At 47.8% G+C, this 72,089-nt stretch overlaps 1 long non-coding RNA gene across 1 annotated transcript; it reads right to left on the bottom strand.

Annotated features, from left to right (window-relative positions):
- Positions 1-41,014: 41,014 nt before the first annotated feature.
- Positions 41,015-52,622, bottom strand: LOC139057686 (uncharacterized). The gene is made up of 5 exons (XR_011512988.1): positions 51,961-52,622; positions 50,946-51,051; positions 49,413-49,530; positions 46,910-47,022; positions 41,015-41,146 (listed from the first exon to the last, which is right to left on the bottom strand). It is a non-coding gene; the product is annotated as an uncharacterized lncRNA (long non-coding RNA).
- Positions 52,623-72,089: the final 19,467 nt, after the last annotated feature.

The following is a 72,089-nucleotide window of genomic DNA, read 5'->3' as shown; positions in this document are numbered from 1 at the left end:
ACGGAAGACTCGATGAAGGTTGGAAGGCGCATCTCAACAGATAGCTGGTAAGTAAGCGTTTTCTATAAACGATCGTAACCATCTCCGGATGTAGGTCCTGATTTAAATCGAAGATGGTCTGTAACAGAGGGTCATTTATTTTTCTTCCACGCACTGCTGCGCAGTGATAGATTCCCCCGTGCGGGCGGTACAGATACTTCTGCTGGATATAACTTGCATGAGAAAAGTTATTTTTGTTATTCAACTGTGTTGAACTTAACGTAACACTTATGTCGTGATAAAATAACAACATATTAAATGAATGTAACCGTTATGTTTTAACGGCATAGTGATATCTGGAGCGGTACAATTTTGCTGGTATTCATTCGCTGTGGTCTGGTAAAAATTCAGACCAAGAAGAAGAAATGGCGGCTGCTCCTAAAAGCGCGTGCGCTTCGGCCATGGAGGCCACCATGCTAAACGAATTCATTAAGCAGCATCCATACTTGGCGATAGGCGCCACAAGCCTCTCGCCAAGTATGAGCGCTGCTCAAAAAAAAAACACTCTGGGAGGAGGTCGCCGCGGCGCTGAACGCGATCAGTCCGGCAGTCAAAGCAGCCCGGCGCTGGCGCCTGTATTGGGCCCTGCTGTGCTACGACTGCCGGAGGATCGCGGCTCAGGTGGGCGCCGAGATGAGGTGAGCCCGCGGCTAGCAACATCTTCGGAATGTATAAGCTCACAGTGTTCATGCATTCTCAGGGAAACGGGAGGCGGGAAGCTAGGCGGCCTGGAGGGCTGCGTGCTTGACGTACTTGGGCGAACCGGCCCAGCTACCGCTCCTGTGGACGTTTTCGCCGACGACCCCGAGGCGCGTAGCAATTTTCGTTGCTATGTGTACCGATTTTGGGCTGTTTCACCATGCTGAATATTTTTTCCGTTGTGTGCTTGCGTGTGTTTTCTTACAATTCAGCACGCATGCCAGCACATGATATACGTACTTTGCAAGGCTGGAAATGCTGCCCCGCTGCTGTTAAAGCAATGCTCTTTAGAAACAGGTTTCTCAAACAATGCTTCATTAGTGTAAACTGATTTATTGTTTCGCTTTAGTGTCCCTTTAAGGACCATCAATTCGGCAGCAGCCCCACAGGCCACCCCGCCAACAGCCGCTGGAAGATGCGGCCTGCAGGGCAGCGGCCGAGTATGCGTGGCAGGGGCAGCTGGCTGAGGCAGCGAACGCGGAGGCCGCTAATTTCCACTAGCTGCTGCAGCAGCAAAATAGGCAGGTACATACAACTCGGCCAGGTCAGTACGTACAACTCGGCCAGGACCAGGAGCGCATGGCAATGTACGTTATAACCAGATTACACATGAGAGGCATCTGTAGTCCTTGCGCACATTGGCTCACGCACGTTTATACATCTCCTTTGAGGTGTTCTTTAACACATAGCAGCTTACAAAACATTTCCATTGTTGCATGTATCACCACCGCATGATTGTCTTTTGTATAACAATTCAGCTAGTCACCAATGCTGTCTTCTGACAGGCGGAGGCAGCTTGGTAGGATTTGCTACGTTTCACATGTTTTTAACATAACAGTCCATATCAGTTTGCACGGCCATTTCTCATGTCATATGTATATGATCTCGCTGCCCTCCAGAGTAACCTTGCTGAAACTATAACACTTGCGAACAATGCGAATGAAACATTTACATTGCATAACCTGTAGTTGAAGTAAGTGAATGTGTTTCGCAGCATCATCAGCAGCTCGTGGAGGAGCTGAGGGTAACCCGGGTGGTCCAGCAGCAGCTGGCAGCAGACATGCGGGGTTTGCGAGAGGTCACTGGCCTTATCGCGACCACGCGGCTCCAGCTCTTGGCTTCCCTGACTCATGGCCTCCACGAGCCGCCTCAGCCATAAGGGCAGTTTTTTTTCCCACCCCCCATATCATCCTTTAGTGCTAGCAAGTACAAGTGTTGCCCATCTTTCCGTTCAAATCACCGCTGCAGCATTTGGTGGTGGTGCCCATACGTCTTCACAAGCTGTTGTGACGAGTTGTAGCCAGCCTTTTGAAACAATGTGCAGGTCATGCGTGACCATGGCAGCAAAAACTGATAGTGCTGTGATGTCTGGAGGAAGAAGAAGAAGCCGACTAGTGCGGTCGTGCAAACATCGGCTCCCGCTTCGATCAATGTTTTTGCGCCGAATTTATGTGCCACCCCTGAGAACCTGGTGTCTATCGACGCGTCGTATCACAAGACTTACGTGCATGCCCATATTTTGCCGGTGAGTCCATTTTTCGCCTCTTTGCAAACTGTTTTCTGCGTGCCATGTAGAAACGGTGCCAGCCCTTAACTCGCGCTGTAGGCCTAGGCATCACGCGCACGATAGAGTGTAGGCATGACCTCCGGCTTAGCTGTTGAAGGCATGGAGATTACCTCGGAGGAAGTAATCTCCTCGGCAACCTCGGCAACCTCGGAGGAAGGTATTGGTTAGATGACAGCCATCACTCGCCGAAGGAGAAGCGCATTAGCCGCTGGCGGAAACTCCGTGGCTATAAAGGATACCAACCATGGCGGGAAAGGTATTCGCCGCACGGCCGCCTCGCAGAACGTGCTTAAGCGCGTCGCTACCGCCTCTAGGATCCTGATGCTACCGAGGGATTACGTCAAGATAATTGACCACCCCCGTGGTGGCCTCGACGTTAAAAAGATCAGCGTAGTACATCTCTCCAGTGCGCTGGCTGTGGCGGCAGCCTTAGCGACGGAAGACACGATGGAGGACACGTACTGTCCGAACGGCTATCATAACATTTTGGCGGTATCGACTCCACGGGAAGAAAACGCGAGAGCTAACGCCAAGGTACGCAAGATCCATACGAGGGATGGACCCTTCGAAGTGGCGGCCTACACCGCAGCAGGAGAAGATACATGCAACGGTGTTGTTCGAGGTATCGACCTGGACATTAGCGACGCGGAACTGAAAACCCTTTTCGTAAATCACCGAAATCCGGGCCTCGTCGAGGTACGTCGGATCAAGCAAACTACAACCGTGGTGGTACTTTTTGAAGGACAAAGAGTGCCGAACCACGTTATTTGTGGTAACGGATTCACGCCCTGTAATCTCTAACGACGACAGATAGATGTGTGCTACGGCTGTGGTGAAATCGGACATAGATCCGACGTGTGTCCCAATCCGGCAAGTGTTAGAAAGTGTAGGGGCTGTGGAATCACTTCCCCACCTGGAGATCATCATTGTGATCCCAACTGCGCTATTTGCGGTGACGCACACCCAACTGGGGACCGAAAATGCAGTCGAAGATTCCAGACGCCTTATATTGTGAGGCAAAGGCGTCGAAGGCGCCAACGACAGCAAGCACGCTATACACAGGTGGCCAGTGACATTGAAGACAGCGACTATTCCCAGAACAAAAGGGTTATGCAAGAAAATGACGCCAACTTGTGCTCTCGCACGAGAGGATGCTCCAGCTCACGAGGGCGCTCCCGCTCCAGGGGGCGTTCTCGATCCAGAGGGCAACCCAGCTCTGGAGAATCTTCTGGTGTCGACCCGCAGCCCCGAGGACCTGGGGCAAGATCGAGGTCCCGTTCACAGTCGACCCCAAGAGCAACCTGGGGCGATCGGGTCAAGAACGGAGGCCTTGGGAAACCAGGACAGCCGACAAGGGCAAGGTCTATGAGTATTAATGGTTGGGCACAGCCGGAACGTGAGTCAAATCCCCAAATATTGGCATTAGAATCAGAAAATCGGAAATTAAGGCAAGAACTGTCTGAGCTCAGGGAGGCTTCCAAATCCTTTAAAGAAGGGTCCGAAACACCCCGTAGTCAGATATAGAAAACGGCTCTAAAACCCTTGGCCGGCAAACCTAAACGTAAAGCCCCCCACCATGTTCCCATTAGCGAAACAGAGGAAGAAGATTTAGAAACCTCTGAGGTAGAGGACATGGGAGAGAGTGAGGCACCCCCCAAACACAAGAAATTCAGAATAGCCGCAAGGTTAGTGACAATAGACAGGACTCTGGCGAAAATCATGGAGCTCATCACTAATCTAGATGCTCGAGTGTGCCAACTAGAAGGGCACAAAGTTAAGGCAAAGGCAAGCGCAGCGGCTGCATCGGCAGTCTACGAATGCACAAACGGTAGCTCGAGGTCAGACTCTACGGGTTCGGGTAGTGAACCAATGAAATCATAATGGCTTCAAGCGGCAACAATAACATTAAAATATGGCAGTGGAATTGTGCGAGTTTCCGAAGGCGCAAGGCTCCACTGCCGCAGCTCATTAGATCGGCCAAAGTTAAGTCGCACGTTATTCTCTTACAGGAAAGACTAGCTACGGAGGATATCTCTCTACCGGGTTACAACTCCGAAACATTGACCATTCCAGGGGGTCGGGGAATAGCGACTTTGGTTCGAAAGGGCACCTCCTATGAAACTCACGAGCTTCCCAAGTGCAAGGTTGGTCTAGAAGCACAAATGATTGAACTCATCCTGAAGAACAAAAAAACAGCTAACGTGTATATAGCTAACGTTTATAGCTCTCCGCAAGATAGGAAAATAGATTTTAAGACCCTCTTGGGCCGCATTTCCAGTAAGGCAGTTACAGCCCCACTCGTAGTGGCTGGGGACCTCAAAAACGCTCCCAACAAAGAATGGAGCTATGGTCATCAGAGCGTCAAGGGTACTAATTTAGCAACCACGGCAAGTGAACTAAAACTTGCTCTTATTACAGATGCTAACTTCCCCACGACAACTGGCACCTCCACTACCAGAGATACAACCCCGGATCTAACATTCCTTCGGGGGATTGAAGGCTCATGGGACAATATGCAGGAACATTTAGGAAGTGATCATTACTTAATTCAAGTCATCTTACAGACGCAACCACCACCACCACTAAGGAAATATGAGTACGTGGACTGCGATCTATTTCGAAAATTGCGTAAGGAAACCAGCATAGATAACGAATCTTATGAGGATCTTTTAGATCAATTAAAGGCAGCGCTTAAGAAAACTACTAAAGCAGTCTCAAGAGAAGTCCCAAAAATGGACTCCAAGCTAGCTCACATGCTAGAAGCGAAAAATTCTCTTTAACCAGATGGAAGAGTCAGACTTAATAGAAGACGTAGAGCCAAGATCGCCCAAGTTAATTGCGATATCGAAACATACGCGGCCCAACTTTCACGTCAACAATGGGACAAAACTTGCTCTGAAACAAATGGCAAATTGCGCAGAGGAGGCAAATGGAATCTGTTGAAGAGCCTACCTAACGACAAATTCTCCAGAGGAAATACAAACCTCGCCATAAACAGACTCGTCTATAAACAGATAACTATAGGGCGGACAGCAAGACAGGTCTCAAACGACCTCGCACACTTGTACCTGCCACTTAAAAATGAATATGAAAAGGAAGAAGAAATAAGCGAACCTTACTCCGGAATGTCGCAACCGGACATGGACTGATTTCACTGCAGCTGAGATAAGGCATGTACTCTTTAATTTAAATGGGAAATCTGCCTCAGGTCCGGATGGCATCACAAACTTTTGCGAAACCTGGACGATGATGCCATAGACATAATCACGGTAAAAATTAATAGTCACTGGAGATCCGGCGCTGCCCCACCGGAATGGAGGGAGGCCAAGGTGACGTTTATACCGAAACCCCGGCAAACTACTAACAAAGGAGAACCTTAGGCCCATATCACTTACATCCTGTATTGGCAAAGTAGCCGAACATGCTATTCATAACAGGATAATAGAACACATAGAAAACCAGGAGCTTTTCAGGCACAATGTCAAAGGCTTTAGGATGGCATTATCCACACAGAACGCCATGCTCATGATCAAACGGGCTATTATTGACGACCCTAGCAGAGACGTAAAGGGCCTCCTGGGTCTGGATCTTATCAAATCATTTGATACGGTTGCACATAAACATATCCTACATGAAATCTCAACCTTGAACCTGGGAAGCAATTTTTACAATTGTGTGAGGTCCCTTCTAGCTACTCAGACACCTCGGGTCAAACTCGGTATAGTCACAGGCGGTCCATACAGTTTAGGCAACAACGGCGCACCACAAGGTTTAGTATTGTCCCCACTCCTCTTTAACATTGCCATGCACAAGCTCTCGGAGGAATTGACGAAAATCCCGAGCTTGGGGCACGTCATATACGCTGACGATATCAGAGTGGGGGTCCCAAGGGGGGTCACTCGCCGCTCTAGAGCAGACCCTAAAGGCAGTGGTAGACACAACAGAATCCTTTCTTAAGGGCACCGGACTCACGCTATCACCTAGTAAATCTGAGCTGCTGCTCTTTCGACAGGGGAGACAAGGTGTTAGAAACCTTGCACCTTTAGAAACTCTGCCAATTAAAATCACAGACAACACAGGACGGGTCATACCCAGAGAAGAGAAAATTAAAATTCCGGGTCTTGTCATTGACGCAAGGAGCTGTAATGCTACCGCCCTGAACCGTCTTACAGGTCAAGCCAACAGTACTTTAAAGCTCCTGGGCAGGATCTGAAATCAAAATGCAGGCCTCAAGGAGGACAATCTCATCAGAGCATATCATGCATTTTTCCTCAGTGGTATGACGTACATTGCATCTTAGCTGAACTGGGGGAAAGGGGAGAAGGCTAAGCTAAACGCATTTATACGCTCCGGACTCAAAAGGGCTCTGGGACTCCCGCACGGAACGAGTACCGAACTCCTCAACAAGTTAGGACTTCATAACACTTTAGATGAGCTCATTGAGGCACATTCGATGTCACAAATTGCAAGACTCTCCAACACTAAGCCAGGGTGCAAATTTCTAGATGAAGTCGGAATACTGCCTCGAGGAGGAGACGTCTCCAAGTTCAAAATACCCAAGGAGGATGAGACGCAATTAGTTGTAGACCCCACACCTAGAAATACCCATCCTGTCCACAAAAAGGGCAGAAGGGACGCCAGGGCTAAATGCATTCTGGATAAACTGAACCAACAACACAGTTCAGCTGTTTTTGTCGATGCAACTGGTTATGGATTGGACAACCGCTACGCTATTGCCGTGGTTGATGAGAGCGGTAAATTAATAAGCGCGGCGTCACTAATAACGAGCTGCATTCAGGCCGCCGAAGAAGCAAGCGTAGCATTTGCAATTACAATGACGAGAGGCTCCACGATTTTCTCCGATTCCGTTACAGCTATTAGGAATTACTCGGCCGGCTTCGTCTCAATGGAAGCGCAAACGTTACTTATACACAGTATTAATACTCATAATTGCGACCAACTGGATAACTCACACCTAGTCTGGTTTCCAGCTCATTAGGGCCACTCGGTCAGCCCCATTGGCTGCAATCCTAACGAGCAAGCTCACTCTGCTGTGCGAGATTTCACATGCCGCGTACCAGATCAGGAACTGCTCCAGGATGACTGCGGCTCCTACAAAGACCCACTTACTACTTTTCACGAGATCACCTCACACTATAGGGACGGCAGGAGGTTTTTTCCCTCCCCCCCATCAGAAGCTCAACCGAGCTTAGGCAGTCACATTAAGAGTGATTCAAACTAAATCTTATCCCACACCTTTTGTGCTTAACGAAATTGACCGGGATTTAGCCGCGGAATGTAAAACTTGTTGACACACTCCATGTCTATTTGATCATATGTTCTTGGTGTGCCCCAACCAAAGGGCTGCGGATCTCAACAGTGAGTAGGACTGGAGTCGGCGCATATCCAGCAAAGTCCTCCAAGATCATCTCCTGGCGATCCGGAGAGCTCACGACATTGGGAAAGCCGTTGACCTACCGGTGCCTACGTGGGCGGAGCCACCGATATAGCCTGGGGACTTTTGCCCTCGGACCCTAGTTTCTCTGGACTAAAATAATGTTCTTGGCATGCCATGCCTGTGATGTCCCTTGAAACACGAATGCATGTTTTTTGGTATCTAGCACTAAGGGATGATATGACGGTTTTGCGTACATTTCTGTCCCTAATATTATTTTTTGCAAGGTAATTTCTTTTCATGTGTTTTTTTCACTTGCAGTGCAAGTTTGCCCAAGTGAGGCGTTATAAATTATATATAGAATTTTCGCAATATCTCAGTTAGGTGTTGTTCGCTTTCGTTTGGCTGTTTCTGATATGTTTCAATGTTCACCATTATTCCAAGGCGTATATACACTATTCAATCCCTTTTACGGCAACTTCAACATTGCCTCACACACATACAGGTGCACTTAACTAGAATGCTGTTATAAATGTAATTGAGTTTTCAGTTCACATGTATGTCACGTTTGCAATGTCAAACCTTTCGTGCCTACGGAAGACAAAGTGGCTGAATTGGATTTTTTTTAACGCCAAGCGCCTGCTACCTGTGACAGTTATTGGGATATTTGAGGTGTCCTTACCTATGATAGCAATACAATCTAGTCCCCATTTTTAGTTGAGCACAGTTTGTGACATACGTAACGTAGCCATCGATGTGGTCACTATTTCGACATTCACTGCCAGGCTGCTCTTGCAGCCGTTATATGAAATACCGTTGAAGTACCAAGCATTTTCTCACTTGTCGTTCCTTAAAAGCATGTGATGGCTGTTTTATATTGTGATCTTATTACGGCACTAATCATTGAAAAGAAACTATTTTGGGCTACAAACATGTTGACTAAATAACATACAAGACACACCTTTCCTGCTGTGAAGTTGCTGCATGAAGATGAATGGTTGTGCAGGAGTTCAAAAAACCATCATTACGTTCGCGTCATATTTATGTGCCTTCATATCTGCCAGCGGCCCATTGGTAGTGTACTGGGTCGCATGTAGTGAATATGACAATGCTATGTTGTCGGCATGAATCATGCTCTGTGTACATATCCGTCATTTACGTTGGATCACATGCTTTTATTTACACTGCAGATATATATAAACAACTTTGAACAATGCAACTGGCACTTGAAATGAATATTTACAATTTCTGTTCCTTCAATTTTGGAACTATTTACATATGTACAATCTCTCAAGGGAGAATAATGGGCTTGACATGCCAGGCGATCGTTTTCGGCTTAACTTTGCTTTTTGTCAAGGAACTGTGCGGCGGCCGTGTGGCAAAACAGCGCAGGGCCTACAAGGTGCGTGAGAACAGTACACATGATGTAGCGAGAAGTGTTATGCTTTGCTGCAGCCCAAATATGAAGCGAGGAGACGAAGACCGATATCCTCCCATGCACAATGCAGATGTCGGTGACAGGGTCGGTGATGCCAGCAGTGAAATGCGTCAAGGTTACAGAAGCAGCAGCAGCAGCAGCAGCAGCAGCAGCAGCAGCAGCAGCAGCAGCAGCAAATCATTTGGCAAACCCCAGCTGCCCAGAGAAGTGGCTACAACATTCTGCTGAGGAATACAAAGTGTTCTATCCACAGGTACTAAATGAAAGGCTCTCATGTAGTGTCACAGTGTAATGATGCAATCATCTCCTGTAGTGACAGCTCACTGGCAGAGGGCACGTGAAAATGCTGGTTATGATTGAGCAGATTCGATAAAAAAACAGCACGCTATCTACTAATTGCACACATTTCTTCACAGTGGTTCCTGCTCTCTATTAGGTGTGTAGAAAGCAGTAATAAACGTCTGCCTGCAGTGTCAGGCACGTGTTTATTGCAGTATCGGTGCTGTTGTCGACGCAGCCGCCTTCGCACCCTTTGCAGGTAGTGCTGGTGCTGCCGCCGAGTCCTGCCGAACAAGCTAATAACATTATCCCGGGCAGCACAGCCTTTCAACTACATCATGCATGCTGACCTCACTCGGGGAACGCTCTGTGGGGAGGGGTTGCCATTTTCATCGTCACTGCTGATGTTGCTGCTGTCATCACTGACATCATCCAACACGTCACCTTCGTCAAGACACAAGTTGTGCAACACTGCCCATGCTGCAACGATGTTGGCAACACGGTCTGGTTCGTAGTGGAGCGCGCGGTACCGCTGAAGGCAGCGGAAGCGGCTCTTCAGAAGCCCAATGCACCACTCCACTGCGGACCGCATGGCAGCATGTGCAGTGTTGTACCGGCCTTATGCAGCGTGCAAAAAAAGGTGGCCTATGGCTGGGGTCAAGAGCCATGGTTCCGGGCGGTAGCCGCTGTCACCTGCGGGATCATAACGAATGGTATGAAATCTGCACAAAGTAGAGTGGGCGAGGCATGTGTTATGTAACCTGCACTTACTACAGAAAGGCTGCAATAAAGAAATATGCAGGCTGAGCTGAGCACGCAGCTGTGGTAACAGATAACAATAGCTGGGTCATCGTAGCATCCCTATATGCAGCAAGGCAGCTCTTAGTGTGAGTTGTGTGGTTTTCAGTCTAAACGACTATCAGTGTAAAAATGAATGTGATAACAGGTGCACTGTACACTCATAATAAATATTAGATTAAAGTACAGCGCAGGTGTGTTGTCACTTGGTTTCACGCAGATGCCATTGAAAAATTTCTACATCTCGCCAATACTTAATAACCTACTATAACATAAGGGGTTCGGGCTTCAATATTCTCTTACAGCGCGAGCACGCTTTGCTGCATGCTGGCAGAATTGCAATTGTATTAAATTTTCCCGCTGCTCAGCGAGGAGGTGTCCACCGGCCTTGGCAATATCATCATCATCATCATCATCATCATCATCGTCATCATCAGCCTGGTTACGCCAACTGCAGGGCAAAGGCCTCTCCCACACTTCTCCAACTACCCAGGTCATGTCCTAAGTGTGGCCATGGTCATGTACTAATTGTGGCCAAACTTAATCTCATCCACCCACCAAACTTTCTGCCGCCCCCTGCTACGCTTCCCTTTCCTTGGAATCCAGGCCGTAACTCTTAATGACCATCGGTTATCTTCCCTCCACATTGCATGTCCTGCCCATGCCCATTACTTTTTCTTGATTTAAAATAGGATGTCATTAAGTCACGTTTGTTCCCTCACCCAATCTGCTCTTTTTTCATCACTTAACCACCACCCACCATTCTTCTTTCCATAGCTCGTTGCGTCGTCCTTAGTTTAAATGCTACCCTTATCGTAAGCCTCCAGGTTTCTGCCCCGTAGATGAGTACTGGTAACACACAGCTATTAAACAAATTTCTCTTGAGGGATAATGGCAACCTGCAGTTCATGATCTGAGAATGTCTGCCAAACGCACAGCAGCACATTCTTATTCTTCTGATTATTTCCGTCTCATAATCCAGATCCATGGTCACTACCCGCCCTAAGTACATGAATTGCTTTACCACTTCAAGTGCCTCGCTACCTATCGTAAACTGCTGTTCTCTTCCGAGAATGTTAAACATTAATTTAGTTTGCTGTAGATTAATTTTTAGACCCACTCTTAAGTTTGCCTCTCTAGGTCAGTGAGCATGCATTGCATTTGGTCCCCTGAGTTACTAAGCAAGGCATTATCATCAGCAAATCGCAAGTTATTAAGGTATTCTCCATTCACTACCCCCAATTCTTCCCAATCCAGGTCTCTGAATATCTCCTGTAAACACGCTGTGAATAGCATTGGAGAAATCGTATCTCCCTGCCTGAAACCTTTCTTTATTGGGATTTTGTTGCTTTCTTTATGGAGGACTACGGTGGCTGTGGAGCCGCTATAGATATCTGGCAGTATTTTTACATACGGCTCGTCTACACCATTATTCCGTAATGCCTCCATAACTGCTGAGGTTTCGACAGAATCGAACGCTTTTCGGTAATCAATGAAAGCTATATATAAGGGCTGGTTATATACCGCACATTTCTCTATCACCTGATTGATAGAGTGAATATTGACGCATGTATTAGATTTATCGGGCGACCACGTTTCGCCGCCTAAAAAATGTTATCGCACAGCTAAGGACGCGCCTGCATGTATCCGAAGTTTCGGGAAAGTTATCGATGCTTCTATCCGCTGTCTGTTGTCGCCGAACCATCTGTTATCTGATTGCATCGCGTGACGCGAATGGTATAGAACTTTGTGGAAGGAACGCGGGTCCCAACGATTAGTCTTTAAACATTCGATGACTGCTGTACAAAAGCCGACGCGCTGGACCCGCTGATCAAATTTTTGACGATCGTCGACTGTGTTCGCCGCTCTCGTTGTGCTTTTAGTGTAGCCTGTTTTGTAGGCACAGGTTCGCCCAATAAAAGCTAGTTTTGCCTTTCACAGTATTGCTGCTGTGTTCTTTGACGTCGCTACCACGTGACATCTGGCAGACGTGCTTTTTGTCCACGTACCGGACGCCCCCGACAAGCCGCGATCCAAGTCCGGACCGTAAAGAGAACACCATTGTAGTCACGAACCATCGAGCAAGCCGTCGTCTACAACAGCTGCTTCCGCAGCACGCACTTCTGAGAAGACCAAGACGATTGTGACCAAGACAACCACAATGGCTGCCCCAGTGTTACCCATCGTACTTCAACAACCCAGAGAGCCCCCTACCTTCCGTAGAGCTACGTCGGAGGATCCTGAAACATGGGTCGAAACCTTCGAAACGATCTCAACCTTCAATAACTGGACCTATGAGGATAAGCTACGACACGTGTACTTCTCCTTGGAAGATGCCGCGAGTACTTGGCTCGAGAACCGGAAGTCCACCCTAGCAACATGGGACCTGTTCCACAGTAAATTCCTGAGGACGTTCACGAGCGTTGTCCGAAAAGAAAGGGCCGACGTTCGGCTGGAAACTCGAGGCCAAGTGCCCAATGAGACCATCGCCATCTTCACAGAAGAGATGACCCGTCTTTCCCGGCATGCCGACCCGGAAATGTCGGAAGAGAAAAAAGTGCCTTTCTTGATTCGAGGCCTAAAGCAAGAACTTTTCGCCGGACTAATCCGAAACCCACCGAAGACCGTAGCTGAGTTCCTGACAGAGGCTACGACGATTGAGAACACGTTAGAAATGATGCGCACTAGGCAATACAACTGCCAAGTGCTCACGCCTCAGTGCGCCATCCAAGCGCTGGGCTCCGTTGATCTCCAAGAGACCATAAAGGCCATTGTGCGCGAAGAACTCCGCAAGGTCTTGCCTTCGTCGCAGCCTCAAGTAGCCTCAATCGCTGACATCGCGCAAGATGAGGTTCAGCAATCGCTGGGAGCTCCTGAGGTGCAACCTCAATTACCGCAGCCCCAGCCAAAAGCGATGACCTACGCCACCGTCACACGCCGTCAAGGTCCCCCTCCGCGACCGCACCAGGGCCCTGTAACGCCGCAGTTCCGTCGTCCGCCGCCGCCAGCACGGCGACCCGTCGCCCAGCGCACCTACGCGAGGAAGACGGACATTTGGCGCACTCCTGACCACCGCCCGCTCTGCTACCACTACGGAGAAGCGGGTCATGTCTACCGACGATGTCCATACCTGGAGATGGGACTGCGAGGTTTCGCCGTGAACGCTCCGCGGCCGCAGCAAGGTGAACGCCCTCGCGATATCGCCGACTACCTAGCCGCTACTAAGTGGATCTCTCGACGACCGTCGCGTTCGCCATCACCAGGTCGCTACCTATCGCCGCAGCGCCGAGCATGCACTGGCCCAGCCAAGGGCCGATCCATGAGTCCATATCCGGAAAACTAAAAGCAGCAACCGATGGAGGTGCGGTTGCTGTTCGTCGAACTGACGAAGATCCACCGCCGCCTACGAAGACTACGAAGAGACTGCCTCGACCACATAACAACGACACGCCGCCGTACCGACGAAGACTGGAAGCAAAGAATACGCCGACGAAAGACCACCTGATGACGGCACGGATCAGCCGCAGGTCAACGCGACGCAGCCATGATCCGACGCCAAGGTCTAAAGCGGGAGGCACATGGTGCGATTTTGGGTGCGATCGGTCGTACGACCATTCGCATCGGCAGCCGCACTCAACAGGTTCTCAACCAAATCCGCCGCACGCGGCGTCGAATCGCACACCGCGCATGCGACCAACTTGCTGAATATTCTCGTGCGACTGCCGCATCAGTCGGGTGACCGCAGCCAATGACAGCGCAGGTAGCGCGAACGTCACGGCTACGTCATAGACCCGACGGGGCGGAGCCGGCGAGCGAGCGCCTCGCCGCTGCGATCATGTCTGTTTTTTTTTTCCTCCCTGGTCGAAACGAGGGCCTCTTTCGCCGCTGACGGTGGCACATAAATAAGCTGCAATTTGTTTCTGACACGAAGTAACTAATAGAATTAAGTGGCCTCGAAAGAGTGCATGTTATAAAACGCTGTGCGATATAGTAAATCGTTGGCGTGATTTCTAATCGGACGCGGTCAGCGCAGACGTGCCAGCAATCATCTATACGAAGCGGCTCGCCTGACTGGCGTGTTTACTCATCGCTGCTAACGGCACCGAGAAAACTAACCATATTTTCACTTAAGAGAAACATAAATGTTCAGGCATTGATTGTGCTGATCAATTTAGGCGCTTTATTACGAGCTGCGGACGCATCGGCATGGGCCCTCGGCCTCGGATAGACGGCCGGCTAGCTAGGCCTACACAGTCTCCCAGCGATCGCAAGCTCGTCTGGCAGTTCGTTCGCTTCCGCCGGCGCCAATGAAATCAAATGTGCTGCAATTTAAGCGCGAGATAACTGTGTACATGTTGTGGCGCTTCGTTATACGAGCTGCAAGCGATCATGTCACAAGCGCCACCGGTGTCGGATTCGATGGCTGTCAGCGAAGCCGTTATTGCTAACGCGGCCTTGCGGAAACACGTCTACAGTACTTCCATAGGCGTGTTTATATTGTCATCGTTTGTTTCAAAGAAGAGAGCTGTGCAAATTCGTTTGCTTTCACTTTCTGTTCGAAGTTACGCAGCATTCCGAACTTTCACGCAGGGGCGCCGGTTCTGGGCGGAGCTACCCGCCGCTCGCTCATTCGTACCGTGTGTCCCGAATCGCCGCATGCGGCAAGTCGCACACGACGCGCCGTACGACAGATCGCACGGAAAATCGCACCATGTGTCTCCCGCATAACTGTAACGCAATACAAAGAAACACCAACCTCGACGTGCTTCTCGACGGCCACGCAGTCACCGCCTTAGTAGACGCAGGAGCCGATTACTCCATCATGAGTGCACTCATCGCAGCCCAGTTGAAGAAAGTTAAGACTGCATGGGAAGGCCTGTTAATTCGGACTGCTGGAGGACACCTCATCACGCCAACTGGAATCTGCACGGCAAGAATTACCATTCATGACCGGACTTACCCTGCCACCTTCTTTATCCTGCAACAGTGTTCACGAGACGTCATTCTCGGCATGGACTTCCTGAACCAACACGACGGAATCATCACTCTGAAGTCAAAGTCAATAACGCTGTCGGAAGATCAAGCGATACCGCCGGAGAGCCCTCGTAGTCACCGCGACTTGAGCGCACTCGAAGATCAAGTGAGCATCCCGCCTCGCTCCAGCGGGTATGAGCCATGGTATGTGCTGACGTGTCTCACATGTGCTCCTCGATGTTTCGGCAAAAGGCCCGGTAATTCACCCCAGCTAATGTAAGGTCTCACACAACGGCATCCGTGAAGTTACAAGGACCGTGTGGATACCAAAACTGGAGGTGCGAAACCACTTTTCTCCGATTTAGGAGGATTTTTTCTAGGAGCACGGTGTCGCTGCGAGCTACGCCTGAAGAAAGCAGGGCCTAGCGGCCGTGCTTAGGCGTGCTCCGGTGGGGCCATCAACCTTGCCGGGGACCTAGAGGGGAAGTGCTTCAAGAAAATGGCGTCCGTTATGCGTGTGGAAGTGGAGGGTGAATAAATAATGCCGGAGGAAGTTTCCGAGAAGTTTGGCTGGCGCATCGCCGCGGAGAAGAAGACCCAAGAGCAAGAGAGCAAGCTCAGACTAACGCCGGTCAACGGGGGGCCGGCGGCTGCCGGGCATCGTCGCCCGCAGGGGAAAAAAATTTCAAGAGCAAGCTACTCAAGGCAGCGAGGATGCCTGTGTTGCCGAGGCAAGATATCAAGATCGTCATGCGTCCCAGGGGAGGTCTGAACATTAGGGAAGTATCGAGATTCGGGATCAGCCAAGCCATCGTCGCAGCTGCGAATGTGAGTGGCGAGGAGGTGACGCAAGATGTTCTTTGCCCGAACAAACAGCAAATCATAGTCGTTATCAGTACGCCTAAACGAGAGAACGCAGACCGCTACTCGGCAGTCAGAAGCCTCACTATCAACGGCACGGCACACGAAGTCAGCGCCTACGAGACCGCCCCCCACGGCACCGTTAAGGACGTCATCAGGGGTGTCCCGATGACGGACACTATTCAAGAAATCAACGACTACATCGTTCAAGATTATAATCCCACTGCTATGCAAGCCAACCGCATCGGCAAGACGACGACGGTGGTTATCGCATTCGACGGTGACAAGGTCCCGAACTACATCCGATACCGCAACCTGCTGGTCGAGTGTTCACTGTATCGCAAGCAGATCGATATGTGCTACTGGTGTGGTCGCCTCGGTCACCGGATGGACGTTTGTCCTAACCCCGAAGACACGATATTCCGTGGTTGCGGCATGAAGAATCCTGAAGAAAGCCACGTTTGCAGTAACCCCAAGTGCAGCCTCTGTGAGGGCAACCACCTCACCGCGGATACGGAGTGTACAGCGAGATTCAAGACGCCATACGTCATTGGTAAACGGCGTTCAGCAACGAGAGCAGGTGCAGCAGCAGCGGCAGCAGCCGAGGGAGCCAGCGTGGCAGCAGGCAGCGTACGCAGGCACCGAGCGGGCGTCGCAGCCGCTCCCAGATAAGGCGAGGGAGAAGCACGAGCGATACTAGGTCACCATCGGCAGCTGGGGCTAGCAGGTGAGAATCTCGTTCGAGGTCCAACTCAAAGACCCGGCTGAGCAACGACGCCGAGAAACAGGTGGGCTGCGCAGCGGGGTCTCCCGTCGCTCTTGACAATAGCAATTTCCCTCCCCTCCTCCCGCCCTTCCAAAGACAACGAGTGTAGACACTCTCTGGAACTCAAGGCGATGATAGAGAGGCAGAACAATCAAATCAAGAGCCAAAACAATCAGATAAAAGCAATGATGGAGCGTATCGAGACGCTGAGTAGAACAAAGAACAGTGATAATGACGTCAGTGCAGTTAAAAGGAAAGTACCCAAGAGAGACACCACCAGCGCTGCTCCAGCGGCGACGAAGCTGATTACGTCAACGGCGCTGATCACATCACCGGCGTATACGCAGTCAGTGACGCAAACTCCCTCAGACAGAAACGGCAGTGGTTGCCATGGAGGAAGAGAAGGCCGAGGCCACCGTCACTCCGACAATGGAGTCGGTCATGAGCATGATTACGCAAATCTCCAGCCATGTTTCTCAAATGTCTGGGCAAGTGAACAGTCTAACAGTAAGAATGGATAATGTGGAGGCCAAATGCACCCAACTCTCCGTTAGAGTCATGACGATGGATGCGAAAAATAAGCATCTCACCGTTGCCAAGACGAAGTCACCACGGCTTAATCTACGGGTCAGGCCGCGAAAAGTTGGTTCCGTGCGCAAATCTACCGCTCAAAAGGTAGAAAATGACGAAGACTAAAGGAAAGCAAAAACAGACTGCGGCGTTATTTCATTGGAACTGTAGGAGTATTCCAAACAAGAATGGGGAGTTACAACTAAGCGTTGATACATTGGACCAAAAACCGCATATCATAGCGTTACAAGAGACCAACGGCCGGGCGAAGCTCGCGGTATACATTCCGTATACGGACCCTAGTGAAAAGGGTACTGCGATTTTGGTCCGCAGCAACGTGGCGGCCATACAGCACGTGACCGCTCAGCGAGGCTGCGAACATACGCTCATCGAAATTCACAGCAGAAGAGTGGGGGGGGGGGGGGGACCAGAACTTTTTCGTCCTGAATGCTTATTGCCGACCGTCAAGCAGGGTCATTGACTTTGAAGGCACCATATTGGACTGCATTAAAGAAGCAGGAACAAGACTGATTTTAGTGCTAGGAGATTTCAACGCCGCCCACATGATGTGGGGTTATACATAATTGTCCAAAAGAGGAAACCAATTGGTTAAAGCTATAGCGGATCACGACATGGAGGTAGTTAAGGAACCGGGCGTACCGACCAGGACAGGCACTAGCACGGTCAGAGACACTACTCCTGATCTGACGCTAGTTCGGGGGAACCTCCACGTAACTTGGCGTAACACTGGGTAAAATCTTGGCTCGGATCACGATATACTTTGTGTAACCCTCGGGGGGACTGACATCAAGGCGAAACTGGGTCAAGCCAACATTGCAGACTGGGACCGGTTACGTAGAAGCGCAGACAGTGAAGGCGAGGAAGAATACCAAGACACCAAGACGCATGAGGCGTGGGCCAAAAAGCAACGCGAATTTGTAAAGAAATTTACGCAGAAGATTACTACGACCACACTAATTCCCTTCGTAGACAGCAGGCTTAGTCACATGTGGGCGGCCAGGCACGCTCTTACTCGAAGGCGGAAGAGGCAAAGACATACCAAGAAGCTTCGCAGACGTATACACGCGCTCAACAAGCAAGTGACCGAGTATGTGGAACAACTATGCAGGGAAAACTGTATGAAGATGTGTGACGACCTGCAAGGCACACTGTCTACGAAGAATACTTGGAAACTGTTGCGGCACCTCATAGATCCATTAAAAAGGAAGAGCGCATGCGCTCGAGACCTCACAAGAACGATGAAGAGTTACGACGGGGACGAGGAGAAGCTAATTCGTGACCTCACAAGTAAATACTTCAAGACCGAGAAGAGCGGTAACCCGACTCACGAGTATGAAGGCGATAGCAACGTCGAGATGGACGAAGCCTTCACCGAACTGGAGCGGGTTGCGGCCATCGATGAAAGTAATCAAGGCAGCGCACCGGGAATTGACGGAGTTACATACAAGATGCTAAAAAATATGAGCGACAAAAGCTGAGCTGAACTGCTAAACCTCGTCAACGCGTCCTGGGAGAAGGTTTCGTTACCAAAAGAATGGAAAGAAGCGGAGGTGCATTTCATTCTAAAGCCGGGAAACCACCCCACGTCGACAATCTACGTCCCATCTCCCTCACGTCGTGTGTTGGGAAGGTGGTCAAGCGTATGGTGTTCAAGAGACTACAGAGACATTTGGACGTCACTGAACAGATGCCACCGACCATGTACGGATTCCTGAGGCACCTGAGCACGCAAGACGTCTTGGTGCAAATGCACGAGCTGGTTATCAAGCAAGTGAAGACCCCTACGCCAAGAGCTATCCTGGCGCTCGATCTCAAGGGGGCCTTCGATAACGTCACAAACGAAAGTATTCTTCGTAACCTGCACCAAACGGGATGCGGAAAGCGAACATTCAAATATGTGCAGGATTTCTTAAGCAATAGAACGGCAACGATCAAAATTGGAGAGGAGAAGTCGAAACCGATAGCCCTGGGAGACAGAGGCACCCCACAAGGATCGGTTCTTTCGCCGCTTCTCTTCAACCTGGCACTCCTCCCTCTCCCGACTTTGCTTCAAGACATAGAGGGCATAGATCACGCTCTCTATGCAGAAGATATCACTGTGTAGACGTCGAGGGCAGGTTCGGAGAGTTGGATGGAGGAGACCCTTCAGAGAGTGGCAAAGACCGGGCATGAGTTCGCTAAATCGTGCGGCCTCAGTTGCTTGCCACAGCAGTCAGAGTTACTCGTCATCAAGCCAAGAAGAAAGAAAGGAGACCAAGAGAACGTACCCATCACCATCGACGGGACGACCATAACACCAACCACGCTAGCACGTATCCTGGGTGTCATCTTCCAGAACAATGGCAGGGCGGGGGCGTCGATCGACAAAATCAAAGTTTGAACGGAACAAATTTCGAGCAGGATCAGAAGAGTCACAAACAGACAACCTCTTATTATTTTCTTTCGTTTCCCCATAACCAGATATTTGTTTTTCTAATACCTATGTTTGTGCTGCAATGCATAGCGCTGCTTTTTACAAAGTGTTTTGTTATTTTGTTTCAGGGTTTATTTGGAGAATTGAAAATCTCTGCCTTTGTGCTGTACTGCCAAGTTGATAAAGGGGGCAGGACCTCAGTCAAGCTTACCAGCTTTTAGTCCTGTCTCCTTCTCTGTCCAAGAGAAAAATAAAGATTGAATTGAATTGAAAGGGGATTGGAGAAGGACGATGTACTGACGCTCGTCCAGGCCTTCTTGACGTCGCGCATCGTTTACGCGGCGCCGTACCTCAAGTTACTGAAGAAAGACAGGTACCAGTTGAACGTCATTATACGAAAGGCAACCAAGATGGCGCTGGGCATTCCGAAGCATTCATCGACCGACAAGCTTCTCGGCATGGCCAAGCACAACGTCGTCGAAGAGTTAATAGAAGCTCATCTGTCTAATCAAAGAGTTCGACTCAGTCAGACGTTGGCGGGACGTCGCGTTCTTGCCAAGTTGGGCTGGCAAGAGGCTGAGCGGAAGGAAACGGGGCCGTTACCCAGGTTGTGGGCCCATAAAATCCACAGTAAGCCACTGCCTAGAAACATGATGTCGGGACCTAACGATGGCCGCAGAGCGGCTCATATAGTGGCCTTGACGGAGACTTTGGGTCAAATAGTAGAAGAGGAAGAGGGGGTCACTCTCTTCTCAGACGCTTCGTTACCCAAGTTTTCATCGAAAGCAACGCTGGCAGTTACGACGCGGGATGTGCTCGTAACCTGCGCCTCCATCAAGATGTCGTTTCCGGAGGTGGCAGAAGAGGCCGCGATAGCGCTAGCACTCGCGCAGCCCAAGGTGGGAAGAATTGTCACCGACTCGCAAAAGGCGTATAACAACTATAGAAACGGGTGGTTGTCCCTTGCGGCTTTAGATAATCTCAAAAGTATACGCGACGTACCTGAAAGGACACCGGCTCACTCTGGGCTGGAGGGCAATGAACTTGCCCACCAGTTCGCCCGAGAGATGGAACACCGGGTTGAGGAAGGTGAGCCACCGTCCATACTTAGTTACAGAGACATTGCGAGCCATTATAAGACGGAGAGGCGCCATTACCCCGATCCTCACAAATCGCTTAGCAGGGAACAGCAAGTGATCTACAGGCAAATACAGGCAGGATCCTTCCCGCACCCTTACCTTCAAAACAAGATGTACCCGGAAAGGTACAAGCATTGTAACTTCTGCAAAACCCAGTTAGGCACACTCCAACACGTCATTGGAGTATGCGATTTCATCAAGGCAATTCCCCCACCTTTTAACTGCCCCGCTATCCTTCCCAATCCCTCATCTACCCTTACCGAGCAATGGGACACCTTGCTAACCAGCACCGCCCTTGAAGACCAGCTCGTCCTGATCTCCAGGGGCCAGGCGGTTAGGGAAGCATATGGGTCCCGTGAAGAGGGAACCACTTCCATTGACGGCGTCTAAAAAGATGTCGAGCTCGGCTCAATAAAGTTGTTTCTCTCTCTCTTTCTCTCTCGCTCCAGCATTGTTATCTCGGCAGGCACCGAAACGCCTGCTGACGTAGAAGGCGTCATCGAAAGGGACCAACGTCTCCTGCTTCACCGTGAAATTTGCGTCGCAAGAGGGACCGCTCGACTGCACGGAGGAAACACAAAAGTGTTACTGACAACCTTCAGCCAGGAGTTCAAGCACATCAACAAGGGCACGATGATCGCATACATCGCGAAATTCTGGGAACCAGCAATGCGTTTGTCCTTTCGGATTTTGTCGCAGTTCCCGAGCCAGACTACGACATAAATCCATATATCCCCGTGATTAAGCGGCAACAGCTCAGAAGACTGCTTCGACGGTACAAGGACTGTTTTTCGACGTCATCGAGGATTCGACAAACACCAGTCGCAAAGCATCGCATAAGACTCGAAGATTGCGCTCGACCACTCCGCCAGAGCCCTTACCAATTTACCGTGCGAGAACGCGAAGCTATAAGACCACAAGTGGACGAAATGCTGAGCGATGACATCATCCAGCCGTCGAAAAGCCCGTGGGCGTCTCCACTTGTTTCAGAAAAGAAAAAGCACGGAACCCTACGTTTCTGCGACGATTACCGTCGACTGAACAAAATCACGAAGAAAGACGTATACCCCCTCCCACGGATAGACGACGCATTGGATCGGCCCTGTAATGCTAAATACTTCTCATCGATGGACGGCAAGTCTGGCTACTGGCAAATATAGGTCGACAAAAGGGATCGCCAAAAGACCACCTTCATCACGCCAGTTGGCCGCTACGAGTTCAAGGTTATGCCATTCGGACAATGCTCGGCGCTTGCAACGTTCCAGCGTGTGATGGGCACGGTTTTAGCAGGATTGAAGTGGCAGACCTGTCTTGTTTACTTGGATGACGTCGTCGTCTTCGCCGGAAATTTCGACGATCACCTTAAGTGGCTTGCTACAGTATTAGACGCCATCAAGTCATCAGGGCTCACTTTGAAGCCGGAAAAGTGTCGTTTCGCTTACGATGAGCTTCGATTCCTAGGCCACGTCATCAGCAAATCTGGTGTCCGCCCAGACCCGCAAAAGACAGCTGCCATCGCAAATTTCCCGCAGCCAATCGACAAGAAGGCAGTGCGCAGGTTCCTTGGCATGTGCGCCTTCTATAGGCGCTTTGTCAAGGACTTTTCACGCATCGTGGAGCCGACAACACATTTAACGAAATGTGATGTCGAGTTCAAGTGGGAAACGCTGCAGGCCGACGCATTTCAAGAGCTCAAAGGACGTATGCAGTCGCCGCCGGTACTTGCAAACTTCGACGAAGACGCCGATACTGAAATCCACACTGACGCCAGTAGCCTGGGCCTAGGTGCCCTCCTAGTCCAGAGGAAAGACGGACTGTAACGCGTTATATCTTACGATACACGGTCGTTGTCAAAAGCGAATGGCAATTACTCTATGACTGAAAAGTAACGCTTCGCCATTATTTCGGCTACAACAATATTCCACCCTTACCTCTATGGCATGTCATTCAAAGTCGTCAGCGGCCATCACGCGTTGTGTTGGCTAGCTAACTTAAAGGACCCTTCAGGACGGCTGGCGCGGTGGAGCCTCAGACTACAAGAATATGACGTCACGGTAATATACAAGTCCGGCAGAAAACACTCTGACGCCGACTGCCTACCACGCGCCCTCATCGATCCCCCGCCGCAAGACGGCGAGGACGACGACGCCTTCCTTGGAATAATTAGCGCGGAAGACTTCGCTAAACAGCAGCGAGCCGACCCGGAGCTAGAATGCCTCGTCGAGTATTTGGAAGGCAACACCGACGTTGTCCCTAGGCTATTTAAGCGTGGGTTGTCTTCGTTCACGCTAAAAAACAACCAGCTTGTGAAGAACTTCTCACCAGTCCGCGCCAGCTACCTTCTTGTTGTACAGTTTGCGCTCCGTCAAGAAGTACTGCACGCTCTACACGTTGATGCAACCGCTACGCTCCTCGGACTCTCCCGGACGCTGTCCAGGATACAGGAAAGGTATTACTGGCCGCGTCTGACTACCGACATCACCCGTTCCGTCAAGACATGCCGAGACTGTCAACGACGCAAGACACCACCGACAAGGCCAGCAGGGTTACTACAGCGGATCGAACCTCCACGTCGACAATTCTAGCAGATTCGGATGGATTTGTTGGGGCCATTTCCGACTTCAACATCCGGGAATAAGTGTATTGTCGTGGCGATGGACCATCTCACCCGCATTGCTGAAACTAGAACTCTACAAAAAGGCAGCACAGCCGAAGTGGAAATTTTTCGTCGAGAACATCCTGCTGCGACATGGTGCCCCAGAAGTCCTCATCAGCGACAGAGGAACGGCTTTTACAGCAGTGCTCACCCAAGCCATTCTGCAATATACCCACACAAGTCAAAGGAGGACAACTTTCTATCATCCGCAAATGAACGGTCACACGGAGCGCCTGAACAAGACCCTCGCCGACATGCTAGCGATGTACGTCGACGTTGAGCACAAGACGTGGGTTGCGGCCCTGCCGTATGTAACCTTCGCCTACAACACGGCGGTGCAAGGAACAACACAGATCACGCCGTTCTAGTTGGTTTACGGCAGAAACCCGACGACGACGCTTGACGCCATGCTGTCGCACGTCACCGACGAGGAGAATCTTGACGTCGCTACCTATCTCCGGCGCGCTGAAGAAGCCCGACAGCTCGCCCGCCTACGTATCAAGAACCAGCAGTGTACCGACAGCCGACACTACAACCTCCGACGAAGCTTCGTCGAGTACCAACCCGGCGACCGTGTTTGGGCATGGACCCCGATACGCCGACGAGGATTGAGTGAGAAACTATTGCGACGCTATTTCGGACCCTAAAAGGTCATACGACATATTGGCGCACTGGACTATGAGGTCGTGCCCGACGGCATTTCGCATTCACAGCGGCGCCGCGCACGATCTGAAGTGGTCCACGTTGTGCGTCTTAAACCCTTTTACGGAAGATGACGAATTTTCCTTATTTTCTTGCTTTCTTTGCTACGAGTGCTTCTTTATTTCTTTCGTTTATTTGCAGCATCGGGTCGATGCTTCTTAAGAGGGGGGTATTGACACGTGTACTTATATTTATCGGTTGACCATGTTTCGCCGCCTAACAAATGTTATCGCACAGCGAGGGACGCGCCTGCATATATCCGAAGTATCTAGAAGGTTATCGATGCTTCTATCCGCTGTCTGTTATCGCCGAACCTTGTGTTATCTGATTGCATCGCGTGACGCGAATGGTATAGAACTTTGTGGAAGGCACGTGGGTTCCAACGATTAGTCTGGAACATTCGAAGACTGCTGTATGAAAGCCGACGTGCTGAACCCGCTGATCAGATTTTCAACGATCACCGACTGTGTTCGCCGCTCTCGTTGTGCTTTAATTGTAGCCTGTTTTGTGGACACAGGTTCGCCCAATAAAAGCTAGTTTGGCCTTTCACAGTATTGCTACTGTGATCTTAGACGTCACGACTACGTGACATTATGGTCTATTGTTGAGTAGCCTTTACGGAATCCTGCCTCGTCCTTTGCTTGAAAAAAGTCTAAGGTGTGCCTGATTCTATTTGCGATTACCCTAGTAAACAGTTTGTAGGCAATGGACAGTAAGCTGATCGGTCTGTAATTTTTCATGTCCTTGGCATCCCCTTTCTTATATATTAGGATTATGTTAGCGTTCTTCCAAGACTCCGTTACGCTTGAGGCCATGATGTATTGCGTATACAGGGTGGCCAGTTTCTCTCGAACAATCTGCCCAGCATACTTCACCAAATCTGCTGCTACCTGATCCTCCCCAGCTGTCTTCCCCTTTTCCATAGCTCCCAAGGCTTTCTTTATTCTTCCGGCGTTACTTGTGGGATTTGGAATCCCTATAGATTATTATCTTCCATTATCGTCGGGGGTGCCACTGGTACTGTATAAATATCTATAGAACTCCTCAGCCACTTGAACTATCTCATCCATATTAGTAATCATATTGCCGGCTTTGTCACTTAACGCATACATCTGATTCTTGTCAATTCCTAGTTTCTCCTTTACTGCTTTAAGGCGTGCTCCGTTCCTGAGAGCATGTTCAATTCTATCCGTATTATATATACTTCCTTATGTCAGCTGTCCTTCGCTTGTAGATTAACTTCGAAAGTTCTGCCAGTTCGATTCTACCGGTAGAGGCTTTCATACATTGGCGTTTCTTGATCATATATTTTGTCTCCTGCGATAGCTTACTGGTATACTGTCTAACGGAGTTACCACCGACTTGTATAGTACGCTCCTCAATGATGATGCCCACAAGATTGTCGTTCATTGCTTCGACAATTACGTTCTCTTCCTAAGATAAAGCCGCATACCTGTTCTGTAGCTTGATCTGGAATGCCTCTAATTTCCCTCTTACCACTAACTCAGTGATCGGCTTCTTATGCACCAGTTTCTTCCATTCCCTCCTCAGGTCTAGGCTAATTCGAGTTCTTACCATCCTATGGTCACTGCAGTGCACCTTGCTGAGCACGTCCACATCTTGTGTGATGCCCGGGTTAGCGCAGAGTATGAAGTCTATTACATTTCTAGTCTCGCCATTCGGGCTCCTCCGCGTCCACTTTCGGCTATTCCGCTTGCGGAAGAAGGTATTCATTAACCGCATAATATTCTGCTCCGCAAACTCTACTAATAACTCTCCCCTGCTATTCCTAGTGCCTAAGCCATATTCCCCCACTGACTTGTCTCCAGCCTGATTCTTGCCTGCCATGGCATTGAAGTCGCCCATCAGTATAGTGTATTTTTTTTTTACTTTACCCATCGCCGATTCCATCTCTTGATAGAAGCTTTTGACTTCCTCGTCATCATGACTTGATGGAGGAGCGTAGACCTGTACGACCGTAATGTTGCACCTCTTATTAGGTTCACAACAAGACCTGCCACCCTCTCGTTATTACTATAGAATTCCTGTAAGTTACCAGCTCTATTTTTATTAATCAAGAATCCGATTCCTAGTTCTCGTCTCTCCGCTATGCCCCGGTAGCACTGGACGTGCCCGCTCTTTAGCACTGTATATACTTCTTTTGTCCTCCTAACTTCACTGAGCCCTAATATATCCCATGCACTGCCCTCTAATTCCTCCAATAGCACTGCTAGACTCGCTTCACTAGATAAAGTTCTAGCGTTAAACATTGCCAGGTTCAGTTTCCAACGGTGGCTTGTCCGGATCCAGAAAATCTTGGCGCCCTCTGCTTCGTCAGAGGTCTAACCGCCACCGGGGTCAGTTGCTTCGCAGCTGCTGGGGACTCAGGGCCGGGGTTTGATTGTTGTATTCATGTAGAAGGTTGTGGCCAAGTACTGAACCAGGTGGCCCATCCTGCTCTGTTGAGGGAGTGCGTTACCGGGATCAGGCCACACTCCAAGCCTTGTTTACGCTATTTTATCAACACGCAGATTTTTTTTTATTCCGGTGGAAAATTGCCCGGCACCGGGATTCGAACCACGGTCCTCTTGCACGCGAGGCGGATGCTCTGCCTCTACTCCAGCGCTGCAATATGCCCCTCCCGGTAACGACGCAACCACGTAGTTCTCCACACGTGGGCGTCGTGGTCTGCTCCCGGTCGCAGAGCGTCGACGGCGAGGATCCGCATGCCTGCGTCGCAGATTTGACGAGAGCGCGCACAGCATAAGCCACGTGTTGCTATGACGGGCAAATTAGACAAAAATTAAGATGCTTAAGAGCATAGTGTTGAGGGCGTAGTAGCCTTTGCGGCACATGAATGCCGCCTTCTGCTCGCCCTTCGGAGGCTGCCGTTCACACATCCGATACCGCCGGGACTGAAGCCGCGTCGAAGGAACCCTTCCTTCAGGGCCGCCTTCTCCTCTAACGTCCTCGGGAAATGGGCGTCCTCGGGAAATTTTCCGGGCCCCGGCGTGGATCGTCTCCTCGCTCCCTACCGAGGCTTGGAAGCTGCCCGTTGCTAAGAATCGCAACGCGCACAACACTTGTCGCTCCACTGACGGCGCTGTTGTTCGCACGCCCCCGAGTTCGTCCGCCTCTTCGTCGCACTGCCACCGCACAGTTTCTTTCTTCAGGCGAAAGTGCCGCCGAAACAGATCGTCTGGCATGTCAAACGCATCCTCGGGCTCCCTCGTCCCACGCCCCGGCTGACGAGCCGCCGCCGCCACCAACAAAATCAGGAACGCAGCCATTTTCTATTCCAAACGGAACGGGGCAGTCGTCGGTTATTCCACGATATTGGCGGGTTTTTTCGGCATAATTAAGCATAATGAGTGCGTTAACGTCACTTTGAAGTGTCGGTTCTTGAGCATTCCTGACGTCGTTTGACAGGCAGGCACAATGGGCGAGGCCTCAAAAATTTCGACCAAGGAGCGAGTGGTGACGGCCATTTTGGAATAAAAACAGAACGGTATAGTTTTACGTTATACCCACCCATCACCGGGGCGGTAGGAAGAACCCGAATCGTAGGATCGAGCAGCTACTGGTCAAGGGATCAACGTTTCAGCAGTACAATTTCTTTCCGTGGTGACGAACCCTTTGTTGGTAGCATGTAGATTGCCTGAAGTTGTTCATCACGCCTGGACGCGCTCTTGTGTGCCTTTTCTCCATTTTTCAATCCAGTGAAGTGGGACTTGCAAACCGGTCCCGCAACCTTTGGTCTCCTGTTTGGAAAGCAATCACTCCAGAACAGTGCCGACCCAAAACCGCAAAGCAAGCAAGTACAAGGTCATCCTCCTGCGAGACCCCCAAGCTTTGCAAAAAAAAAAACATGCCACTGCTTTCCTATCTCTTTCGCACGTGCTCCCTCTAAGCACTAGAACCAGCCATTCCCTAAAAGCTCTAAGACCTGCTTATCAAAATCACCTAACAAACAACTACATAGACGCGATAATGAAAAAAACGCATGAAAAAGAAACACCAACACGAAATGACACGAAACTCGAGTGGGCATGGGGCTCTCGCTACGCTCTTGTCAACGACAAAGACCATCTGCGGTCCCATTAGGTTCCCTTTGTTCCTCGAAATGGCCCCAAGACCACTGTAAATTGTGTCACACGGTGTGGATAGGCCGTTTTTTCTTTGTTTTTGTTCGTTTAGAAATCGGGCTCCTCTTCCGGTAACGTGCACCACGTCTTGAAAGTCTGCCGTCCCAAGCTAAGAATTCGCCTACGTGGCGCGGGATTCAGAAGATGTCATAGAAAAGAAAACAAAGGCGCATTTCTGCACCACGGAAGTCATGACTGCGATCCGAAATAATCGAAGGGATGAATGTCACGTATTTAGTTGCTCGCTTGGTCATAGCAACCAGCCAGTACGAGCGCCTCCAATACGAAACGTACTGACCTCTGCTGACTGCTTCAACTCTTACTGAAACTAATTCATAAAGTGACATTTAACCACCCCTGCCCCCCAAAAGAATCTCTACTCGATCTCCGCGCAAAAAAAAAAATGCTGAACAGAAGATTTTGCTTCTCGAAACGCACTTCATGAGAAAAAAATTCTGCAATGGTAAATGTGATACACGCACATACTTGTAAGCATTAAATTACCAAGCTTAGATCTGTCTCTGCAAACCTCCAATCCCAATGCCTACCTACAAAATAAGCGCGATAACAAGCCACCAATGTCCCAAAACCCACTTCACTTTCATTCTTGTAGCTGGCTCACACAAAGACACAAAGAAACTCTGAGCCTAAGACGAAACCTTTGAATTGAAAGGCAAAGTTCTCAATAACTAACAAGAAAAGTCACCACGTTGAACGTACAAACAAAAAATGAGAGGTATGCCCAATTTACTAATTACTTTCTCCTAATGAGCGCGCCATGAGGTCGCAGGCCGAAAGGCTTTGCGCTTCGCAGAGGACAGCAAAGGGTGCCAGACTTACACTGCCCTCTGGAGACACCAGCTACTTTGGGTCCCCGCAGCTTGCTGTCTCGTCCCTAAAGGGGAGGCCGTAAACGCGGGAAGAACAACCACTGTCCTCGCTGTCGCTGCCCCTTGAACCTGAGTACCTGTTCGACTGACCCGGTTTGTATACGCGTGTGTCTCAACCAGTTTGAGCATTTGAGCCGCAGCCTTGGTTGCGGAGGTGCGCACTGTTCTCTCGCAATCAGCATTTGGTGACGCCTGCATTTCTTTACCCATTACAGTGAACGAACCCTTTGCCGTTCGGCACGACGATTGGTTACCTTGTCCTACGCACTGCGGTAGGCGTCTTTTTCAAGTTTTCGCTGCGCGGAATACTTGGCTCTGTTTACCTCACGGCACTGTGTGAAAACACCTTTCCGTGTCAAGCAGTTATCTATAGTGCACCTGAAACGCCCAAGTGTTGGGCTCCTCTTCTACTCGGCCATTGCGGCATTCTGCTGTACTTTCGACAATTCCGTAGCGTCTGCGCAAGAAATTCCCTCCGAAATCACCTCTGTCTCTGGTTCTGCGATGTCCATGCTCTCCTCATTCGACAATGTCAGTGAGTCGCTTAAGTTCTGGGGCACGAGGGTCGTACCCAGCTCCACATTGGTCCCATTGGGATCGGTGGAACATGCCTCGCCTCAACAAGGAGAGCTCTCCGGGATGGCCGCTCACTCGGTTTCGGTGGACGCCTCAATTGCGTGCTCTCCAAAGCTCAAGCCCAGAGCAGTCTCCCCTTCCCTGCGCTGCTGAGCCAAATTACCTGCGCTAACGCTGAAAGCCCCTTGCTTAGCCAGGCCCTCCCCGACAGCACTGATGCAATCTCGAATCATCGTCCTTACTTTACTTGGCCGCCCCGCGATGTGGGTCTACCTTAAACGACTCCGGCATTTCGCCAATACACAGAAGCAAGAGGAAAGTCTCCAGCGACTCCTTAACCTTAACATGGCCACTGGAACCAGCCTTGTTCCCGCAAGGAACGCTTTCGGGAACGACCCCTGTTTGTACACAGGCGACTGCCTTATTCTCCGCGTGCTCTACCTCTGAGGGTTCTACTGCGCTGCATTTCCCGTGCTCTTCATTTACTGACGCGACCCCAACCCCACTTGTCGCTAAGTAGCTTCAGGAGAACGAACTCTCTGTTTCTCCTTTTGACCCTGCCGCGGGATCTCAGCCGGAATACCGAAATGCCAGAATAAATCTCCCTTAGGTCTACTGTAATTCCGGAACTCGTCATCAGAAAGGCGAGACAAGACAGCACACATGTTAACGACAAATATGCCATACAACTCAAAGGACCAGTTTTCATTATTAAGCTCAACATTTTCGTAAAGGCCAAGAAAACTTTCTATTTTTGACCGACTTTAAATACGCTCCGCCTATACCTTACCTGCTGCCCTCTAAGATTCTGCACTTTCTTGTTATTTCTTCCACCCGAATTCTGGGTTCTTCCCGTTTGCATTCCCATCCTCTCTTTTGGTCAAGCTGCTTGGGCCTCACGTGCTACAAGCGCTTTCTTCTTTTCTCTAATGCCGATTAAGCATTCCTCAAGTTCTTCCTCATCCGCCCCGATTGCCTCGATCGCAGCAATTATCTCTGGCTTTCTGTTTCTCTGTGAAATTTTTATGTTCTAGGCTGTCCCTGGTGCTTCTGTTTCTCCGCAACTACACGGCCATGACATATTCTCTCAGAATTCTCGTCAAGGTTTACTGCTATCACTTCTCTGTACTGCCTCCCCCCCCCCCCCGACACACATAAAGCTAGGTGCTATCTCTGTGTACAAGAGCTGCACACTCACCAACTTCAGTCATTATTCCTGCTGCGATCGTTCCGAAGTTGACAGCTGCCATCGCAAAGTTCCCGCACCCATTCGACAAGAATGCAGTGCGCAGATTCCTGGGCATGTGCGCCGATTTTAGGCGTTTTGTCAATGACATTTCACGCATTACGGAGCCACTAACATCATCATCAGCCTGGTTAAGCCCACTGCAGGGCAAAGGCCTCTCCCATACTTCTACAACTACCCCGGTCATGTACTAATTGTGGCCATGTCATCCCTGCAAACTTCTTAATCTGATCCGCTTACCTAACTTTCTGCCGCCCCCTGCTACACTTCCTTTCTCTTGGTATCCCGTCCGTAACCCCTAATGACCATCGGTTATCTTGCCTCCTCAACACATGTCCTGCCCATGCCCATTTTTTTTTCTTAATTTCAACTAAGATGCCTTTAACTCGCGTTTGTTCCCTCACCCAATCTGTTCTTTTCTTATCCCTTAACGTTATACCTATCATTCTTCTTTCCATAGGTCGTTGCGTCATCGCCTAATTTAAGTAGAACCCTTTTCGTAAGCCTCCAGGTTTCTTCCCCGTACGTGAGTACTGGTAAGACACAGCTAACACATTTAATCGGCGCTAACAAGCCGCTAAAGCCGCTAACACATCTAACCAAATGTGATGTCGAGTTCAAGTGGGAAACGCCGCAGGCCGACGCATTTCAAGAACTCAAACGATGCATGCAGTCGCCACCGCTGCTTGCACACTACGGCGAGGACGCCGATACCGAAGTCCACACTGACACCAGTAGCCTAGGCCTCGGTACCGTCCTATTCTAAAGGAAAAACGGACTTGAATGGGTGATATCTTATGCTATTCGGTCGCTGTCAAAAGCGGAAATATTCTACGACTGAAAAGGAATGCCTCGCCATCATTTCGGCCACATAAAAATTCCGCCCGTACCTCTATGCCAGGCCATTCAAAGTTGTCAGCGACCATCACGCGTTGTGTTGGCTCGCTAACTTAAAGGACCCTTCAGGATGGATGGCGCGGTGGAGCCTCAGACTGCAAGAATATGACGTCACGGAATATACAAGTACGGAACAAAACACACTGACGCCGACTGCCTACCACGCGCCCTCATCGATCCCCCGCCGCAAGACAGCGAGGACGACAACGCTTTCCTTGGAATTATAAGCGCGGAAGACTTCACTAAACAGCAACGAGCGGACCCGGAGCTAAAAGGCCTCGTGGAGTATTTGGGAAGGGAATGCCGACGTTGTCCCTATAGGGCGTTTAAGCGCGGGTTTTCTTCGTCCACGCTACAAAACAACCCTCTCGTGAAGAAGAACTTCTCACCAGTCCGCGCCAGCTACCTTCTGGTTGTACCGTCAGCGCTGCGTCCAGAAGTACTGCACGCCCTACACGACGATCCAACCGCTCGGCACCTCGGTTTCTCCCAGATGCTGTCGAAAATACAGGAAAGGTATTACTGGCCGCGTCTGACCGCCGACGTCGCCCGTTACGTCAAGACATGCCGAGACTGTCAGCGACGCAAGACACCATTACTACAGCCGATAGAACCTCCTTGCCTACCATTCCAGCAGATCGGGATTGATTTCTTTGGGCCGTTTCCGACGTCAACATCCGGGAATAAGTGGATCGTCGTGGCAATGGCCTATCTCGCCCGCTTCGCTGAGTTAAAGCTCTACCAAAAGGCAGCGCAGCCGAAGGGGCGAAATCGAGAACAATCTTCTGCGACATGCTGCCCCAGAAGTCCTCATCACAGACAGAGGAACGGTCTTTACAGCAGAGCTCACCCAAGCCATTGTGCAATACAGCCAGACTAGCCACAATTTTAAGTCGCTGTTAATGCGTAGCATTACATGCTGAGCCGATCGAAAAATTTCTTGTGAAGCCAGAAAAATCCTTGCTGAATACATGACGAGAACGCCCAGCTTAGGCCCATTGTGTCCTCGGTTGATAGCTGTCATGCAGAGCAGTGATAAAAGGCCCATTGTCCGCGAGGACAATGAGCAGGCCGGCGCAAAACGTTCTGCATCCGCTTCGCCTTTGCGCAAACGCCACATGTACAATAGAGGAGTTCAACCCAGGCATGAAATGCCTAAGCGTATAGTAAAAGGGGATAGCAAGCAGTATGGAATAAACGCCCGTCCAGTTAGGATGGAAGGTGAATAAAGGGGGCGACAAAAAAGCGAGAATGCACCATTCATAGAAGTAAGCACGCATGCACGTGCAGACATCCTACGTTCACTGCATTTTATGGTACTAATGGTTTCGATATGCCGCACCAGGCATCAGGCAAATAAATTAAGTGGAGCCACCCTGAACGGCAGCTGTTTAAGATAAGCGCAGCGTACTTGAGAAGAACGAGCAGCAGGCATTGCTCCGAGAAAGATGACAAGTTGTTCGAAGCCTTGTGCCTGTGTTGCGTAAGCTGTGTGATCGTTCGCTGCGGTGCTCTACAATCTCAGGGTTTCATCAATGAAACTATAACACCTCTTGACGTGGACGTGCTGAGCCCCTTACAAACCTGAAACTCCACAGCCTAACGCTCCCTACCGTTTCTGCCATGCCTCAGGACGTCGCGCAGCCCGATCCTCCTCAGGTATCTCCTGTCCTCGGCTCCGGTGATATTCGCCAATGAGATCCTCCAGTATTCAGCGGCAGCGATGACCATGACGTGAGGACTGGCTGTCGTCATAAGATCGTGTTAATGCGCATAACAAAGGGTATGACACAGCTAAACTGACTAACGTCATCTTTCATCTTTCTGGTGTCGCTAGTCTCTGATTTCGGAATTATGAATCCAGCCTTTCCACCCGGACACCGTTACCGAATTGTTTCAAAGAAGTCTTCGGTAGCCCCGCTGTGCCACGCACAACAACCCATTAGACCGTTATCATCTTACAGATGCCCAGCAGAAACCCGAAACTAGACACTCGAACGTCCCTGGGGCATATCCAGGAAATCTGGATAATTTTCGGTTTTCCATGGGATCGTCACATGCACGTGAATTGGCGTTCATACAAGCGTCCCACGAACGCCATAATGGGATATTCGGACGTCCAAGGTATGTTTAAATGTGAAATATTTAATTGCACAATCTCGACTACGTCCTAAGGACATTTTTGACAGGATGCAGGACGCTTCTGGGGCATTTCGTTTTACCAATCGTCGAAAGTACGTTTGTGGGATATTTAGTTGTGGATTTAGGTTATGCACATGGCGCCCATAATGATTATAAGTTACCATAATTGGGACGTTCCTCAATATGTGCCCTAGCAGTGCAGCAGACTTGCTGCATTTTAAATACCGTTAACAAAGTAAGCTTGGCCTGATTTTGTGTCGGCTTGTGGGGCAATTATGAAAAAGAACTGCATGGCTCGTGAAGATCCATCCCAGTGGTTCAAAAGGTGACCAAACATTTTTGCCACGCGAACGCTAATGTACCGCGAGCCAGGCCGGGAGTACAGCCCACCGCCTCTCAAGGGAGACTGCAGTGCGGCGAAGCATTGTGCACATAATTCTCTGCTTCGGTAAACTAAATACATTACATATAACTCGATAAAAATGCCCAAATTTAAAACATATATAGACATGCAATTGTACTTTTTCCTGCTAACAGAAACGAAGCTACGGAACTAAGTTCTGCAGGGTGCTGGATCGTTTGACAATCTCATTAAAATATACCCCGCATTTCAATAACAACAGTTGCAGGAAGATCACTAGTTGGATTCTCAAATGCACTCAGCATTTTGCAGTAAAGCGCATCAAGCAAACAAATAAAAATCAGTAATTGCGTCATACAAGCTTAGCCCTTAGGGGTTATTTATGACGCATGATGGTTAAAGTGCGCATGAATTAATCTGTTTACAATTACTCTTTGGGTAGCAAGAAAAAGAATTCCCAGTGGGGTCACTACGGAAGTTATCGCGAGGCATGCTGTGGGCTCACTTCCGTCGTCGCAGGCACATCAATGCAAAATTTGCTGAACAGTTCAGATATGTTAGCCACTTTAAGTTAGCAGAGCCTTTCTTCAGCCATATTTAGTAGTTACACACGCTAACACGAGGTATGCTAAAAATTTTGCAGCTACATTAGGCTTAACGAAATTACTTGAGATTATTTCAGTGGTCTTATATAGACAAACAGCTGCTGTATGATCATGCATTAATAGAGCAAATGCCCTCTGCATCCATAAAAAGTTCTGGTGAAGGTCACCAGAGCAAACTTTGACGCTTTCGCGCAGTGACGAGACCATTTCAGTTGCGCTAATAACTTGCAGATACACCTCCGCCACTAAAATAACTCTAAAATTCGTCTGCTTGGGGGTACGAAGGAAGTCAGTAGGAGGACAAATGCGGGCTGGCTCACTTCAACGGTCGCAGGCACCTAAGTTCAGTTCACTGGAAAGTTCAGAGGCATCTTAGCCCTGAAGGACGCTACTCCTGACCTTCTGCTGGCCTGCTTCAGTGGTCGCACACAGTTAAAGTACTAGAGATTTGATAGATATACTGGGCATTACCAAAGTTACGGAAGGATCACTTTATCAGTTGCAAACACGCACACTACTGGAAAGTTCACAGATACAAAAGCAGTTACAAGACACTTTCTTTGGCACAAAACCAAACTAATTTCACAGGTACTAGAAGTTTCAAGATACTTACTCTATTTGAGTCATCACAAACACAAATTTACAGTAACTGCTTACAGGCTCGAAGACCTCTAAGCAAGTAAACAGAAGCTGAAAGCGAGCTTTCCGTGGTCGCAGCCAAATACTGCTGAAGCCGTCACAGGTACCTTGGTGACTACACAATGAACTAAAGGCTTCCAGCATGCTCGCTTCAGCAGTCATAAACAGAAAAATGCATTGTACGGTTACACCCGTACCAAAACCTAACACAGGATTTGTGTGGGCTTGCTTCAGCGGCCACACAAACACAAGTTCATTCTGAAAATTCACGGGCATCAGAAAGCCTCCATGGAAGTTACCGGATGCAGAGCGTGGCTGTTTGTCCATGTAAGCAGATACAAGTAGTTCTGAAAAGATCACAGGTATCTTGGCGACTAAACATTTTACTAAACCTCGCTGCAGGGTGGCTCAGCGGTCGCAGACAACTCTATTGCAGTTCAGATGTAATAAATAATTTAGTGGGGCATTTCTGTGGACCTGCTTGAACAGTCATATAAGCAAAAATTAATCCAGGGTTCACAGACACATCGACCCATCGGAAAGTTACCACAAGCTGGGCGCAGCCTTTCATCCATGGTTGCAGATGCAGAAGAGAAGAGATCACGGTTACGCTACAAGACTTACTAGTCATCCTTCAGGGTCGGTTTCAGTGGTTACAGACCCGAAAATTCACTGTTAAAATCAGAGGTACTAAGAAAGTAGATTCCCGTGGGCTTGTTTCTGTGCTGATCATCAACGAAGGATGATGCCGACCCAAAGTGACACCATACTAATGGCAAGGACACAGCATGGCTGTAAAGTGCGCAATAAATATATGCTAGAGATATGTACCAAAATTGCTATCCACCATGTGCATGTTAACAACCTGCACTTTAACAGCAATCTGCAGGTTCGGACAGCAGCTTCCATGTGGCTTAATACAAACTCGCTGAGCTAACAGTTCTCAGAAAAGAAGTTGTAACGATTTAAACTCTGTACAAAGATAAAAAAGAATACCCCTAGTCTCTACGTCAGCATAGCTATGTCAAGTGAGCCGATAACCGTAAAAAATGTCGCAGTTTCGTCCAAAAAGCGAAGCAGCGATTGCGACAGCAAATTACCAGACAGAATTAAGCAGCTGTACCGTGTTATGGCCGCTGTAAGTTACAGTAAACCTTCGCTTCCTTGTTAAATTAACGAGCTTGATGTGCGCAAAGCCAAACATGAACACATCCCACTGACGGTAAACACGCTGCATGAACGTTGGCGTGATGAAGCGGGGCAGCAGCGGTAAGCGATCCCTTCTTACTGCTTCCAGCTACAATGCATTTCCAGAGCCAAGTTTAGGCGATCTTACACGCTAAGCTGCGCGGGGACAGGGTTCGTGAAGCCCCACCGCGGTGCACTAGCTTGGGATTTCGTCAGCAGTGTCCCTAGAGTTTCTGTCGCAATAAAAAGGCGAATGTCGACTATATAGTTTCAGCCAAAATACAATGATTATATGTGGAGGATCCAAGAGTCTCGTAATCTTATCCAGCGCGTCGCGCGCACATGTCAGCACGTACGCTGGCACAAATGATAGCAAATGCGAGAAGAATCCTAAGCTGCACGGTTGGTCAACCGCCCTGCGTGAAAGGTGCTGCCATTAAAGTACAAATTCCTGCGATACAGTTTTGTCAAGCCGAACTTCCGCAATTGTAAAGTATTATAAGATAACAGGGTTTTCCGTGCCAAAACCACGATCTAATTATGACGCACGCAGTAGTGGGGGACTCCGGAAATTCGGAGTTCTTTAAATTTTAAGAACCCCTCCTGGGGTTCTATAAATTTGCGCCTAAATCTATGTACACGGGTGCTTATGCATCTCACCGCCATCGAAATGGGGGGGCCGTGGCCTTCCATGGTTGTACCAAGTGCTCTTGCAAGCACGGTTGCGCAAAAGAAAACTCAAACGGTAGACGAAGCTTAAGCGTCACGGTAAGTTACCTGACAGAAATTTAACAGTCAAACGAGACAAACGTTCTTCATTACTAAAAAATGTATTTATGGGTTTTACGTGCCAAACCCACAATCTGATTATAAGTTTGAACCTTCTGGGGTTTTCAACGTGCACCTAAATCTATGTACATAGGTGCTTTCGTATTTCGCCCTCATTGAAATGCGGACGTGGTAGCCGGGGTTCCATTACTAAAAATACGACAACGTGTGAGGTCGAAGCAACAGTCTAATAAGAAGCGTAATCCTTTCGATGATTACAGACAGCTGAGACGTAAGCTTGACTTCGCCAAACATACTTGCAAGTATCCGAGAACATGTAGATATGCAGCAGTCCAGAAGAAGTCGCCCAAAATATCGTTATTCCCAGAAAATAACGTGTACGGAATTGTTTGACAGGAACGTGTGGGAAAATTTACGAGCGCGGCCTGCCAACTATCACGTAATGCGATCGCGATGCAAATGCCCATAAATGTTTAGTTATTTCAACCGTACGCTGTTTTATGATCGCTCTCGCAGTCTCGATTATGCAAACTCAGACAGCAGACGAAGCTCAAGCGGCGCGGTTAATCAGTGAGGGCGGGCGCTTGACACAGATTTACCAGTAAACAATGGTCGGTGACCGTTCGGATTGTATGTACACTTGAGACGCTCAATACAGATGTAGAAATTTGTATCACGATCGGAGTACTTGCTGCTCGCGGTGGTTAATTGGCCGGCCGCACTGCTCAGCTTTGCCACGCTTGTCTTTACGGTTAGTATCCGTAAAGACAAGTGTGGTAAGGTTTCACTGTTACGTACTAAAGAAATACGACCGCGTGGGAACGGGCGATTAAGTTGGCGAAACGTTTCATTCTTCACAGGCAGCCGAGGAATAAAGTTATCTTGACTTTACCACCATACTAACATCCGATCACGTGTAAGTAAGCAGAAGTCTAATAGTCACCTCAAAGTTTCGTTGTTCCAAGAAACATGCATGTAACTGTTTTGCAAGAGCGATATAGAAGTCCCAAAGACAGGGGTATTAAAATGCAGCAGCGTTGCGGTCATAACGTGCAGAGTGCAACGACCGTGATACAAATGCGTGGTACAAAACTATAATACAACGACCGTGATACAAAACCTTACGCAGTTGTGTGATTGATTGCTCTCGCAATCGCGGGTACGCAAAGAAAACGCAAATGAAGCTGAAGCAAGGCTATTCCAGACAGTGTCTGTCGGGAAGGTATTACTATTAATATTAATTTTCTTATTATTCACCACTGTTCAGGAAACACAACGGTAACTCTCGTGGACCCATGCTGTGTGCTACATGGAAGGAGTTAGCGGTTCTAAAGTTTCGCAGTAAAAAAAAAATATATTTTCGGCAGATCTGAGCACTGCGCAGAAATATAGAACAGAGTAAGCTCAGAAGCTTGCAGAAAACCAATACCATACGGCCAAACGCACCACAGCGGATGGTCAAGTGCCGATTGATGTCGCTGTCGCCGCAAACCATGGGTATATACAATTTCCGTCATTCGATTACACGCGGACACGACCCTTTAGCCGAAAAAGACTGCAGGGCAGCTAATAAAAAACAGTGGCTTCATGAACTGTCACTTAAATCTTGATAGGCGTGAGACGTACAGGCGCCGCGGAAAGGGAGCTCCAACGCGCACGACGAAAGCGTACACCTGGAACTGATAAACGTTCATGCTGGAGCTCATGATCACTTAGCACAACCACCAAGTTCAGAGAAAAAGCGTGAACTGGGCGTATGAGAGCGCGGAGCGCACCACCCAGCAACCTTCAGGCATTCCGAGCTTACAAAGAAGGACGAAGAGATCCAATAAGACGGTGGCGTTAAGTCATGTGACCAGCTACGCGCAAGTCAGTGCAAAACATGCGCGTGCATGCAACAGACAGTGCTGAGTCAAGTGGGTAAAGGCCGTCACTGCTCTGTTCTACGGCAGGGGGTTGCAGCCGTTGCTGAGGCTGCCGCGCTCGGCTTGCTCGACATGTTCGGAGAGCGCACGAGCGTAGGACACGATTGATTCGATTACGTCTTGCGGTGGGTTGTAACGCGCAGCTGTTCTCGCGCTGTGACTACCGCTTTGTGACGTTTCCTCCCGAGATGCTTGTGCAGCTTTGGTAGTTCAATGCAACTTCTCCATTTATCGTCTGCATTGGAAGCTTGATCCTGAGTGCAGCAGCTTCACGTTGCCGGCTGACTTATCTTTTCTAAACCGTGTGCGCTCAAGGCAGCCGTGGAAGAGACTATTCCCGCGATAAGATCATGTAGTACGTGTTGGATTTTGTCTGTTGGTGCCACGTATGTGACATCCCGTTTAAAGCATCCTTCGGACATCCATAGGATTAAAGTTTTCAGATTTTGTTTAGATACCAGAAGTTAAATCGTGTGGATGTCCGAAGGATGTCCTAAATAAGACATCCTGAATTGAATGTCCACACGTTATCTACAGAAAGTCCTGGCCCGGATTCGAACGTTCGGATCTAATCGTAATGGCCAGAGAATATTCGTGGTCCAATGGGAATGCTTGCCTGGTCGCGCTCAGCAAAAGGGCGAAAACTTCCCCAGCTACATTGAAGTCATAGTGGACCATCGCCGGTGCATTAATCCCGCTATGCCCGACGCTGAAAAAATAAAGAATGTCATGAAGGGCATAGAGGATGGCCCCTTCCGAGTACTCCTGGCGCAAAATTCCCAAATGGTTAAAGAAGTCCTCACCCTCTGCCAGAGCTAAGATGAATTCCGCCAACAACGCCTTACTACCCCTATTGAAAAAATATGTATGAGAATTTCACGAGAACTTCTGTACGCTATTATTGCTCCGTAGACTCGACGACGTCGTACATCACATGTGTACGAGTGGACATCGTCAATGAGCGAGATCGTTCTCGTGTGGGTATATTAAACGAGATTATTCTCGCATAGCTGTGCTTGACGAGATAGTTCTCGCACGGCGATGCGAAACGATATCGTTCTCGTTTGTGTATGCTACATGAAAATGTTCTCATTCAGCTATGCAAAATGACACCATTCTTGTTTAGCTGCATTCTACAAGTGTTCGCATTTGTGTTGAATGAGTTCTTTTGTTCACGCAATATTTTTGGTGAAGTTCCACACAGTAACACATTCTGCCAACATTGCAGCGATTAATTTCGATCACGTGAGTCGGCCGATGTGCCAGCTCAGAGACAAAGAGGACACTTTTTAGGGCCCACAATTAACACAAACCATCTTTATTTTGTATTCCGAAGCATCGTGGCCAGGTGCTTGTTCAGGTCCTTCAGCCTCCTTGCCTCCGTATCCACAGTGTTCGGCGTTTTTGAAACAGTGCTTGTATGCATCTGCACAAAAATGTAAAGAAAGCAGCCGGCCCTGTTAGATTACAACAAGCCATTGGAACTGACATGCACAATAGGTAGCTCCACTGCATAACTGATTTGGCTGGTTCTTGCATGATATTGTGTGTAAAGCGTGAACATCTCATAGAGAAACAGGAGAAAGAGAACACGGAGGCTCATGAGTTTTCTACCTACATAAATTGATATTTCAAGATTAACCACAGCAGTTGAAAGCAAGTGCTCGTCCTCGCATTGTCTTGTTCTCGTCTCTGTTAAATGTTCGTGTTTCACAAAGAATAGAAATGGCTGCAGAATTGCAATACAAGACCACTGAAATAGTCTAATACTTTTCCACAAGTATTTTACATTAAATGAACAAGTATAACCAGCACAATGCGTTGGCGGGCTAGTTGGTGCGAATCCATGAATACTTTGTTTAGCGCGAAACGACACACACAAGAAAGACGACAGGACAAGGCGCTACTCTGAACTGACAGCATTTTATTGCGTCACTCCTTTATAGACCGCTCAAACCAAAGGAACATGCGCAGTGAGCACCATGCGGTGGAGCCACCAACAACATCCGATCCAAAGAGCGCACTCATGCGACAGAATCCAAAAAACCAAATTCAGCGCTGTACAAAGTTAAGGAAAGCACACTACTGCACTGCGACTCCAATGACTTAATGAAAAATGCTTCCGATAACTCTCGGGCGGTGGTGTCACGGCTCTTTTTCAAGATCGTGGTATCAGAAAACATGGGTTTGCATTTGGACGTTTTACAATGCTGAGCCAAATGGGAACCTTTGCCTGTTGCTATGGATCATGTATGGCTTATGTTCTCTAAGGCGCTCGTTAACACAGCGGCCTGACTGCCCTACATACACTTTGCCACATGACAAGGGAATCTTATATAAACGACACCGACGCTGCATTTTACAAACTTCACATAGTTCTTTTCACAATCACGTTTTTTACTTATTTTAGAAATACGGCAGCACAACATTGACAGTTTCTGAGGAGCGGAAAACACTACCGGAATTTGGTATTTAGTGGCGACATTCTTTAGATTGTGAGCCACTCTGTGGCAATACGGCACAACTTCAGGCCTCTTCTTTTGTGTGATGCAGTTACTTTTGTGCCGCTTCCCTTTCAGTTTCTGAAGCAATACTTCCGAGACTGATGTTACCACCACACTTGGGTAACCAGCAGTCTGCAGCCTATTTAACTGTGCAATGAAACTCATGTTCGCAGAGTGATGACAAGATTGCATTAAGGAAGATTCTAAACACATCAAAGCAATGGCGCGTTTCACAGTCTTTGAGTGCGCAGACGCATAAGGTAAAAGTTCCTTACGTGCGCGTGGCGAGTACATCCGACAGGCGTGGCCTGTTTGTAAGGATAGCTGCAAATCTAAAAACTGGAGTTTACCGTCCCTAGATAGCTCATGTGTGAAAGTTAAACCTTTGCCATTGTCATTGAAAAGTGTTAAAATATCAGCTACCGTCACGGAGCATTCGTTGTTGGTCTGTTTTATCACAACAAGAAAATCGTCAACATATCTAAAAATTTGAACCGAGTGATTGTTTAAGGCACTCTTAAGAGTGCGGTCGACAAAAGATAAAAAAATATTACAAAGAGCAGGCGCCACACATGAACCAATACACACACCATTTTTCTGGATAAAAAGGTTATTTTCGAACAGGATAAAAGTTGCACTTAAATAAAATTCAAGAAGGGACATGAAACCTTCTGAAGACAACCCGGTGGCATTGCAAAAATCTACCTCGCCACTTTCTTCGATGCACGTCATCACACTGCGAAATAGCTCATCATGCGGTATTGAATAGTAAAGATCTTCGACGTCAACAGAAAAAATGTCGGCTACTGAATGGTTGTCTTCCAGAAAGGAAACAACATCGAAAGAATCCTTTATGCCATAAGGATCATCAATAGTTAAATGCTTCAACTGTTTTTGCAAAAAGCGGCTAACCAAAACCTGCCAATAGTTGTTTTCACTGACTATTGTACGGAAAGGCACATCCGGTTTGTGTGTTCTTGCAGTGAAAAAAAAAAACATCTAAAGCAAGTACCTTACATTGTTTACCATTTTTCACAATCTTGGTGAGGCCTATATTTTCCAACAAAGAAATGGCTTTGCGTTTTACCTTCTGAGCTTTCTCATTTGCCAGAATGAAGTGTTTGTTGACAGCCTCAATGGCTTTTTTGTTGAAGACAGCAGACGGAGCTATCACAAACCCGCCCTCTTTGTCACTCAGTAACAGCCGCAGTTCATTGTCTCTAAAGAAAGATACTGTCCTTTTGATCACAGCTGTCGAAGGTGGCGCGCTCCCAGTGGCGGTCCTACGAAGGTTGTCCACCCTATCGAGGAGGCACCGCTCCTGGTCCTCTAGTTCTGCTTTCCTTGCGATGCGCCTGTTCAAAGCCAGTAGCTCATGTGCAGGAATTCTTGGTTCCGTGCTGTACTTCGGCCCATTCTTTAGCAATGCAGCAACTTCGTCAGGAAGCCTGACGTCACCGAGTACCTGGAAACCAGCGGTGACCGGTTGCGTTTTTTCTTTTCTGCACGGTAGTCTGGACCGGAGGAGTAACAGCAGCTTTGTCCACCAGAATTCTGTAGTCCAAGTTGATAGAAGTCTGTAGAAACGAAACTTCTTCTAGGCCACAATAGGTGCATCGCGCGAGTAGCACACAGCTCTCAACCAGTCGTACAGAAGGCGTACCTGCCCCCAAATTTCAGAACGAAGAATCCGACACATTCGCCGCACGTGACCGACGGAAGGCCTGACGTTCCCGAAGAGACTCGCCACATCTTGAGGAACATGTCCATTCTTCATGCAGAACGTAAGCATCCTTGCACGGCACACAGCAAAAGCTATGTGACTGACCAGAACAGCAGGATCAGGAGACAAATATCAGTGGGCCCTGATATTTGTGTGTCTGTGTCATAGGCCTCACCAAGATTGTGAAAGATGTAAAACAATGTAAGCTACTTGCTTTAGAGGTTTTTTCACTGCAAAAACGCACAAACCGGATGTGCCTTTCCGTACAATAGTCAGTGAAAACAACTGTTGGCAGGTTTTGGTTAGCCGCTTTTTGCAAAAACAGTTTAATCATTTAACTATTGACGATCCTTATGGCATAAAGGATTCTTTCGATGTTGTTTCCTTTCTGGAAGACAACCATTCATTAGCCAACATTTTTTCTGTTGACGTCGAAGATCTTTACGATTCTATACCGCATGATGAGCTATTTCGCAGTGTGATGATGTGCATCGAAGAAAGTGGCGAGGTAGATTTTTGCAATGCCACCGGGTTATCTTCGGAAAGTTTCATGTCCCTTCTTGAATTTTATTTAAGTGCAACTTTTATCCTGTTCGAAAATAACCTTTTTATCCAGAAAAATGGTGTGTGTATTGGTTCATGTGTGGCGCCTGCTCTTTGTAATATTTTTTTATCTTTTGTCGACCGCGCTCTTAAGAGTGCCTTAAACAATGACTCGGTTCAAATTGTTAGATATGTTGACGATTTTCTTGTTGTGATAAAACAGACTAACAACGAATGCTCCGTGACGGTAGCTGATATTTTAACACTTTTCAATGACAATGGCAAAGGTTTAACTTTCACACATGAGCTATCTAGGGACGGTAAACTCCAGTTTTTAGATTTGCAGCTATCCTTACAAACAGGCCACGCCTGTCAGATGTACTCGCCACGCGCACGTAAGGAACTTTTACCTTACGCGTCTGCGCACTCAAAGACTGTGAAACGCGCCATTGCTTTGATGTGTTTAGAATCTTCCTTAATGCAATCTTGTCATCACTCTGCGAACATGAGTTTCATTGCACAGTTAAATAGGCTGCAGGCTGCTGGTTACCCAAGTGTGGTGGTGACGTCAGTCTCGGAGGTATTGCTTCAGAAACTGAAAGGGAAGCGGCACAAAAGTAACTGCATCACACAAAAGAAGAGGCCTGAAGTTGTGCCGTATTGCCACAGAGTGGCTCACAATCTAAAGAATGTCGCCACTAAATACCAAATTCCGGTAGTGTTTTCCGCTCCTCAGAAACTGTCAATGTCGTGCAGCCGTATTTCTAAAACAAGTAAAAAACCTGATTGTGAAAAGAACCACGTGAAGTTTGTAGAATGCAGCGTCAGTGTCGTTTATAAGATTCCCTTGTCATGTGGCAAAGTGTATGTAGGGCAGCCAGGCCGCTGTGTTAACGAGCGCCTTAGAGAACATGAGCAATCCATACCAACAGGCACAGGTTCCCATTTGGCTCAGCATTGTAAAACATGCAAATGCAAACCCATGTTTCGTGATACCACGATTTTGAAAAAGAGCCGTGACACCACCGCCCGAGAGTTATCGGAAGCATTTTTCATTAAGTCACTGGAGTCACAGTGCATTAGTGTGCCTTCCTTAACCTAGTAAAGCACTGAATTTGGTTTTTTGGATTCTGTCACATGAGTGCGCTCTTTGGATCGGATGTTGGTGGTGGCTTCACCGCATTGTGCTCACTGCGCATGTTCCTCTGGTTTGAGCGGTCTATAAAGGAGTGACGCAATAAAATGATGTCAGTTGAGAGTAGCGCCTTGTCCTGTCGTCTTGTGTGTGTCGTTTTGCGCTAAACAAAGCATTCATGAAGCATAACCAGCTCATGCAAGTGAATACACAGATTTCACAGCTTTTTGCTACCGCACTGCGGAATATGCAGATGGAAAACACTGCATAGATGCCAGTGCAGAATTGTTTATAGGAAAGATTAATGCACCTTTAATACCACTATAGAAACTAAATGACAGTTTTTGTTAGCATGTTAGAGCACTCAATATGACCAGCTTCTATTACATAACATTTCAGCTGCTGTCTGGCCCTGCTCCCGATACTGCACTGGTCAAACATAGGTGCAACCACACTCTTCAATGGCTTTTTGTATTATTGCGTCAGCTTTTTAAGGCTAATTTTAGCCCCCCCCCCCAGTTATCTGGGAGCCGTTGCATCACAGTGACGACAGCTGAGACAAGGATCTGTTTGTACGACAAGGTTAATCTTCCTCTTTTGCTTACTTAAACCTCCCCTCACTTTACTAATTATGTGGCACAGCAACACAATTGTTATATGCCGCCTCTTTAAAAATGCCTAATTTATTGTACAGGCAGAAATAGCTTCGCTAACCGCAGCACTACTCAATTTTCATTAAAAAGAATATCTTACTCCTGAAGCAGTGCAACAACTACAGCTACCAAACTGGTTGTTTGCTGGTGCAAAATATTAATAAGCTTACCGGCTAATGTAAAAACTACAATATTTTTATCGTCATATCAGCATTCATAGTAGCCATGCCATGTCTCGCATTCGCAGTTGTGCAAGCAACATGCATTGCCGATTTATCTGTTAGCATTGCCCTTTCGCTTCTCGCTTGATATTGCTGGGCAAGCAGTCAAACTGGATAGTTAGACACTGCCTGTCACCTCCTTACCTTCCTTATGAATTGTGCATTAAATGAGGATTTTTTCTTGGTGAAACAGTTCTAGTTTGAGGCCTAAACAAGCTCCAAGGGAGTTTGCATTTAAGGAGTGTAACCATCCTCTGAAAACATGTACATGAGGAACACTGCAGAAAGAGCACTTCAAAAAAAGAACACGAGTGTATTTATCCCCAAGGCCAAACCTTGTGTCTTCTTAAATATTTATCAAGTCAAACTCAAAATTGGTACTGAGGTGCAAGGTGTCCACAACATATTACCTTGTGAAAGCACAGTGGTGCCTGGATGTTGTGGGACCAGCTCGGACGTGGAGATCAGCACTGATCAGCAACACTGCAGTCTCCTTACAGCTTTTCTGCAGGCCCAGCCACACCTGCAATAAAACAAGTGAGCTTGGTGCCACAAAGTACTGTATTTACTCGCATAATGATCGCATTTTCTTGTAAAAAAAAAATGGTCACAAATTCAGGTGTGTGATCATTATGCCGGTTAAATTTCCCGCAAAAAGAATTTTTTTCATCCCGCGTTTGCTGCGGGATGGCAATAGGTCAAGAAATAAGTGGCTGCCACTGTATGTAGTGCGGGACACCGAAACAAAAGTGGCGGCCAGCATAGCAAGCTGAAAACACCAAATGCGCCGAACGCGATTTTTTTTTTCTCTCGAGTACATTACTTGCATTGAAAGTTTCTTCCATATCAGTAATGAATAATATCGTTAATATCGGTAAGTTTGTGGCAATAACGTCACCATGTCCACTATGAGGGGGCAGAAACAGATGGGCACGCTTAGCTGCCAGTGACATAGAAAGACACGGCGGGCATGCTGCAGAAACTGCGGCATTTGTCTTCACTACTATCCTAATACAGCACGTTTGTGCTAAGGGTGGGCAAATATCTTAGCTGTGTTACAAGTGTCGGCGTATGGATAGGGTACACTTCTAACGTATCAGTGTAAACGTGGCTGCTATTGTTGCCGCTCGTGATTTGTTGCGTGCCCACGAGTGCAGATGAGAAGAATCGAAAGGCATCTTTTTTGTTGCTGTTGACCACAACCATTACAAAGCCTACACATAATAAAGGCAATTTTGGTTGTAGCTTTTTTGTCATGGAAGTGCGGAAAGTAATGAAAGGAATGAAAACGAGCATCTGCTTAAAAATGTTTGGTGCGTGCAGACCACTTGGTTTATCTTGAAGAGTTGTTCGCGTAGCATTCGGCAGATGGTAAGCGCGATCATTAATAGCTAGACTTGGCACATGACATATCGCTGCAGCAAGTTAGGGGTGCAATCATTACACAGGAAATAAAAAAAATCGAATTTGGACGACAAAATTCAGGGCTGCGATCATTACGTGAGTGCGATCATTATGAGAGTAAATACGGTAAATATAGAAAGTGACACTGTGAACAAAGCAATACTTATTAGGTATGAAATGCTGATATTCGCCCGTAGAAAGCTTTAAGTAACAAAGCCTGGAAGATAAGAAAAATGCAATGTATGGGCCATCTGTACAAGAACATTAATCAAAGGTCCCTTCATTTTTTAGTCCCTTCTCCTCCTCATGCATAGATGGCAGTCAGGTTAAGTAAACTGGACCAGATTGCCACATAGTGTAAGCAAAGGTGGTCACTTTGTGGGCCAATTATGATACAATAGCACAACATGCATCCCTACAGTTGTTTTAATGTGTTCCGTAATGCTAGCCACCTTGTAGGCCCTACAGTGTCAAAGCATCCATAACTTTAACAGCGTTACCCAGTAGGGATAACCAATAAGTGTCCACAGCATCACAACTCAGCATATCTATCAGGAGGCTTTCGTTACACTTTTACAATTCTCCTCTTATGGCTTCATCCCAATTTTTGTCAATACAAGCTTGAAGCCTCTGCACAATCTGAATGCACCAGGGCACTATAGAAAATACCACCTCTTCCTACCCAATTCCATGTTTAACATAAGACTGGAAAGTTCACTATCATGTGCAGAACAAGCCAAATTGTTCTGGAATCAAGTAATCTTCCACTACCTGTGAAAAAAAAGCATGCAAGAAAGAGTACGTCGAGCACAGGGGTGTTGATGGATATTAAATACCACTGTCGTGCAGTAGACACCACGTCAACAAAACAGGCCAATGTATAAATGACTGGATCTGCAACCATGTCAACTGAATGCTCAAGTCATTTGGTGGTGCAAAGCTCACTTGCATTATTTTGTTTGAAAACTATGCAACTGTGGCAATGTGTTACGAGCATAGGGCTGGCAAGATTTGTGAGCCTTTCCTTACATGTGTTACAGAGAATCTGCGAGTTGGCTTGCCCTCCAGTGGATTATCAGATAGCAAGACTGCTTATTTATCATTGTAAAACAAGTGTCATAGTAGCCATGCTTCTTTTCGCAGTTGTGTGAGCAACATACATTGTCGATTTATCTGTTCTTGCCCTTTCACCTCTCACTTTATATTGCTCTGCAAGCAGTAAAATTGGATGGCTGTTAGACTGTTATGTCCTGTCACCTCCTCACCTTTCTTATGAATTGTGCATTAAATAAGGCTTTTTTCTTGGTGAAAGAGTGCTACTTTAAGGCATAAACAAGTTCCATGGCAGTTTGCATTTAAGCATCCTCTGAAAACATGTACATGAGGAACACTGCAAGAAGAACGCTTAAAAAAAAGAACACGAGTGTATTTATCACCAAGGCCAACCCTTGTGTCTTAGCATATTTCTCAAAACTGATACTGAGGTGCAAGGTGTCTATATCATATTACCTTGTCAATGAAGCAAAGCACAGTGGTGCCTGGATGTTGTGGGACCAGCTCGGACGTGGAGATCAGCACTGATCAGCAACACAGTAGTCTGCTTACTCTTTCTGCAGGCCCAGCCACACTTGCATTAAAACAAGTGAGCTTAGTCTCACAAAAGTATAATATAAAAAGTGACACTGTGAACTAAGTAATTCTTATTAGGTATAAATAGGAATGAAATGATATTCGCCCATAGAAAGCTTTGAGTTAACAAAGCATGCGAGATAAGAAAAGTGCAATGTATGAGCAATCTGTGCAAAAACATAAATCGAAGGTCCCTTTTTTCGCTTCTCTCCTCGTTTTCGTGCATAGATGGCAGACAGGTTAAGTAAACTGGACCAGACTGCCACGTAGCGTAAGCAAAGGTGGTCACTTCTTCGGGGAGCAGCCTGTAGGCTGCTTCTTGAAAGAGTATTAGAAAATGCAAATAATGCATATATGCATTATTCACAAGAGGCCTTGTTTCTCTCAGAATGCCACAGCCAATCACATATGTCAAACTGACCATTTTAAAATGCATGAAAAGTACAGCATAGCTTTGAGGGTACCCCAAACTACTGAAATTCACATCAGCCAAGTTCAGCAGACAACACCATAATCAAGCCTCTAGAAGTTGTGCATATTATTGCAAGTTGACAGAATAATGAGGAAGAGAAGGTGAGGGAGATGGTGCCACTATAGCATAGTTCAAACTCTATCCCACATCATGTGCAGAAGGGCAAAGAATGCGCAGCTTTCAGTTATACTCTCACCTGTGACAACTGCACCAGGTTTACTGACATGCGTAACAAGCAGTATGTGATACCACGTTATTGCATCCTGCAACTGATGTGACATCAGAGATCAGCTTCAAGCTTGACGCTAAGCTATACTAGGGACACATAATGAACTGGCTACATTAAAATCTAAAGCAAAAGTGTTGAACATTGTTTGCCAGCCTGTGCACTTCATATTTTACAAAAATTCTAGACAGAAATCCTGTGTTGGAAAGACAGCACGCACTTTCCTAAAGCTTTCTCTCAGCATCCACACTTTTCTATGCATACATTATTAACCATTATTTACCTTGACACACTGTACACAAGCAGCACACTTGGAAAAGCAGAAACTAACATGTTTTTAGATCAGTGAGTTTTTCTCAGTGCTTTTGTTGCTGCAAACTTAGCCTGCTTCTGGAACGTATCTTAATGAACTTACCTAAAGCAAGTGTCCCTTTGCTAATTTTATTAGGGATTTTTCATTGCTAGCAATTAAGAAAGCAAAGCGCCAGGACTATTTTTTACGTGCGTTTTCGCAATCCTATGCCACCCCATTTCTCAGCAGCTTTAGAACATCTTCACTAATAAAACTTCGTTCTCATTACTTAATGGAACATTAGTAAAATTGTAGAATAGCAAGAATTTATAAATTGCATGAGAGACTCAGAAAAGTTGACAGGTGCCAAATACACGAACAGACCCTAGAACACATAAATGGCTGTGACCGTTTAGTACGTACCTTGTCAAAGCAGGCAGATCAGATGCTTTGTCGTGCTGTTCAAGCTGCATAGTGCCGCAGCCTATGTGGTGCAGAGATGCCTCCGTCTCAGGAAATTGTGACATCCCTAAACAATAAATGTTCAGTTTATTGTGATCACTGCTGAAACTGCAAACTTGTGATTTGACAACATCGCGTCAAATTGGGGAAGGCTCTCGTACAGCCAGCTACATGAAGCTGCATCCGCTTAGAGAAATTAAATATTTCATTCTTACATCACAGGCGGTTATTCAACGTGTCAAAGGCACGAAAACAAACAACGCTAAACACAAGAAATACAGGTTGCCTTGGCGACAACCTATAAGCATCAAAGTTTGCATCCAAGCTAAAATCTTCTCACGAGTCAGATCATTTGGATGCCGTCGCGCGTTAACGTTAGCTGTGAAAACATTTGCGCAACACATCAACGTACTTCTAGAATTGTCTATACGATTTCTTGCTGAGAAATTACGTATAGAAGCAGTAACATTTCCTGCTTGAATTTTTTGCCCGTTCAGACGAAGCGATGACCCGGCGCTAGCATACTTCATAACAAAAAGAAAATAAACAATAGATGAAGCACTTAGAACATTAACCTCGCGGTAATTTTCGTGAAACTTTTTGCTAAATGTGCACTCCGATATCGAACGAACATTAGGAAATCACTGTTATTGTTCTTGCAGCTGTACTAATCATCTTCTGCTGCGCATGACAAGGTACAGTGCTCACGGAATGAAACGCGACACGGAGCATTTAGTAAAGCCCTGCAAACGTGCAAAGTGCGCGAGAGAACCATGTCATGTCGCAAGGAATTTGGTGACCAAAGGTGACGAGGACTCCGATGTACGTGTACGCACCAAAATTACGTCGATGTGACACGAACTACAGCCGGTGAAAACGAATATATGCGCATTACTAAGCCCTAAATTGACGCGTTTCATTCCGTGAGCACTGTACACTACATGAACCATAAGAATGTGCAAGGCGCCGGACTTACCGTCTGAGGCGAGCGCTCCTTCGTGTCCGTTCACGCGCATCGACTGCACCAACAGTCCGTCCAGCGTAGTGTTGAATTGCGGTGAACTACAGCACGCGATAGCACAACTATCAACACATTCTTCCGTGCACTGTGACCCGATGCGGGAGCGGCGAGACAAAGAAGCGCGAATTGACCGCACTACGATAATCAACAACGGCGCACCGCAAGAAACATACAGCGAGCTAATAGCGTTGCACAGGCCCCAGGGCTTAGTGATCGTTATTTCACACAAAAAAAGGAGCACATGTTCTCTAAGCACCGCGTAAATATGATCAAACGATCAGCACCACATCGGCCGCCCGCCGCAACAACGCCTATAGAGCGATGGCCTATAGTCCTCTTTAAGTACGCCAATTCCTCGGCTATGCGCACCATGCAGCCCGCTGCCGTTCCCGCCACCGCAGCACTGCCATCGACCTCCGCGCCAAGCATCCGAGCGTCGTCTGCTATAGCCTGGCACAGTTATGGTTGTTAGTCGCGGCACTCGGCATTTACATGGTGCTCGCTGAATAAAGCAGCCGTTATTTCTTTCTGTTGTTGTTTAAGCTGAAGTATAATATTCTACAGACACCATACCTGAGAGTGCACGTCCGAAGAAAGTGAGATGGAAAATAAGGTGGGCCTACAAACCAAAGTGCACACGCAATGTTAACGCTTAGTGACCCACACGTCGCCGGTACTGGCGTCTCCATGAGCGCAAAACTTGGACCGGACGCAAAAGACCTCGACCGCCAGCCACGTGCCCGAGGACAGTTACAAGGCACACGCAATGAGAAAATAAAATCGGCTACAGCACAAGAAGCGCAAACACCCGCAAGTAACGTGCACATGTCAGCAGAGCAGCGCCGCTCACTTGGTGCAGAGCTCGACCGCAGCGCCCTCACAGTCCCCGGAACAAGTCGCGCCCTGCTCGAAAGGAAGACTCGTGCAACTGAGAAACTACTTCGGTCCGAAATGAAGGGAAATGACGTCGTTTGTTTACTTCGCCGTCTGTGGTTCCGGTAACTGTGATCGCATGAGTAGCGTGGGTACTAGCCACTGTAGTACAGTGGCTACTGTAGCGTGGGTAGTAGAGGCGTATTATTTCCATGTTTTTGCGTGTTTTAGGCGGCCTTTTTCAACAACTTTGCTGACATTGCTTTCAACAGTGAGGACAGCCTGTGGAGCAGCCCTATCAACCGGACAGGGCCGTAAAATCTGTTTGAAGTTCGCAGCACATCGTCGTTTGGTTTGTGAATGTTAGAAGGTGTTCGTTTCTCAGCGGCGTAATCGACGACGGATTTGGCGTCGAGTGGTGTGCGCTTTGTTCCGGCTTGTGCGCCGTTCTACGGATGTGTACTGTTAATGAGTGGTGCTGTTTGTGCATCGGGAAATGGTGCCACGCCGGTGGGATTTGCTTTTTTGTAAAAACATCCGTGCCGTCTTTGTCGAGTGCTTCCGGAAACTGCTCGCCTTTTGTGCGTGCGTGTGTGTGTGTGTGTATGTGTGCGCGCGCGCGCGCGCTTCTGATATGCGTGGAACGCGTAGGAACGTCCGTACAGTCTTTCGCGAGTGCTTTCGGAAACTGCTCGCATTCTGTCTGTGTGCGCACGCGTGTGACATTCGTCGTTATTGCGATTTGCAAAGGTGTTTTTCATTTGGTGACTGCGTCTGCGAATGCCAGGATGTGATACACGTTCGTCATTTAGAGACGCTGCTTCAATGTAGGGTCACTTACATTTTGGTTGCTTAGAGGTCAGCTTTCAACGCATGGCAAGGCATTGCAGTGCGCTTAACCATCATTGGCACATGAACTGCTTTGTTATTTCTCCTTTAATTTCAAATTCAGTTTTGTGTAGTATGTAGGGAGATAATGGTCACCAAGATGCGACGCTCATCTCGTTTTTTGCCACTGCTGTGCACATATGAGGATTTTTTACTAGGTCAAGCCCTCTCAGCAAGTTGTGAAACACTTAGTGCAAATAATTTTTCACAGCAGTAACTGTGATCATTACCACAATTGATCACATGACATTTTTAGGGATTGTTATTTAATTACAATATGTTTAATTTATTTGTGACAAAGTGCGATGGATTTTGACTGCTATTTTGGCTATCTGTTCACCAACCTATTTATACTGTCTTGTGGTTCTGCTTTTTATTTTTATATGTGGGCATGCATGGCCAATCGCACGCTTGCCTTCTACAATTGGACATAAACAGGCACTAACATGCTCTTAGCAGATTTGTATTTGACAGTATTGTGCTTGACGGCTATTTGGAAAATATGCAGGTTCAAGTTCGCCCTTATACTACCTCTGACTGATATATCTGATGCAAGCAATATTATTAGGATGTGACAAAGTGCATACATAATTTATCACTGATCAAACTGCTTGCAATAAACTTTGCCAACTCGTCCTTGTTTGAAGCATCTCCAAAGTGCTATAATCACATTGCCAGATTATTTTATTGCGTGCACAAACAAACATGTAACATTTTATTATGAAACTTTTATGATACCTGACTCCTATATTGCAATAAAATCTTAGGCAGATCTACTCTCTGTACTAGGGATTCAAACTCTGCTGATAGCTTTTGACAATATCATTGTGCTATCCAGTGCTTACTGGCTGGTCGAGGAATGCGTCATGCAAAGGCAGTAGTATCGCCATAAGTGTTCATCCGAGAATATGTCCCCAAGTGAAAATCATTGCATCAAAAGTACCGACACCAGCTTTGATGGGGATGAAATTCCAGAAGTTGAGCTCTGAACGTCTTATTTGCTCTGTAGTTTATGCTGGTATATATGTGTCATAATGATTCAATGTGATCATACAGCACATTGATCACGCTCTTGCATTTACTACGAACAGCTCATAAATCTGACTGTCATTAATGAGCTTTTGTATGCACTACGACTTAAGTGCACACACTTTTTATACAATTCAGTCATCTTCAAAGATCAAGTTGCTCATAAGACTACAGTGCGTACACATCACATGCCACCTCACACACGTCATACATAATCTCGTCAGGTCTACACAACTCATCGCACACATGTCACTCAAGCTCTATGCATTCATATCGCACATCGCATAAATCTCGTGCACTTCGTAAATGTCTGCGTAGCACATCACACAGATCTCGCCCGTTTTCTCTGCGAGTTCGTTCAATATGCATTTCATATCGTTCTTTTCTCGTCAAATCTGTGCGACATGCATCCATCTCGTTCTATTTCTCGTCAAATCTGTGCGACATGCATACATCTCGTTCTATTTCTCACACAAATTTTTCAATAGGGACGCGCCAAGCTGCCGCGCCGCATGACACGGTTTCGGCCGTAACAGACAGTTCCAGTGCTGATCCCACCCACTCTCCATTCCTCGACCAAAGCAAACATTCGTTCGCGAAGTCGCGCGCCAACTGTCACTGCTGCCTGCTGCACAGTCGTCTGAGTCCTCTTTATCCCCGAAATTCCGACAGGTCTTACATGAACAGGTCAGTGACGCTCTACCTCTCGCTAATCAGCCACCTTCAGTGCCGGTTCCGCTCATGTGCGCTGCCGTCGTCGCCAGGACAAGACCTCTGCCTTAAGTTGCGCCTTACACGCCCACAAGCGTTGTCCACGCCTCTCCTTCTGCAGCTGCGAACTGCTTGCCCAGAAGCGGCTTCTGCGCGCCTCCGCAGCCCCTACGCCCACGCCCAGCTCAGAATTGTGCTCCCCTAACTTCCACACTTGGCGTACCAAAGATAGCCGGTCGATCTGCTTCGCGATACCAGCCCTTCCGGCACGGTTCCTCTGCCGGTGGTGTTGGCACCCTCCCGATACTACGAACGAGACTACAAAGGAATGCTCCTGACTCCCGGTCCCGCTATGCGCCCCCAGTTGCGCACTTCGTTCCCTCGTCTCTTGTTCCTCAAAGCTTCTACACTTGTCGGTATTCCTCTGCCCATCAACGTTCCCTGTCCCCCATCCGCCGCCACCCTGTTCTTTTCACGCCATCTCAACCTGCTCGCTGTCATCCCTACTTGCTTGCCTTTGCCCTCCTTCCCTTTCTCCAGGGCCCCAGCGCAGTTTACGTTTCCAATTCACTTTCGTGTCCATCAAGCTTACATCAGGCAAGTACCTGGGTTTAGCTGGCGAATTCGACACGAGCTCTGTCTGCGATGCATCTGATGACTCGACTCCTCTTCAGGTTGACGCCATGGCTCTCCCTGTCACGGCGTGTGCGCCTGCCGTCTATTGATCCCAACCTTGCTCAGAGTCAGCACGCGCAGATCGTCGACCTCCTTAACCAATTTCGAACTTATATCAACCTCCAACAACGTTGATTAGGACGTACCTCCACAGTCGTTCATCACATCGACACCGGCAGCAATGCGCCTTTAGGCTAACGTCCATACCATGTATCCGGGACGGAGCGCCGTGTCATCGATGAGCACTTAGGCGACATGCTCCGACGCGGCATGATGCAGCCATCACACAGTCCCTTGGCTTCTCCGGTAGTGCTGGTCAAAAAGAAAGATGGGAAAATTCGTTTTTGCGTGGACTATCGACGGCTCAAGAAGATAACCCGGAAAGATGTGTATCCTCTTCCCCGTATCGACGACACACTGAACTGCCTCCAAGGCGCTGAATTCTTTTCGTTCTTATACTTACGATCCCGTTATCGGCAAGACCCAGTGGCTGAGGCAGATCGCCCGAAGATGGCATTCGTTATGCCTGACGGCTTTAATGAATTTACCGTGATGCCCTTTGGTCTGTGTAATTTGCCTACAACGTTTGAAAGAAGGATGGATAACATCCTCCGGGGCCTCAAATGGAAGGTATACCTTTGTTATCTCGATGACATTGCCATATTTTGCCCTCACCTCCTCCGACTCAAACGCGTGCTCACTTCCCTCGCCGATGCGGGACTCCAGCTCAACTTGAAAAGTGTCGCTTCGCCATACGGCAGCTAGTCATGCTTAGCCAAGTTGTTTCGAAAGATACTGTATTCCCAGATCCAACCAAACTCCTTGCCGTCGCCGAATTCCCACGACCAGAGACCACGAAAGAACTCCGCAATTTCATCGTTTAATGTTGCTACTTCCATCGCTTCATCCCCAACCTCGCCACTATAACGGCGCCTTTCACGAAACTCCTCGCGGGTAACCATGACCTCTAGGCCTGGCCACTAATTTGCGATGCCGCATTTACGATAGTGCGTCGTCTTCTAGCCTCACCCCTCCCCCAATACTCCGACATTTTGACCCAAGCGCACCGACAGAAATACACACGCATGCCAGTGGCGTCGGCATTCTCAGTGTTCTTGCACAACGAAAGACTGGCATCGATGAATGCATTGTTACCTTCGCTAGCCGCGCACTCACGAAAGCTGAAGCAAGCTGTTCTGTTACACAAAAATATGCCCGGCTATCATTTGTGCCATAACTAAATTTCGTCCTTACCTCTACGACCGCCCGTCCGACGTTATAACTGACCACCATGCACGCTGGTGGCTCTCGTCCTTGAAATATGCAACAGGTCACCTCGCCCGATGGGCGCTTTGCCTCCAAGAGTATGAAATTTGAGTGCTGTACTGCTCTGGCCGTACACATTCGGACGCGGATGTCTTGTCTCGCTTCCCAGTGTCAGGCCAGCCCAATTATCTGAAAGTACGAATATGCGAGTCAACCTTCACCGCCATGGACATGTTTTCGGAGCAGCAGAAGGATCAAGGAATTGTTGGTATGCTGGCTTTTATGTCACACCCTCCAGGGCCTTCTCCTGGCCGTGTATTGCGTCACCAAGCACAGCACTTAGCTGTTCGTCATGGGCTCCTATACCGGTGTAACTGCCTCTCGGACGGACGCAAATGGTTCATCGTGGTTCCTCGACATCTACGTTCGCACATATGTGCAGCGTTTCATGGTGGCTCGCAATGCATACATGCGGGAGTACTCAAAACATACGCGTGCCAGCGAGTCCGCTATTACTGGCGCGGGATGTACCGATTCGTCCGCCAATATGTCCGCTGCTGCCTCTCTAACCAACGTCGAAAGAATACCCCTCGTGCCTCAATTGCTCTACTACGACCATTACTTTGTCCAGGACGGGCCGCTGACCGCGTCGGAGTTCATCTTTATGGGTCCCTGCCGAGTACTTCAGATGTCAACCGCTGGATGATTGTGGTGACAGACAATCTTAGCCGTTACGTGGGAACTTCGCCTGTGCCCAACTCATCGGTGAGTGATGTTGCCTGGTTCCTTCGGTGTAACATCATACTTTGCCATGGAGCCTCCAGAGCACTGCTGAGTGGCAGAGGCCATCTCTTTGTCTCTGACGTTATAGAAGCCCTACTGAAGTAATGCCTCGTAATTCACCATATCACTGCTACATACCACCCGCAAACTAATTGGATGACTGAGCGCTTTAACCGCCCTTTGGCGACAGGTTAGCCATGTACGTCGCACCTGACCAGACCAATTAGGACCGCATTCTACCCTTCGTGACGTACGCTTATAATAATACCACCACACAGACCGGCGCGAGCCTCTCTGCACGATGGATACAATCCGTCGGTGTCGCCCTGATACAACGGAGGCTACTACCTTGTCTAAAGCTGCTGCACCCGCGGAAGAGTGGCGAAAGTTCGCCCGCACATTTACCTTGGAAGATCAGCAGCGACAGAAGCTCCTTCGGCATATTCCCGCCTCTCCTGCACCCTATGGCACTGACTCTCTAGTCTGGTTTTCGGTTCCGGCTACCAGCCAAGGACTTTCACCCAAACTCGTTTCCAAGCACCAGGGTCTCTACCGTGTAGTTAGTCAAACGTCTCCTGTAAAGTAGTTGGTAGAACTCCTTGAGCCGTCTTCGGATAAGCGCCGCCGAGGGCGCGGAATCATGCACGTTCAGCGGCTCAAGCCGTACTTCGATCCACCTGTACTATCCTGCCCGTAGGTCAACGAGACAGCTCCTCTTCTCCGGGGAGGTAATTACACTGGATAAGAACGAAAGGACGATGACAAGGAGTTGTTCCAAGCCTTCTGCCTGTGTTGCCTAAGCTGTGTGACCTCTCGCTGTGGTGCTCTACTCTCTGGGGGTTTCATCAATTAAAATACAACGCCTCTTGACAGTACCATTATACAGCGATGGGCTTGGTGTGGAATGCATATGTTCGGCAATGTAAATATGCGCATAAATTTGCTCGTATTCCACATGTATATACACATAAATGACGCATTTCACATCCCCATAACCTCCTCACAAATTATTGCCACGCATAAGCCATTCCCCACCACGCCGACCACGATATAGTGCTGCGCATATGTTCAACTGTTCCTGTTCAAGAAGGTTCCGCCTAAGTTTTTTTCTCAAGGACACATGGCGCATGGCCAATCTGCACAGCTCATTGGATCTACTGGCTTGTCCCGTACCCAGCGCGAACGTTGATGGGCGGTCTCGCTGTGTCGCTCCGCAAATCAGAAAGAGCGCGCTGCAATAAACAATTCTAACATGGACAACTTGGTCCACCGTTGACCTACTCCACTTCCAACATTTGCGAAAATTTAAAGTAAGTCTTGACGGATATAAACCCATCTGCTGTTTTGAATGTCGAATGCAATTAAACAAAGCTTCTGCGGCTTAAAGGGAAGCTGAAAGCTTTTCCAGAAAAAATGAGTGAAGAGCAGTATGCAGTGGTTTTCAACCCTCTGAATTCGAATATCGCATCGAAATTGAGCGAAAGAAAGCGCAAACATAATTTATTTCGACGGAAAGTGCAGCAGCAGACATGCCAAGCTCGCGCGCCTCGTTTCCGCCTGTGATTGGTCGGGCGCCTCGTGACGTCAACAATGGTGTTCATCCGGACCGACTTCTACCGCCACACACGAAGCTCAGTGCAATGTAGTTTGGTGGTGTTTTGCTGAGACGGTCATGGAAATTTTCGAGAGCTTGCGTTTCTCTGAGGTGTCCGGCGTTAAGTCCAGACTCTACGAGAGTGATGTTGCGCGCAACGGTGACGGGCGACGGCTTCGAGCGACAAAACGGGCCGTCGCTTGAACAAATCGCTCGGTGTTGTCGCTCAATCGCTCGTTTCTAGAAATCTGGAACTCGTCGCTCGTCGCCCGGAAATGCTATGAGCTACTAGCCGATAGTGCGAAGCCGAAACTGGATGTACATAACTCAAATACTACTGTTTGTCGCACGGAACGAGCAAACTATTGAATTTTACATGTGCAAGAATAAGAACCTAGTGCTAGACCTTCAGAAATATTTTATGCTCCTTCTTCAGTAAAATACATCAACCATGCAAAATTGATAAAGCATGCTTCACGCTAGTTTTGGCGCGTATATTGCTGCCCTCATACCGGGAAGTCGTCGCTCAAAGCCATCGCTCGCGTGGAGTTCAGCTTGCAGACGACGAGTGAACGCGACAGCCATCGCCTCGCTTGTAGCACTGTCGCTGTCACGTGCAAGATCACTTGTAAGGGGTTTATACTTGTACATACTACACCTACGTATATTCTTGTACATACTAGATGTACGAGCCGATTGCGAAGAGCCGGCCTCTCCAAGAAGCGAAAAATGCTGGTGCAAGGAATGCTTTCCACGTGAACGAAGGCGAAGTGTTAGCATCTCCTTGTGTTGGAAATGTTCTTTGGCGAGTATGTCGTTTGCTAAGCTGCATTCAGCGTTCCAGTGAGTACGTTTCCGGGCAAACAACTGTAGTGTTATGTTCCTGCATGCCTCCTCGCAGAACGTAAGTGGTGATGCGATCTTCAGCATTTGTGCGCTGCGCCAAAGCTGTCGGCAATCTACACAGATGGTTTAAACGCGGGAAAAGTTTACCGGCTGTTGTAGCACGTGTAGTACAGAACCTTCATCAGCGCGCCATCCGCACGCTACTCGTAACCGACGAATTCCGTCGGCTACGTGAGATGGTCGGTTTCTCATGTGTGCGAGAGAAGGGGGAGCGCAGCGTCTCCGCGTGAGCAGGCTTTCCAACACATGCAAACTTTACGCTTGCACTGCGTTATGGTAGCTGCATGCAGGCTGTTTCACGACACACGTGCGAATAGAAAATCCGCGGCGCTTGGCGATGAAACCTGCGTGAACGGTGAATGCACCTTCCGTTCAGCGTGCTATTTTTTTAGGAGATACAAAAGCACGCAATATTGATAAACTCCGGTATTAATCGTCATGGAAGTGGTTAGAGCACAACACTTGTTCTTGAGCGCTTGAAGTTGTTTCGCTTCACAGCAGCCTCCCACTTAGCTGAAAGCTTCTTTTCTTGCAGGAAATAATGGAACATCGGAACATCGTCGCGGCCGCTGGTGTTCGTGTAAGCGTAGGCTGCACAGCACGCCGGCATTATCGGCCTATAAGTTAAATTGATGCTGCGCACGTCAACTACCACTCCTATATACACACAAATAAAGGAATTTAGGGTCGAGCGAAGCAGATTAGGACGGCACGCACGCAGAAATAAACGCGGTCAGGCACGGTCGCGGAGACAGCGAAGGAGCGGAACACCAGTGTTGACGTCACTTCACCGCGGTTTCCGGTCTCCGCTCGCATCGTCAGCGTCAGCAGCAACGCGCGCCGCTGGACGAGGGGCGGAGCTACAACGCAATTTTAACCGATGATTGCGTCGCTCCTAAGTTAAACATCCCCCCCAAAATTTTACCTTCGTGGTTTATAAGGTTCCCGCATCCGTATATGAGCGTCTTATGGAATTCGACAGACTCTTCTGCTTCCCTTTAATGCCTTGTTTTTTTTTTCCACGCTTGACGTGGTTTTCTTGGTATGGGAAAATCCAAAATAGGAATATCAAGGTCGGTAAAACTTCCTTTGGGCCTATATGGCACATTATTCGGAACTTAAACTTACAGCCAAAACACCTAAGATGGACCACAAAAGGAAGATACGGCACACACTGGCGCTGACTAACAACTTCTTTATTTCTGCGTCGTCGATGCATATACAAACCCTAGGCTGCCAAATTATCACAAGCGCAAAGGTAGGATAGTCAAATTCAGAAGGGCGCATGAACAAAGATGTGTTACTGGTGCAATTATCGCATTGTCTTTTTATGTGGTGACCTCTAAGGCAAGCCGCGCATGCTCATTCTCGCTTTTGCCAAGAATCGACGTCCCATCAAGTCGCAGCTCACAATTGTTGCAAGAGTTTATATGCGCAACAAGGTGCACTCCTCTATCTAAATCTTTGTTTACTTTTTGCGCATGTACCCTGCGTCGCTCATTGACACAACTCCCTGTCGGGCCAACGAACGTCTTTCCACATGAGATCGGAATCGCATAAACCCCGCCGACAGCGCAAGACACGTATGTAGCATCATGCCTAATTTGGAATCGTCCTCTGCTCTCTCCGCAGGTGCGGGAGCATCGCTTAGAAAGCTTGTTCGGCGCAGAAAACGCCGAAGGAACACCATGCCTGCAAGCAACATTCTTGAGTTGATGGGTGACCTTACATATATAAGGCAGTTTGATGGTATGGGTGAGCGCAGTGCAAAATTAGAAATGGAAAACTGAGCGCTCAAGAAAGAAAATGCCGCACTATCACAGGAATGCAAGTGACTAAAACAACTGTCTGACCTTGAAGACCGGGTGACGAACCAAGAACAGTAGTCGAGGAACAGGAACATTGAGAGTAAAGGTGTTCCGGTAAGCGACGACGAGAACCTGCCTTCAATCTTGAGCAAACTAGGCGTCGTCATAGGGGAACCCATTTCTGATTCCGATGTAGACATATGCCATCGTGTGCCAAGGATAGACAAAGGATGTCCTGACATTGTCGTGCAGTTCCGCTCTCGTGCGAAACGGGAAGCGGTGATTGAAAAGGCCAGGAAGAATCGAATTTTGACCTCTGATTTTGGTTACCAGAGTGCAGATGGTTCCAGTTCTTCCCCAGTATTTATTAATGAACACCTTTGCCCCGCTTTGAAGAAACTTCTTGGGCTAATTGTTGAGCGAAAGAACGAAAAAAACATGAAAGGACGCGTGGACAAAGGGCGGCAGACACTTCCAATGTACTGCGCATATCTTGCGTTGCGGACATCGATAAGATGAAATGAGGATAGAGGAATCCGAGCATTTTCTTCAACCGCCATTCACATTGATGGCTAGTTAATCGCTGAACCCTGCGGATGTGACTAAAATTCATAGTAAGATGCCGTGCACATCTTTCTTCCTGTTAAACACTCGGTCAGCGCGCAATAACTCTGATGAGCTGTGTGACTTGCTTTCATGTTTTGGCTTTCCATTTGATGTTATTATGCTTTGTAAAAACATCGTACCGAAAGAAAACGAAGTAATACGGATCCCAGGTTGCACAAGACACTACTTAAAGCGCTCAGTCAAGAACGGTGGATGAGTACTTTTCATGGCCAGAGAAAGTTTTCAGTGTGTCAGTATCGACGACTTTATGGCGGTCACACCGGACTTTGAAATTTTGACTGTCATTCACAACAAAAGCATATTTTCTGTTTTATATCGCCCTCCAGGCGGGAACGTGGCAAAGTTATTAAATATATAGAAAACTACTTATCCTGGATAAATGAAAACAGTTATGAGGTCGACCTGGGCGCTGATATATATAATAACGTGTTGAACGAAACAGAGCTACGTACTGATTTCACTAGACTATTAGAAGCTAATGCATGTTTTAACACAATTAGTGCTCCAACTCGCACTAGCAACCACTGTGAAAGTTTGCTTGATGTTTTATTACAAAACTTGAATCTAGAACTATTAACTCCTGAGTTATCAGCGCTCATATTAGTGATCATTTGCCAGTATTTCTTCTCCTGGAATCGTATGTCTCGGCAAAAGAAAAGAAGCAGTGTGCCCCATTGACTATTCAAGATATTAATCCGTCTACACTTGAGGAGTTCCGCACAAAAATATGAAAAATTATTTGGCTTGAAGTGTACACTCAGTCTGACGTAGATGCCACGTACTAGTCATTTCTGTGTCTTTTCAAAAAGGCTTACCCGGAATCTTTTCATCCTAAAACACTGAAGCATAGAAAAGCTAGAAAACCTTGGATAACCAATGCACTTCTGAAACTAATGAAACAAAAAAATGCTCTATTCAAACATTTTTTAGACACAAGAGGCACATGCCATCTATCCGAATTAAGGAAATTTCGAAATAAGTTAAGGGCTACTCTCAGACAAGCCAAGAAAGGTTACCTTCATAGGTAGTTTAATCCTGAAGCTATAAAGCGAATGGAAATCACGGGGAGAAACCTTAGCACAGGGCTTAACACTGGACGTCAGCATTCAGAGGGTGTACGAGAATCGATAATTAACGGGGAACATTCATCAGGCGCGCATTTACCAAACGCTTTTGACAATTATCTTTTGTCCCTTGTAAATAGTTTGCGCCAGCCACGCTCCGCAGAGTAACTCAATTCCAGAAACTATGATAGTGCTTTTAACTTCCAACTAGCGCCGAAGAAATTTATCCCACGTTCTCCGCTGCGCGAAATAGTAAAAGCTGCGATATTGATGACCTGCAAAGACGTTTTACATCTGATACCCAGTTCTTGAGCATGTGTATAAATTGTGCTTTGTAAACGGTATATTTTCCAAGCGCATGCAGCTCGCAAAGGTTACAGTGCACTTGAAAGCTGGTGATAAAAACAACCTGTCTAACTACACACCAATATCCATTTTGCCTGTATTTTTTAAATGCCTAGAAAAATTCATAACACTGAGAATGACCGCTTTCTGCGAAAAAGACAATATTATTAGTGACTGTAAGTTCGGTTTCCGAAAGGGTCGCTTGACAAAGTTAGCTCTACCAACACAAAAGGAACTAATACTACAAGCATTTCAGCAAAATTTAGTGACATTAGGCGTTTTCGTCTATTTTTCAAAGGCCTTTGACGCAATTAACCACACCACTCTGCTAACAAAACTTGAAATTTATGGTTTCAGGGGCCCATTCCTTGGCCTAATCAAAAGCTATCTGCAGTTCAGGTGTCAGAGGTTTTCAATAAATAACTGTATTTCTGATAACTTGCCCATTAATTATGGTGTACCTCAAAGAAGCATTCTTGGACCTTTGTTATTTAATATTTACGTAAACGACATAATCAATATGGACACCACTGCCCGATTCATCATATACGCTGATGACACTAGTCTGTTCTTTACATCTGGTTGTACAAGGAACCTGTTGGCTCTTGCGAACGCTGCTTTAAGGAAATTTATTCGATGGAGTCCATTGAATTCATTGTCTATAAGTAAAAACAAGACAAAGGCGGTACTTTTTCGTCATAAAAACAAGAATGTCCACATTGATGGCAATTTGCAATTGGGTTCCTCGATTATCAACTTTGTGCCATCCATTAAATACCTCGGGGTCGTATTTCAAGGAAACTTTCTTTGGAATCTTTATACAAACTCAGTTGCTAACAATATCGCTGATGTTGTGGGAATACTAACGAAACTTCGATTTTTCTTACCTTGAGGGTCAAAAAACTGTTTTATAACACTCTCTTCCGGTCCCATCTGAATTACTGTAATTTAGTCTGGGGAAACACCACGACGTCACACATAACGAAACTTCTATTGCAGAAGAAAGCAGTGTGCGCTATCGCCAATTCTCCATATGACGCTGATTTCATATGACGCTCTTTTCAGCGCCATTAATTCACAACCTGTCACCTCCATATATCGTAGTATTTTACTCAAGGGTTTCACTACTGCGAAAAAACAGAACGCGAAATTTTTCGAGCAATTATCTCTATTGACAATGAATTCTAACATTTACAACACACGTCAGAGAGAAACATGGTACGTTCCTAAAGCGCGCACTAACTACGGTTGACAAATGTTACGCCACGCACTGCCATCTTTGTTAAACTCATTAGAAAGTCAATAGACACCTATCTCGCCTTTTGATGGGCTCATTGTGGATTCCTCCTTTTTTGTTTTGCTCTGGTATACACTGACGCCATGAATGCATAACCAATCTTTGTCTGCTTGTAAATAACTTAATAATTATAAATGTGAATTTCAGCGCTGTATTATTAGTATCATTTTATACCATTCGCTTTCTGTAATATAATTTCTTGCAGCATTCTATTGTAGATATTTTTACCCGTATGCATTTCTGTTATACAATTTTCACTAATGTTCACTTTTTGTTCTCATTTATCCATTATTAAATGTTTCGGTTCTCTTTAATGTGCACAGTGCCATTTCTGTAGGGAGTACAGACCCCGTCAAGACGAATTCATTTAGATTTTTGTCTGTACTCCTGTCATCTGTACATCTATAGATGCAGATAAACTTGAATTGAATTGACCACCGCAGGCCTTCGCGTTTCACGTTCTGCGGCCAGCCCTTTTGTACTTTTTCTTCTCTGAATCAAACCTTCAACCAGGGCAGTCAAAAGCGACATAGGGAGCCCAGCTGCCAGAAGTCGGGTGATCTGATTATCAAAACTTTGTTGCATCTTGCGCACAAACGCACTCTTAGGAGCCGATTCCATACAACACGATGCAATGCCTCTTTTCACAATTTTGGAGTGTGCAGACGTCAAGGACAAAAGTTCCTTTTTCACACGGGGTGGCTACGCCCAATACACATGACGTTCACAGAACTAAAGCTTCAGTTCTAAGAACTACAATACATTGTTTTGTGGGCTCTCGTGGGTACACACAAGACCTTGTCCATGTTCCTAAAGATCACCTAAAACCTTATTGATCGTATCCTGGTAGGAAGAGGCAAGCAATAAAATTACCAATGAACCTCAACATATCTAAAAACTTGAAAGCTTTGCGCTCAATAAAAGCATGGTCAAAAGAATGGTCAACTCTAGAAAAAAATATCAACAAGAACGGGAGCAACACATGACCCAATACAAATACCATACCGTTGTAGATACTATTGGTCATTAAAAACAATAAAAGTAACTCGAAGGTAATATTCTAAAACATTAAAAAATTACCCATGGAAAGTTCCAAGGTGAATCAAGAAATCCGTGATCGCTGCCTTATTGAAGTTTTCGAACGTTTAGATAAGGTGGTGCCTAAAGGACCTTCATGCTGTTGTAATGTCAGTGTTCGACTAACGGTGTCTTCCCTAAAAGATCATGAGCTGTGCCTTATGGAAGCAGATAAGGAAGGAGTGTTTGTTCTCGTTGAGAACTTGCCAAGGCATGAAGTGAGTGATATCGGCCGTAGGTTTTCGGCTACAACAATACATGGAAGATGAAGATCTGTATCCCCACAGTATGTTCGGCTTTCGCACCAAACTATCAACCCAAGACGTCCTACTACAAATTAAAGAGGGAGTTCTAAGCAACATCCCCTATAACGGAGAAAGCATAATAATGGCACTCGATGTCAAAGGCGCATTCGACAACGTCAGCCACGCGGCCATCCTCAAGGAACTGGACGATCTCAATAGCGGACGAAGAATCCACGGCTACGTGACAGCGTTCCTATCAAACAGAACAGCCACGGTGGGGTTAGGAGACCTGCGGACAGACAAGTTCCACACGCCTAACAAAGGAACCCCGCAGGGATCCGTGATCTCACCGATCCTTTTCAACATTGCAATGATTGTGATAGCCCCGGAAGCTGGAAGGGATCGACGGCATACATCACGCCATTTATGCCGACGATATCACCATCTGGACTAACCAAGGCTCGCTCAGCCAAAAGGAAGAACGACTACAAGACGCAGCAACATGCGTGGGAGAATGTGTTAGGGAAAGAGGCCTCGCCTGCTCGACGGAGAAGTCAGAGCTCCTGCGAGTCAGAAAAGGAAAACGCTCGGAAGAACAAAGCAGCGTCACCCTAGAAGGACAAAAAATACCAGAAAAAGAAGCCGTCAGGATTCTGGGAATGTGGGTGCAGAGCAATCAACACTGCACACACACCATAAACATACTCAAGCAAGCGACGGCACAGGTGGCACGTATGATCACCCGCGTCTCGCAAAAAAAGAAGCGGCACGAAGGAGGAAGATACAGTCAAGTTGGTTAAGAGCCTCATAATCAGCCGGATTACGTACGCCCTCCCATATTACTACACAAACAAAGGCGAACGGGACCAGGCCGACGCCATCATAAGGAAAGCGTTTAAAACAGCGCTTCACCTGCCGGCCAACACCTCGACAGAGAAGCTGCTGGCCCTCGGACTCCACAACACGTTCGAGGAGCTCAAAGAAGCACAATTAGGGTCGCAGCTACTCAGACTCCAGCAGACTACCACGGGCAGAGAGCTCCTAAAAATACTGGGGCATAAAGAAATTGAGAGGGAAGAACAAAGAACGGCAAACCTACACGATGAGTGTCGCAGTACCATCAAAGTAGGGTCCCTTCCAAGAAACATGGCCCCGAATTTACACACAGCTAGGCGGAACGCTAGGGCAAAGTATGTAGAAAAATACCTAGCAACCAAGGCAAACACGGTTTACACAGACGCCGCGGTATATCCTCGAGAACGAAGGGAAAAAGAACAAAGAGTCGTCGCGGCAGTAATAGGCTCGTACTATAGGGAAATCACTTGCGCGTCGGCACGGGATTGTACGGTAACCGAGGGAGAGGAAATGGCTGTTGCTCTAGCAGCTGTGGAGGGCTACCACATAAATAGATCCCTTGTAATTCTAACAGACTCAAAGGAAGCATATCGAAACTACATTAACGGCAGAATTGGTCTAAAAGCGCTCCAAATCTTCCTCCGCGCTGGCCAACAGAATAAAACACCCAACAGAATAAACACATTAGACACACCATCTTTTGGGTACCGGGGCACACTGAGATTGAGGGCAACCAAAGGGTCGATAGGATCGCTCACGAGCATACAACCGAGCGGGCCTAAACAGAGATCCTGAGGACTTCATGACAGTGATCCCAACGTACTCTGACATACTAAATTACCATAGAGGGACGAGGATCAGATATCCCCCGCCTCACAATACACTCACTCAACAACAGGCAGTTTACTGGCGAAAGCTGCAGACAGCAACTTTCCCAAATTTACATAAACTACACAAAATGTTCCCAGGTCAATACAGGGACACATGCCCGTGGTGTGGCGCAATACACACACTTTATCACATCACATGGGAGTGCAATACGAATAAGGCATTCCACAAGATAGAAAATCCGAGTGCGGAGCAGTGGGAGAGCGCGCTCTCCAGCGGCGACCCTAGCCTCCAACGGAGGCTGGTGGATCATGCCCGACGAGCAGCCACGCTAAGTGGTGGCCTAGTATAGGGGCGCCAACCATGCAGGCCGGAGATCGGCATCAACCATTAGAAGACATCCGGCCCGACCGCTGAATTACTCTTTCTAGGGCAATAAAGTTTACTTCCTCCTCCTCTCGTTGAGAAGGGCATCTTTCACTATAAAGCGTTGAAGGCTAGGCTAAAAAAACTTTGTTCCTATTAGGGAAAGTGCAGTTAGGGTAAAAACAACGTTTATAGACTTTTGTAAAAAACGGTTTACGGTTTCCGGTTAAAAAAGTTTACGGTGGCAAACCAAACCCCGACCTTGACCAACCCTTCACGCATGCTGAACTCTCTGCAGCACTATCGACGCTCACAAGAAACACCAGCCCGGGCAAAGATCGGATCATGAACAAGCATCTTCGGAACCTTCCGCAGCAGGCTACCGCAGCCCTGCTCCAGTACTTCAATGAATGCTGGGAGAGAGGAAAGCTACCGGCTGCATGGAAGCACTCCGAGATTACCATGATCCCCAAACCAAATAAGCAGCTCAGCATCGAGAACTTGCGCCCAATTTCCCTTACCTCGTGCGTAGGGAAACTTTTCGAGCATATGATTCACAACCGACTAACCTCGTACCTCGAAGACAACGGATATTTTCCAAACACTATGTTCGGTTTCAGGCAGAACCTGTCAACGCAAGATGTCTTTCTTCTACTCAAGGAAGAGCTCATCGACCACCTGAGTACCAGAAGCAAATCATCGATTTTAGCCATCGACGTAAAGGGAGCCTTTGACAACGTCAGTCACGAAGCTATCCTCTGCAACCTCGAAGACGTGGGCTGCGGTTCCTGGACATACGACTATGTCAGGAATTCCCTCACGGGCCGCACGGCCACCGTTGGAATATACAACCTGCGCAGCGACAGCTTCCGACTACCGAGCAAAGGCACCCCGCAGGGTTCGGTCATATCGCCGTTGCTCTTCAACGTCGCAATGATCAAACTACCCAGCCTCCTTGACGCGATACCAGACGTAAGACACGCTTTCTATGCAGATGATATCATGTTATGGACAAGGGCCTCAAACACTGGAACACAAGAAACATGCCTACAGGAAGCAGTAGATACCATCGAGAGCTACTTGCACAAATGCGGCCTCTGCTGTGCTCCCGAGAAGACCGAACACCTCGTCCTCAAGTCAAGGACGAGAGGCAGACCACCCGGCTACGATGAACCCGATCCTAACGTCACCCTCAATGGAACGCCCATTCCAAAAGTGGAAACCCTACGAGTTCTAGGGTTACACATACACAAAGACGGGTCCGGGGCGGCCACCCTCCCACGACTACAGCGAACGCTATCACAGCTCACGCATCTCGTCAGGAGAGTTGCAAGCCATAGAAGCGGACTTAAAGAACAGGACACGCTACGCGTGATGCAAGCACTCCTCACCAGTCGAATAACATACGGCACGCCCTACCTCGCGCTGAAGAATGTAGAGGTAGAAAAAATTAACATTCAAATACGGAAAGCCACCAAAATCGCCCTGGGCCTACCATCTACGGCTTCGACTACGAGGCTTCTCAAGATGGGCGTACACAACACCTGGCAAGAGCTAGCTGAAGCTCACAAAGCCAGTCAATTAGAACGACTGAAGCTCACGCCCACCGGAAGATCAGTGCTGCAACGGCTGAGCTACGGTGAAACCTTTATTGCCACCACGGACCGAAAAGAAAAAATTCCTGCGAACATCCGCGAATCCCTGTGCATAGCCCCAATTCCACGCAACATGCACCCCACGTACCACAAGGAAAGAAGACAAGCCCGAGTGGATGCTCTACGGCGAAGACACAGGTAAGATCCGGACGCCAGATACACCGACGCAGCCAAATACCCGCAAAGAAACGCTTACGCCCTGAGCGTCGTAGATTCTCAGGGCAGAGAGCTAGCGTCTGCCACAGTCCGTGCACAAAACCCCGAGACTGCAGAAGAGACAGCGATCGCCCTAGCGACTACCACGTGCATGGACGCAGCTGTCATCTTCTCCGATTCTCAAGCAGCCGTCAGAAACTACGCTAAGGGTCGCGTGTCAACACAAGCACTGAAGCTATTGAAGCACCGCAGTACTCCGATCCCCTACACCTGCGTGACATGGGTTCCCGGGCACGAGGGGCTGGAGGGGAACGAAGCGGCACACGTCGCGTCCCGAGGCCACACCTGCCGGGCCAACCCTTCCTACTCTCGAGACGCCCGGTCTGCGCCAGTGGAGGCAGAGACCGTACCCATCACGTACTCAGGGATGCTTCAACATCACAGGCTGGAACGCAGGGTGTACCCACCACCTCACCCAAAGCTCAATAAAGAAGAAAGCACTACACTCAGAAGACTGCAAAGTAGTACTTATATCCACGGAATCATCATGCATAGACTGTACCCAACGCTACAAGGATACCACTGCCCAATGTGCGGCGTACCGGACACCTTAGCGCACCTGATCATCGAATGTCCATGCCATATAGACGAAGACGCATTGCCTTCACCGAGAGACTGTTGCAACGTCAGACAAAGCGAAGACCTCATGGAAACGTGGGAGGCCAAGCTAGTCTCCGAGGACCTGGAACAACAACGACGTCTCGTTGCCAGGGCCAAGGAAGCAGCGAAGGCCAGAGGGTTCCTGGAATGAGGAGACCTCCCACCGAGAGTTGAACCAGGGCTTACCCCGGAAAACTGTTTCCAAAATAAAAGTTTATTCCTCCTCCTCCTGATGTCGCTTGCAAAAAGCATAGAGAACTCTATAGGAGGTGCCTATGGGTATTTTTTAAGGCTCATACTCCTGTCACGCGGACGCGGCTAAAGTTCCTTTAAGGGGACAGGGTAGGCCCTATTCTTTCCATGCATTTTAGGCTAT

Source organism: Dermacentor albipictus, chromosome 3, assembly GCF_038994185.2.
Source record: "Dermacentor albipictus isolate Rhodes 1998 colony chromosome 3, USDA_Dalb.pri_finalv2, whole genome shotgun sequence".
In the NCBI taxonomy this organism is placed as follows: Eukaryota; Metazoa; Arthropoda; class Arachnida; order Ixodida; family Ixodidae; genus Dermacentor; species Dermacentor albipictus.
This window is presented reverse-complemented; position numbering and strand designations above follow the sequence as displayed.